Below are 63,135 nucleotides of genomic sequence, written 5' to 3' on the forward strand. Positions count from 1 at the left end.
AGACCGCCACTTGGCCGGTGTAAACGCTGCGCACGCTCATGCGATTCCAGCCTCATTTTTAAAAGAAAAAAAAATATCTATCGTACGTTCAATATGCGACGCACGCGTATTGCAATATATGCCTCGCAAACAGTCGCCAGTAGCGGTCAGACCCCTCGCCTCGCAAGTCGGAGGACCCCAGGGCTCGATTCCAGGTCGGGGGGTGAAACGTTAGGTAGATCTTCTTACTCCGCACACGCACGCAAACACACGCGCACACTCACGCACACGCAACACACACACGCCTCTGTTTACCGGCAGTCAGTAGGAACCCGGTTGTTAGTCGTAGGATCGTAGTACGTGTACAGCACAGAAGGAGGCCATTCGGTCCATCGTGTCTGTGCCGGCTCTTTGAAAGAGCTTCCCACTCACCCGCGCGCTCTCTCTCTCTCTCTCTCTCTCCCCATAGCCCACAGTCAAAAAATAATAATCACAATAATAATAATTTGGTCACTTCAATCCACGACTGTTTTTAATGGGGCACTGCTCTGTGCAATCGGCCGCTGCGTTTCACCCACAAAATGTACAGTCACTGCACTTTACAGTATACTCTGCGAAGCGCTTTGAGAAGTTTTGAAGCTGTGATAAGGGTCAAATGCAAGGATTAATATCATTATTATTATTATTATTATATTATTCTCCTCTCAAATCCCCTGGATTGAGTTTCCTTGGCAGTTTGCGGTGGTTGGTCGGGGGGGAGGGGTGGGGGGGGGGGGAAGGGGAGTCGGGAGGAGAACATTCCACAAAAAAATTCCAAAGCAACTTCCAGCTGTAAAATGACCCAGTTTCAAAGCTCCGGGGATCGAGAAGGGTTGGTCTGGTCTCTGTCTCCTTCGCTTTTGCGGACGGAATTTTTACTTTGCCCTTTTTTCTTCTGCAAACGGTGAAGAGCGAGTGACGGAGAGCGAGCGGGAGGGAGGGAGCGAGGGAGAGAGCGAGGGGGAGAGCGAGGGGGAGAGCGAGGAGAGAGCGAGGGAGAGAGCGAGGGAGAGAGCGAGGGAGGGAGCGAGGGAGAGCGGGAGAGAGCGAGGGGGAGCGAGGGGGGGAGCGAGGGAGGGAGCGAGGGAGAGAGTGAGGGGGAGCGAGGGAGAGAGCGAGGGATAGAGCGAGGGAGGGAGAGCGAGGGGAGTGAGTGATGCTGAGGATGGCTGCTGCGGGGGCTGTGCTTGCGCTGTGCGCTATTCTCTCGTGCGTTGGGGTCTTGGCCCAGAGGGGATCGGTGATGCACAAACTGGCCGACAGGAAGATCTGTGCAGACGAGGAATGCAGCTGTGAGTACCGGAGCCAGTCCCCCCGCTGAGCTGAGCTGGGTTTAAATCCCCCCCCCCCACCCCCCAAAAACACAGGGGGCTATTCCGCCGATTCTGCTCTCGTGACTGCTCCCCCCACTCTCCTCCTCCCCCCCCACCGCGCTCCTCTCCTCTCCCTCTCCCCTCAGCCTTCTCCCCCTATCCCCCCTTTCTCCTGCCCCCCCCCCCACTCCCACTTAACATAAATCATATTAAATGTCTGGTCACTACACCTTAAGGTGAAGCATTTTGAGACGTCTTGATGACGTGTTGAGGCGCTGGGTCGAATGCAAAGATGATTATTATTATTATTATTGCCCCCTCCCTCCCTCCTCCCCACCCACCGACTCCACCACCCGCCGCCTCTGCTCGACCGGCTCCGGCCTCCCGTTTGCCCCCTCTCGTCCACTCCCTCCCCTCCGCCATCGGCGTGGCCGTGCCTTCAGCCACTGCGCTCCGAAACTCTTGTCGCTCTCTCTCTCTCTCTCTCTCTCCCCCGATTCCCTCCGCCTCTCCCCACCTTCAAATCCCACCTAAGGGGCCTTCCTCTTTGATTCGCGCTTACGGTCACCTCCCCCCCCCCCCTCACGCCCCCTCCCTACGCTAACCCGTGCGAAGGGAGCGCTGTGTAGACGCAAGGTGTTGTCGTTGCTGATGATGATCGGCACTGCCAAGCTTTTCCTTTATGTCTCCCAGACCCGATGGCCATGGTCCGAGCTGTGGGTGATTACTCGGGCTCGGACTGTAGGTTCATCAACGTGCGTCAGGGCCAGATCGTGTACGTGTACGCCAAGCTTAAGGGCAGAGGACGCAACTTCTGGCAAGGCACCGTGAGTCGCTGAGTGATTGCACTGCGCTGTGTGACTGACGCCTCTGCCTGTAGTGAGGCTGTGACTGACTTCTCCGTCTAGTGAGGGCGTGTAACCGATGTGTCTGCCCGTCGTCAGGCTGTGCGACTGACGTCTGCCCGTAGTCAGGCTGTGCGACTGACGTCTCCGCCTGTAGGCAGGCTGCGTGGTCGACGTCTGCCTGTAGTGAGACTGTGTGACTCACGTGTCTGCCTGTGGCGAAGCTGTGACTGACGTGTCTGCCTGTGGCGAGGCTGTGTGGCTGACGTGTCTGCCTGTGGCGAAGCTGCGTCTGACGTGTCTGCCTGTGGCGAGGCTGTGCGTCTGACGTGTCTGCCTGTGGCGAGGCTGTGCGGCTGACGTGTCTGCCTGTGGCGAGGCTGTGCGGCTGACGTGTCTGCCTGTGGCGAGGCTGTGCGGCTGACGTGTCTGCCTGTGGCGAGGCTGTGCGGCTGACGTGTCTGCCTGTGGCGAGGCTGCGTGACTGGACGACTCCGCCTGTACTGACGGCCGCCTGTCCCCAGGCTCAGGGCAGTTACTACGGCGGGGAGACGGGAAAGCTGGGCTTCTTCCCGAAGGTGATCGTGAGGGAGCTGCAGCGGCTGGCGACGGAGACGGTGGAAATGCCGACAGATGTACGTACTGCTTCGCGCTCGTAGCTTCTCTTTGCCTTCTCATTGCGCCCGCGTCTCCCTGTCCACTGTCTGGCACTGTCCCAGGGGCTGGGATTGTGCAGCCTGTAGCTCGGGGGTTAGACCCCTCGCCTCGCAAGCCAGAGGACCTGGGTTCGATTCCCAGGCGGGTCAGGTCAGGGCAAAACCTTCGGCTTGTTTCTTTACTCCACACACACACTCACGCACGCGCGCGCGCTCGCGCCTGTTTACCAGCAGCAAGAAAGAACCCGTTTTGCACACAAAGTACGCAGTCGCTACGCTCGACGGTATATTCTGTGAAGCGCTTTGAGGCGTCTCAGCGACGTGATAAGGCGCCGGGTCAAACCCATCAGTGGCTGAGTTTTTAAGCTGTTGAGTCGACCGTCGCCTCACTCCCCACCTTCGAAGCCCGTCTCAAGACTTAGCTCTACTCACTGTGCTTTCAGTCATCACTTTTTCCACCCCCCACCCCCCCAACCTCTCCCCCACCCCCACAGATTGTTCAGTTGCCCAGTCTGCAGCATGAAGGACTGCGAGACGTCCTCCTGCCTTGAAAGGCACTGTGCACATTAAATCTAAATTGTATATTTACAGTATATTCTGCGAAGCGCTTTGAGATGTCTCGGAAGGCAATAAAGGTGCCACATCAAATTGCGAGGATTATTATTTTGCAGGACTGGGATTTCTACTGTCAGTGAGTGAACCAACAAGAGACGGAATCAGCCCTCGACCCTCAAAGCCACACGTGGAGGAATGTCAGTGGGTTTGTGCCCTCACACTCACAATTGTAACAAGAAAATCCAAATACATCTAAAGCAATCCACTCTCTCATCATCGTTTCATTCCCAGTGTGAGCAAGGATTCCACTTGGCTCCTGTTGGGTCCTTTTCAAACCCACCTCTTCCATCACCCCACCCCACCCTCCAGATCCCAACCCCCAGCTCGGGTCCAAACCCCTGACCGTCCAGCGACTTGAGACGTTTTCCCGACGTGAAAGGCGCTGTGTAAACGTCATTTGTTGTTGAGACAACTCAAAGAGATCCACAGGATGTAATGTAAAGCACAAGGAGATGGAGCTGGAAGATAAGGAGAGGGCGAGGCATGGGGTCGAGGGAGCAGGTGGTCGCTTTCATGTGGGTTATAATGGTGGTGAGAGGAAGGGAGACAGGTTTGAAGGTGTGGAGGGACGGGTGGGTGAGTAGGGGCCGGAGTGTGAGCGGGGATGGGGAGGGGGTAGCAGGTGGAAGGGCATAGGCGGCTGAGCGAATCCCCTCGGTTTTGTTCTTAAGAAGGAAGTCCAGCATCTCCTCGCAGTTGCATTTGACCCGGCGCCTTATCACATCTTCGGGACGCCTCAAAGCGCTTCACAGAATACACTGTAAAGTGTAGTGACTGTATGTTTTGTGGGCGAAACGCGGCAGCCAACTGCGCACAGCAGCGTCCCCACAAACAGCCGTGGATTGTGCGACCAGATTGTTATTATTTTTTTTGGAGGAGAGGATGGGCGAGGTGCGAGAGGGTGGGCAGAGGAGGCGGTAGGTGGTGGGTGGGGTTGTCCTTGGTCTCCGGGGAGAGACAGAGCACATTCCATTCCACTCCCTGAGATAAAGACCATCAGCTCGGTCGGTGTCGGGCTGCAGCACCCACAGCATTTACAGCTGCAGCAACCGCAGTAAACACACAGAGCGCAAGAATGAATGAGAAAAGGTTTTATTCGTAAAAATTCTTAAGATACACCCACAACCCGCCCCCACACACAGACAAGACACACATAACCACCCACCCCACAGACAAACACACACACACACACACTCCACTGGGATACAGAACTTCACACAAGGACACACAGCTTTCACATTACATTTAAACAAGATGCCATAAAAATACCCAATTGTATATATATATTTATGTATAATAGATAATATATAAATTTAAAAAAAATCACACTGTACAGGAAAATGCCGAGATGATAAACCACTTCGCTGTGGAATCAGATCAGATTTCTCACCTTCACCGGCAAATCCTGACAAGTCACGAATTACACACCGAGGGAACAACGCTGCTCAGGGAAAGCCCTCGCAGCAAGGCAGCGCCCGCCCAACATTCATTTAAATTTTTTTACAGATCAGCCCCTGGTCTGATAGAATGTGTGGGGGGGGCGGTGAGGGAGAGACAGGCTCGACATTCCTGCTTTTAGAACAGCTCCAGAAAGCAAACTGCCAGCGTTGCCATCGAATGAAGCCCCAACTCTTAACCCTCCACCCCTCCTGACCCTCCTGATCCGACCACCAGCTGAGGTGCGGATCCCTAACTGTCCAAGTGCTTTGGGACGTCCTCCTGACGTGAAACGTGGCGGGTAAATGTCGTTGGTCGTTGCTGGATTCCCGGAGGAACCTGAACACAACGAGTCAGTTCAGCTGTCGGGGAGGTTTGACGTGAGGTGAGAGAGGAACGGTGCTGAGCTCAGACTGTTGCACTCTCTCTCTCTCTCCCTTTACTTCACAACAGCAATCGCACTTCACGACGGTGAGATGTCTGTGGCCGACAGGACGGGACCCAGCGCTGCGGTCTGGCTGAAGAGAGAACAGGGCGAATCGGATCTGCTGGTCAGGTCCCCGTAACTTCCCGAGCACCTCATGGTCTCGTGCAGCCTGTCCCAAGCCCGAGGGTCGTTGCTCTGCACGGCTCTACACAGCAGCCTGGTGTGTTCCTTCAGCTCGCTGATCTCCCGCTGGGTGCTGCTGTTCTGCCGGATCAGCTCCTTGGTTCTCAGGGTGATGCCCAGCAGCCCGGACTTATCCAGGATCTCCAGGGTGTTGTGGAAGCGCCTGTGCTTCAGCAGGTTGGAACGCTGCTTCTTCCCGGCAGCGTTCCCGGGACCGCTTCCCGCGAACGCTCGGACGCTGGCGGAGCGCGAGGTCCCGCGGGGGAACAGCGAGCAGAGCGGGAGCGAAGAAGAGGAGAGCGCGGGCTGGGAGAGAGGAGAGGGCAGGCCCAGAGAGGACGAGGGTGAGGACCACGACGTCACTTCGGGGTCGTTTACACGATGCCCGAGGCCAAAGGCGGGCGGTTGTTGGCTGGTTACCGGAGCCTTGGCCGGGGGTCTGGTGCTCGGGAAAGGGGAAGCCTCCGACGGGCTCCTTCCGGCCTCAGGCCCGGACGAGCGCTTGCTGACCCTGTGCCCGGCCTCCAGCAGTAGCCCCGGGCTCCGTCTGTCGGGGTGAGGAGCGATCTTCGGGTAAGAATTTAAAATGGGGAGGTAAGTGTCTTTCCCGGCTCCGGCATTCTCCTCTGTCCTCAAGGGTCTCGACTTGGCCGGTAACGGCTGTCGCAGGACTAGGACTCGGTTGGGGTCTGGTGCTGTGCCCAGCGGGGGTCTGGCGCGCCCCCAGGCCCGCAGCTGGGCGTGAAGAAGCTGGTCACCGGTTGGGATAGATAAAGGCTGTTGGCGATCAAAGGCAGAATTAGGACAAGGCTGACATCATCAGCAACCTGGCTCCTCATTTCCACCTGGCATTTGATACAGCGCCTTGTCACGTCTTCAAGACGTCTCATTGCGCTTCACAGGACATACTGTGAAGTGCAGTGACTGTACACTTTGTGGGCGAAACGCGGCAGCTGATTGCACAGAGCAGTGCCCCACAAACAGTCGTGGAGTGAGTGACCGCATTTTTAAAAAGAATTTTTGTTGTTGAAGGGATTATTACCCCCAGAAAGTGATCTGCCAAACGATTAACAAGCGAGTTCCCACTTGCTGCTAGGTAAACAGAGGAGTGTGGAGTCAGGAAACTTGACCAACATTTCGCCCTGCCCGGGAATCAAACCCAGGTCTCTCGCTTGCGAGGCGAACGCTCTAACCACTGAGCGAACGCTCTAACTCTAACCCCTTTACAGCATCAAAATGTTTACTTGAACAAATCCCGGCGTCCTGGTTTCACTCCTCACCAACCCATTCCAGTAATTGATTCCATCTTAAACAAACCTAGACCTGGGATTATGTGCCAATTCAAGCGCCTTGAGGCGTCCTCCTGACGTGAAAGGCGCTACACAAATACAAGCGCTATGCACTATTTCGACCGTACCTCTTTAATCATGATGTAAACTGGGGCCAGCCCGGTGAAAGGATTTCTCAGTACTGCCGCCTTGTGAGCCCGCCTCAGCGCTGAGTGTCTGCCACACACCAGGTTCAAACTGGCTTGATCTTCGCAATCCATCTGCTCAACAGCGCTCAGATATTCTGAACTGGTATCTGATCAGGAGAAAAACAAAGGGATACCTCAGTTATTGAGAGGGAAAGGCAATTATTGCACATTACAAGTCACCCTCAACACAAGGGCCAACTGTGACACCGCTCAATTTGAAAATGACTGTACAAATATTAACCATAGTTTTATTACTCTTGAGGACCCGCTCTTCTCAAGTCTCTTCACTTTGCATACTACCCCACACCCCCGACTGTTTAAAAGATTCTCAATGATACTTTTGGTCAACAGTCCTGTAGCGTAGTGGTTAGAACACTCGCCTCGCACACGAGAGGACCTGGGTTCAATTCTGATTCCCGGGCAGGGCGTAACGTTGGGCAAGTTTCCTTACTCTACACGGCCCTCTGTTTACTTAGCAGTAAATAGGAACCCAGTTGTTAAGTCGATTGGCGGATTGGGGGTAACAATCCTTAAAAAAAAAGAATAATAAATAATAATATGGTCACTCAATCCACGGCTGGTGCTGTGCACAATTGGCTGCTGCGTTTCTCCCACAAAATATAGTCACTACACTTGACAGCATATCCCGTGAAGCGCTTTGAGACGTCTCGAAGATGTGATAAGGCGCTGTATCAAGTATAAGGATTATTTAGTACCTGAGAAGCCGGAATCCTTCTCGGACTCGCTAGTTGAGGGCCGGTGTCTCTTCCTGCTATTAACCACAGAGCTTCTCCTCTGCACTTGGCCCCTTTGCCCGTCAGATGAATTCTCGGATTTAACGGATGCCTGGATACCATCCTGGTCATGTTTGAAGGATTCAGAGATCATCTCAGACACTTTATCCGCAGACATGCTTCCTTTGAAAGGCTGAAAGATATTTTGAACGGGGAAGTTTAATTCTGTTCTTTTAATATTGAAAATACAGTTTTAAACACTTCTAACAAATACGTTACACAGCTGCACCACATCTGCATCTGTGAACCAATCTCAGGCCCTGAGGAACCCACCAGTGCTGTGTGCATCTCTACCTGCTGGAGAGCTATGGACAAACACTACAAACTCTTGCTTTTGGTAAACAAGATATCTCCTTCCCCACCTTCTGCCATGGTCTCCTGTGGACGAGAGGGTGGAAGACAATCTGCTAACCAACTGGCACCTGGTTGTCATGCTCTACACTTTGCTGTGTATCCTGTGAAGTGCTTTAAGACGTTTCAACGACTTGATAAGGCGTTATATCAAATGCAAGGATTATTATTATTATTATTAGGGAATTTCTCCAATATCCTGGCCAACAATCTCCCAGCTAAAATTGGTCACTTGCTTCATAACTATTTTTGGCTGCGTGCAAAATGGGATGCATTCACTTAGAATTATAGTGACTACACTATCCTATGAAGCTCTTAAGAGATGTGTTGACGGTGTGCCCAGGCGCTATCTAAATGCAATATTATTATTTTGAATTATTATTGCTCTACAAAGATTGCAATCGCTCTCGTGCAGACCTAAGTCACAGTGAAACATTTGAAAGGTGGTTAGTTAGAGGGTTACTAGGACAGAGAATGCTCTGCCAAAAAAAAAATGGTTCAAGCAGGGTCCGTAATAGCTTTTAAAAGGGAATTAATCGAATACTTTATTTGAAAAGAAAAATATAAAAGGATATGGGAGTTCTGGCACCGGCAGTATGGGCCGCCTCTGTGCTGTAAATTGTTTTACAATCTGTGACTGGGTGTGTTCATACTGACCTTTCGTCTCTGTGACTGGGTTTTAATTCCAGCCCAGAGAGTTAAAATTCTTTCTCTCTCTCTGTTGTTATGGCTCTTACATACTCGAGCAGTGTCAGATCAGCACCTCTTGGGTGTGAGCACAAAGAACACAAAGACACCCACATGCTGACATTAAGGGTGGGATGGGCGCGGCAAAGAGAACATTTCACATGAGTGGCGGGGAAAGGAGCAGAAAGAGCTTTATTCATCTGGCTGCACAGTGGGACGCACTCGGCGCTGACACGAAACAGCAGCTGTCCTTTCAGTAAAAAAACATTAGAACAAAAACATTCATCCATCATGTGGATTGCAACACAAAAACACCCCACACACACTCCAAGGTTTTCTCCAGCCATCATCATCAGCACAATACTTACACACGACCCAAGATACAACTGACTCCGATATGCAACACCGCACAGTAAACCCAAGATTGAAAAGGGTAAAATGCTCTCTCTTCAGCCTTTTTGCCCCTTCCACAGTCCCTTTGCCTTGCTCCCTCCCTGGCCTCCTTCAAGGCCCTCTTCTTCAGCCATCGGTCACCCTCCTACCCTTACCCTCCCCGCCCTCCACCTCTCCTGATCCCAACCCGCAGCTCGGGTCCAAATCCCTGACGGCCCAGCACTTTGGGGACGTCCTCCCAATGTGAAAGGCGCTGTGTAAATGGCATTTGCTGTAGTTGAACTAACGCGTTAATAATCCTAACTAATTAATTAGTTGATTAATAATAACGCATTTTAATTTTCATCTTTTCTTCTCTGTGGAAATCTGTTCCGAGTTCATCTATTCCCCTCAAGGCGATTCTCTTTTAACTCTCCCACCTGCCCTTAAATTAGTTCCTTTTTCTTTGTGGAAATTGCATTTAACGTCTCAAGTGTCAGTCAAAAACGCGCAGGTTGCGTCCAAATGCATCACATAATAATAGTAGTAATCCTTGCATTTGATATAGCTCCTTTCTACGGCTTCGAAACGTCTCAAAGCACTTCACAGAATACACTATAATGAGAACTGACTGTATATTTCAGGGGCGAAAATGTAGTAAGTGTAGGTTTTTGCACAGCAACTCCACTTGTGACGCCCCTTTTTTTTTAAAAAAAATAAAAACCCCTTTGATCTCCCTCCCCTGATGATACATGACTTTTTCCCTTGAGGTGTGACGGTTCCTCTGGTACCGTACCAGACGGCCAGTCAGTCATGGAGGAGCATCAACAGTGACAGTAACAGGGGAGATGTTACAGTCGCGCATGAATTTATCTGATGTCACTTTTACACAAACTTCCCTTAAACCAGGACCTTGAGCCACAGCTCGACACCTACAAGACCACGGGATCCTCCCAGTTTGCGTGACTCATCTACTCACTGGATAAACGCACTGAACTCAGCTCAGTACCGATCCTCTTACCTATACTACGCACTTCTGGAACCCTGGTCTCGGAAGAGTCCAGTGAAATTCGTCGTGCGTCGTACAGATTCGGAACCCGACACGTGTCGGGCACATCTTACTTCTAAACAAAGTTGCTGTGCTAAAAAAAATCTCCCCGCAAACCTTTATCAGTGGCTATATCTGCTTTCCTCTCAACTCAGCTCAGAGTCCATCCTATTGCACCTGTAATCCAGGGAGCGGAATCAAACCTCTCTCTCTGGCACTCGTGTGGATTTATAAGGGGAGGGGGGGAGGGAAATCACACAAAAACACACACAAATCATCCAGCTCTCAAGGCTCTATTGCTACCTTTCAAACCGTTTGCTCATAACACTAATGGTAATGACAATCACTACTCTGTCAAACGCTTTGAGACATCTCAATGGTGTGATAAGGTGCTTTATCAAATGCGAGGATTATTGAACTACTAATTATTACTATTAATTATTATCAATGCCCATCTTGGACAACAGCGTCCCACACACTGGTGCCTTGAGTTTTTTTTAAAAAAAGAAAACAATTAATAAATAATAATAAAAAAAAGGAATCACCTGGCACAAAACGTGTCTGCAAAACACAAATAATCTCACCACACACATATACACGCAGCAGACATATACACACACACATATATATATGCACACGTTATATATACATACACACACCAGACACATATACACACATGTACACACACACATATATACACACACATCAGACATATACATACAAACACCAGACACATATATACACACACATATACACACACACATACACATATATACATACACACACATATATATACACACACACACACATATACATACACACACACATATATACATACACACACACACATATACACACACACACATATATACACACACACACACATATATACACACACACACACATATATATATACACACACACATACACACACACATATATACATACACACACACACATATACACACACACACATATATACACACACACACATATATATATACACACACACACACATACACACACATATATACATACACACACACACATATACACACACACACATATACACACACACATATATACACACACATATACACACACACACCCACAAACACATACGCGCAAAATGGCAAATAAAACGCCGCAAAGGCGAACGGTTCGCCGCGAAACCGACCAAAAAAAAAAAAAAAAAACCGTGTGCGGTTATTAACCTGTGCGGGTGGGGTGTCCGAGCCGCTGTCCTTCCCTCGCTGTCCTAGTGTGAGTGTGTGCGGCTTCGGGGGGAGAGAGAGAGAGGAGAGAGAGAGGAGAGAGGAGAGAGAGAGAGGAGGGGGAGGGAGGCGTGTACAAGGGACACGTGTAGTGTGTATGTGAGAGGCGCCAGACATGGCACACGCGGCCCGGCATGTGGCTCCCGCCCGCCCTCCGGGCACGTGTGGCCACACGCACACCGCGGCTTCACGTGTCCAATCGCGCGGCCCAGTCTCACACACACACACACACACACACCGGGGTGGGGGGGGGAGGGGTGGGAGCAAAGGCCGAGGATCACGGGCAGCAGCGGCCGCCACACGTCCGTATCATTTATACGACCCCTCGGGTGAGGGGAGGGAGGAGGTGTGGGGGAAGGTGGTGGTGGTGGTGGTGGGATGGGGGGAGAGGACAGAGAGGCCCTCAGATACGCCGCCGCTGGGAAAGCCTTCGGGACAAACCGCGCGACGCCGCCATTTCGCAAAGCCCGGCCCCCCGACCTCTCACACGAACTTGCCCGCACTCTCTCTCTCTCGCTCTCGCATGATCGACAAGCGCGGCGACCAATCGCCAGGCGGCTTTGGGGGGCGGGCCGACCAATAAGAGCCCGAGGCAAAGGCGGGAGGCGTGGGCGGGAGCTAGCGAGTTAGGTTGCCTCCGCCCTCCCCCCCCCCCCCCTCGCTCTCTCTCTCTCGCTCCTTCCCCTCGTGCGCCGACACGTGAACCAGTCGCCAACGGCCAGGCGTCGCCATGGCGACCGCTCCCGGTTGGGGGGGGGGTGGGAGGGAGGGGGCGGGAACGCCTCGGCGCGCGCCGTCGCCATGGAGATCGGGCGCAGGCGGCCAATGGGAAGCGCGCGTGCCTCTGCCACGTGAGGAGCGGTGCCCCTCGCGCCCGCGCCCGAGCCGAGAGCAGGCGAAAGCCAAGCGGCCGAAGGTGATGTAGGAGCCGTTCCTTCTCTCAGCGTTCATCAAATAATAATAATAAAACAATAATCATAATTCCTCTCATCCCCTGCGCCCCCCACCCGGTCCTCCTCCTCCTGTCCCTTGAAACAACTGCGCCAGCGATTTTTCTTCGGAGGCGAAAAAAAACACCCACCACACGCGAAGGGCTTACTTTACCCCCGTCCCGCCCACCACCTTTAAGGCGGTCCCACCGTCACGTGACCCCGGGTCGGGGCCGCGCAGCCGCAGTTGCTTTTCCCGCTCAAAAAAAAGAAAGGCGGCGGCGGCGGTTGGGTCGGTTGTCCGTCCGGCGCGAGGCGTTTACCTCAAACAGCCCCGTGAGTCCGGCTCCCCCGCCGCCCCTCACCCCCCCCACACGAACACACACACACACACATTCCCCTCACGGTTTCCCTTTTAATAACGTTCATTGTTCGTTTATTTAAGTAATTCACAATAACAACAGCGTCCCCCTCCCCCCCCCTCCCCCTGAAGATACGGTTCAAGACCCTGGTCCTCACCTTCAAAGCCCTTCCATGGCCTCACCCCCCCACCACCACCACCTCCCCGACCTCCTGACCACCTTCCCTCCCTCCCTCCGCTGACCGGGCTCCGGCCTGCCTCGCGACCCCCGCCTCGCTCGCCGTCCGCCACTCTGCCCCACCCCCCACCCCGCCCTCTGGAACTCCACCCCGCAGTCCCTCCGACTCGCCCCCCCCTCCACCTCCATCAAGACCCTCGCGAGGCGAGTGCCCCCCCCCCCCGCCGCCGAGCCACGGCCACTCTGAATGGCCCACCCATCCCTTCACCTCGCAAAGTGCTTTGAGACGTTCCCTTCCACCCCCTACAAGTCCCCGCCGGCCGCTCTCGGCAGATACTCGTCCCAGGGCACTGGACAGTTGGGTCGGGACCCGAGCATTGGGGGGGGAAATGGTCAGGGTGAGGGGAGGGAGGGAGCGAGGAGGGGGGGAATGGTCAGGGTGAGGGGAGGGAGGGAGCGAGGAGGGGGGAAATGGTCAGGGTGAGGGGAGGGAGGGAGCGAGGAGGGGGGAAATGGTCAGGGTGAGGGGAGGGAGGGAGCGAGGAGGGGGGAAATGGTCAGGGTGAGGGGAGGGAGGGAGCGAGGAGGGGGTAATGGTGAGGGTGAGGGGAGGGGAGGGAGGGAGCGAGGAGGGGGGGAATGGTCAGGGTGAGGGGAGGGAAGGGAGGGAGCGAGGAGGGGGCAGAGAGTCGAGAGTGGAGCTGAAGGCTGAAGGTCAAAGAGAAAGGTCTTGAGACCGGCCCTGAAGGAGGAAAGGGAGGAAGCGGCGAAGGCACTGGGGATGGGGTTCCAGAGCCTCGGGGCTGAGAGGCTGAAGGCCACCGATGTTGGGGCAATTGGGGCGGGGGATGTGGAGCAGACCGGAGCCAGAGGGAACGGAGGGTACGGGCGGGTAAGTAGGGGGATAGTAGGTCGGAGAGGTAGGAGGGAGCGAGGCCGTGAATGGCCTTGAGGATGAGGATCTTGAATTCGATCCTCTGGGGGATGGGGAGCCAGTGGAGGTGAGCGCGGGCGAGGGTGGGAGTGATGTGGTCGCGAAGCCTGGTGCGGGACAGTACAAGAAGTACAATAACTGTTTTTCTTCCTCCAGAAAATACCTTTATGGCGCACGGCAATCAGAAGAATTAAGAATAAAGGCCTTCCAAGGTAGGTAATCCTTTTGCTGCGTCACTCACAGACTTTATGCGATGAATTGGCAAGTGCTATGAACACTGCAAATCATAAGACTGTTGCTGTAAATATAATCTGTTTGTCACGTGTATGAGAGGATTTCATCATAAAGCAGTAATGGAAAGATCCCTATTCTTAGGTGTTGGTGCATGATAAACCCGAAGCATAATATGTCCTGGATGTAAGGTTATTCCTCCACAACTTTTAATGTTCCTCTACTTCAAATATCTATCTAATTCCCTATTAAAAGAACTGATGGCCTCAAACACAGATAGTGACAGTGATTTCTACCACATTCAGTGTGAACAAATTGTCTTTAATACTCTCATACCTCACTCGAATAACTAGAAAGAAAAGCTAGTGGAGCTGTGGGCAATGCTTTTCGTGGACTCTGAAATGAGGAGAGAAAGCACCATTTAATTGTAATATTTTATAAAGTGGCTTTGTTCCATTAGCCTGCTGCACAGGTGAGAGTGGTCCTGCTTCCAGTGGCACAGTGCGTGAGGAATAGAAAAACATTTAAATATACAATAAGCCATTGCGAACAATTTTTTTTACACACACACAGTTGGAGCTGGTTTCGTACAGACCAAAGTTCAAACTTTTTAAGTAACAGTAAACCAAGAAGTCTTTCAAAGCTCTGAACAAGGGTTTATTTTCCCTAAACTGAGTACCTATATTGGAGATCTCTCCATTGCCTGCTACTGTCTGTGGATTACTCTCTGAAGTCACGTCTCCCTCGGAAATGCGCGGGAAGCACATTACCTCATTAAAAGCAAGGCAAAGTTTAAAGCATAGTTCAGGCAGGTTAGCAAGTAGCTACTGAGAGCAGCCTCCGCTGGAAAGTTTGAACATAGGATTGTAATTGATGGTTCGTTCTTCAATTAATTCTCCAATCAACTCAAGGATCTCTCTTCGCACTCCTGCTTTCTTCCTCCTTCATTATCACTTGACCTTGGTCACTCTTGTGCTGAAGATTCCACTCTACCATTCATTAGCTTCATCGGCTCACACACAGCCCACACTTTTCTCCTGTTGAACCATGTTGCCTTCCATGTGCTCGTTGATGTGACATTGTTCTCTTCAATTTCTCGAAGATACAGATTCCTAATGTTTCACTCAAGTCAAACTAGCAGCTGCCACCTGTTACCTTTGATAGCTAAACTCTAAATGCATCATCTGTTCTGAGCCTCACTCTCTTCTCATCTCCGTTGCTCATGTTGTCTCCACAAGCTGTTCTCTATCCTGGACAAACACTTGTTTTCCCCTAAACATTTCTAACCCTACAAAAGCCCTACTTTATCTGAAGATATGTGGTCCCAGATATGTGGTCCCAAATCTGGGGAGGCCCTTCAAGCTCCTCTCTAAATTATTCCCTTCCCCCCCAAATGATACTGCAGAGTGACTGATAATATTGCTGAATTAATATTCATGACTATTTCAATTATAATCAAAGTGCTTAAATAATGTGTTGTATATAAAAGCATGTGTATTGGTCTCCTCTGAGCTGGAGGTAGAGGAAATTGAGACTTCAAAAGACAGACTTACATTAACTTTAAAAACCTATCACTGGGCTATCCTGTTCAAGCCCCATCCATAACAACATACTCATTTCATGTCACAGCACAAACACAGTTTAATTTGTACAGAGCTGTATTTGGGTAGAGCAATGCTAATGAAAATTGGCTATCTTTTCCTTTAGAGAGCCACTTTCAGAATATCAAGTATTTTGTATTGGTAACTTGGGGAATTTTCTTCAAAGCTCCCAGTGGCTGTCTGGCTGTTATTATTTATGTTCTTTTATCTACGTCTTACACACCATGGGTAAACACCAGGGTACAGAGGGAATTAGAGGTGCCCTGAATGTAAAGGAAACCACCAATTATTTTCATTATTATCCACATAATAGTGTGGTAAGTGACAACATTCCCACTCACTCGGTCAGAATAGGCTGCCTGGGTCACCACACCAGAGAGGAGAAAAGTGAAAGCTGTTCTAGTCCTATCAGATCCGTTGGTGCAACTCCACTCTCAAGCACTTATACAGTATCAGTCTGTCTGTCGGTGGAGGGAACAAGTCACCTGCTATGGAAAGACTTTCTTCTGGCTATGAGGCATCTGGAAAAGAAATAAATAGCCTGAAGGAAATTTTTCAAGGTATAGGCAGACACAGCTTGGGCCCTTCTAAATGTCTAGTAATGATTTGAGGGGAAAGAAATTGAATGGGGCTATGGTTTGACTTGTACTCAATCACAATTTTCAGAAATTCCTCGTTAGTGCGTCTATCTCCCCTTTGGGTTAGTCCTTCGGATGAGATGTTAAACCGAGGTCTCGTCTGCCTGTTCAGGTGGACATTGAAGATCACATGGCACTGTTAAAAAAGAGAAGGGAGTTCCTCTTCATCCTCCCCGGTGTCCTGGTCAACAATCCCCCCCAAAAAAAAACTTCCTGGCTGTGCACAATTGGCGGCTGTGTTCCGCCCACAAAATATACAGTCAATTCACTTTACAATATATTCTGTGAAGTGCCTTGAGCCGTCTCAACAACATGATAAGGCACTATATCAAATGCAACGATTATTATTATTAAAGTTTACTGGCGCTGCTTTTATACCACGTTCTGGAGGCTAGAAGCCTCCGGAAGAGTCAAACCGGCGAAATTAGTGCATTCCGAGCCCGGCCTCCAGACGTCTAACTGCACCACAGAACATTCCATGCATGTGCAGACATCTTGATGCCGTTGTGCAAGTACCGCAATGATGTCAAGATGTTTGCATGAACTACTATTAGCATTTCTTTGATTTTCATCACCGAAAGACATCACCCCCATCCACGCCTGACTCCACTGGCTCCCCATTCCTCAGAAGATCAAGTTCAAAATCCATGTCTTCACTTTCAAGGCCCTCCGTGGCCTTAGCGCCTCCCTACCTCTGTGACCTGCTAACCCCTTTTCAACCTGTTCACTCTCTCAGCTCCATGTCCCCTGCCTGGCCCGCCCCACCATCGGCGGTCGGGCCTTCAGCCTCTCTGCCCATCCATCCCACATTCCCTTCATCTCAGTCCATCCCTTGCCTCCTTCAAGGCACGTTTAAAGACCCTCCTCTTCCACCGTGCCTTCGTCCACCCTCCTACTCTCCCTGCCCTCCATTTCCCCTGATTCTATCGCCCCTCCCCCACCCCCAGCTCGGGTCCAAATCTCTGACTGTCCAGCACCATGTCCTCTCAACGTGAAAGGCACTATACAAATTTAGTTTTGCTCTGTATTGTATTGTGAATTGTGTTGGTTTGGAAGAGATTGAGAGACTAGCTGCTTACCTATTGTGCTGGGAGCTGTGTCGCTGGGACAGCCGTGTCATCGTGTTTAGGTGGGAAGCTGGGACTCCGGCACCGTCGGCTGCAGGTCCGGGTGCAGCAGGCGTTTGAGTTGCTGAGGCTCTGAGCTGCAGAGAATTCAAACTTAACAAACAACATTGATATTAACTTGGAATAAAACAAGAACTTTTTTATGGGCCTCGCCACGTTAAAGTGCCTCAAAACGCTTTGCATGTAATTACTGTCAAGTGTAGTGATTCTTGAACAGTAGCCAATTTTCACACAGCAAGGTCACACAAACAGGCGTGAAGTGAGTACCAAATTCATCTAGAGGATTGCTGGCATTGACACCGGAAGAATCTTCTCTTTTTGAATTTTTGATCCAAGGACTCGCCGGCCGGACCTTGATAAATATCTTATAAATATCTTATCTGAACCTGTGAGAATGCAGTCATCTCAAGGTAAAGTACCTTGCTGTGTGCAAATGGTTGCTGAATTGTCTACAAATAAAATTCCTAACCCTTGCCAATTACTGTGAAGAGCCTTGGGGTATTTGGTGCATACGGCGATGTAAAAATGCAGGTTCTTTACAAACTACGATGGTACTTGACCATTGCACCCATTACTCTACTGTTGCAGTTATTTAGCAGTTGATGGGTATCAGATATAAAATATATCTAATTTCATTTCATTCCTAATTTCAAGCAAAGGAAAACACCAGTGACCTCCAAACTGTCTTTGAGACCATAACAAGTTTACCTAACCTGGAGAAATATGAGCCGTCTGTATACAAATAGCAATTGCATTGCATTCCTGTATCTTATCACGCTTCCAGCACTTACATGCACCTCAGCTACTTCTTATTCTACCTGAATTATTCATTCCCCACTCACTGGACTCATGTCAGCTCCAACCCAGTAACATGAGCCAGGCCCTTATGCAATAGTTACTCTGAGATCCTCCTGGCTTCAATGTAAAGCAACAGTCAAGTCCAGAAACATTTGGAGCGACTGCATCTTTCCCGTAAGATGACTGTGTCGAAACACTTAGCAGCAATGGATCAACAACAAATTGCCTTTATATATTTATAGCCCCTTTCACGTCGCGAGGCATTCCAAGGAGGGAAGTTTGGTGGTGGTGGGGGGGGGGAGGGTGTTGTTTTTCCTGTTGTCACTGCCCTCTTGTGCCATGCAGCACTCTGGCTGCTGTGAGCGTCACTGGTTCGAACTTTGGTGAGAATTACTTACCGGCTGGGAGCTGTCTCACGAGCCAACTTTGATGAATTTCTCTTCTGGCCTCTTCGCTTTGAGTTTCTTCTAAAGAAACAAATTTCCCTTTTAGGTAATTTCTGAGCAGGCGGCCTTGTAACATTTCACTAATAGGGCATTATTTCTTTATAATAATGTCAGGAGTAACTTACTTACCTTTCACCTTTCAATCGTTTCCTTCTCGGTCTGAAAAAAAACAGGAGGTGGTAAACTGCGAGCACTGTGATACAAACACTAATATATAAGCAAAATGTTTGGAACAAGCATCATAAATGCAGTGGGTAAAGGCAACACTGCTTTCAATAGTAGGCTTTTCCGTTATCTGATCAGACTAAATTAGCGAGAGCAGTAGAAACCAAGATGCAACAGAACTACATACATAGGCAGAGAAATGACCACAAAAGTCTTCCTTGCATTTGATGTAGCGCCCACGATGTTGAAACATCTCAAACAAATTTTAAGGACAATTGCCGTCAAGCGTAGGGACTATTTTTGTAAGGAAATGCAACAGTTGACTCGCATACACAATGGTCCACAAACCACCATAAAGTTAAACACCAAATACGTGGAGGTTTGTGGCCAGGACACTGGGAGAAACTACTTTTTTGCCGAATAGTGTCAAGGGAATCTTTACCATCTGCCTGAACAGGCAGATATGATTTGGGTTTATGGTCTCATCCAAAGGAGCACCTCCAATAATACAGTCCTTCTGAGCACTAAAGCTGAAGCATCAGCCTAGACTGTGAGCTGAACATATAATTCTGAAGCTCTGGAACACTCTTCCTCTATCCCTCCTTCCTTCCCTATCTTTAGCTCGTGCCTGAAGACCTTCCTCTTCGGCAGTACCTACGGACACCTCCCTCTCCCCCAGGCTTGGTGTCAGCTTCTGCCACTGTCAAGCGCTCTACCCTACGTGAGGGACGCTGTGTAAATACAAGTTGTTGTTATTGTTCTGTGTTTCTGGGCTGTTGGCAGGCAGATGGGTCTGACACAGACCCATCTTCCCTCAGTTTGATCCGAAGCAGTTTAGCCGAGCCCTCACCGGCACTCACAGCTGCTGTGCTCAGTAAAAGTCTTCTCTTCCTGCTGAGTCACGTGCTCTGAAGGCTTTAATTTAATGATCTGGAAAGGAAAATATTGATGATGTGTTATTCTCGTTAAAAGTGAAAAAATACTGTACACGATTATTCCCCTTTTCAGCACCGGCACTAAGTAATTCAACAAAAATAGCTTGCATTCATATCGTGCCCCTCGCAGTGGGTAGGGTCCCAGAGCGCTTCAAAATTCTCCAAATCAAATCCTGCCACAACAGCTTGTCTTTCACCAAAAGCTCAGTATCCTATGTTCACTGCTTGAGCTGTGCCAGCAGACCCAGAATGCTCTCGGAACAGATAAAAAAAAGGCCTTTTGGCTCATCTGAAAAGGGATGAAAAGCAGTAGCCTGGTAGAATGATATTTACTGTGCCCCAACAAAGTGTCCTTCAGGCACTGACCAACACTAGTGATCGTTCCATTACCGTATTTCCTATTCTAACTATGCAGTGAAAGGAGTGTTAGGATTAGCGATTGGCTTGCAATAAATCTAATGTGTCTTAACTTCAGCTTCAGAATAGCTAATGCTATTCATGTGGCCTCTGAAGGTCAAGAAACTGTCCCTAAACGCGTTATACGAAGCATCTTATGATCGCAGGAAGACCTGTTCTCAACAGTCTGCACTGTATTCGAAACCAAAGGTTAGGATTACACTGCAAAGAACAATCCCTTGTAATTATCGTTATTAAATAAGGGTTTCTGTATTTGCACGCAACAATATAGACGCCTGCAGAGCATACAGTCACACACGTGCATTCTCGAACACCAAGGCTATCCGCAGCTTAAGACTCTTACTTGCATAGTTATGTTGTGAGTTTCCTGGGCTGTGCACTGGAGCTTCTCATCTCCACAGCAGCCGGCACAGCGGAACAGAGGGACGCAAGATGGTTTGAAGATATACGCGGACTCACTCGGGTACTCCTTGATGACATCCACCAACACCTCAATGGTTCGGCAGTAACTCCGGTTCCACACCTCCTCAAACAGAATCACTGCGCACACAAAGGCACAATCTGGAGTACTACAACTAATAATAATCCTTGCATTTGAGACAGCGCCTTATCACATCTTCGAGACTTCTCAAAGCGCTTCACGGAATATACGATAAGGTGAATTGACTGTATGTTTTGTGGGCGAAACACGACACCCCATGGCGCACAGCAGTGTCCCACAAACAGTTGTGGATTAAGTGACCAAGCTATTTTTTTTAAGGAATTATTATCCCCCGAAAAGCGATCAGCCAATTGACTAAAAACTGGGGTTCAAACTTACTGCTAGGTAAACGGAGGCATTTGTGTTTGTGTGTGGAGTAAGGAAATTTACCCAACATCTCGCCCTGACCTGCCCGGGAATTGAACCCAGGTCCTCTCGCTTGCGAGGCGATTTAACCGCTAAGCTACAGGGCACGGAGATTACTTATAGTGGCCATCTTTTGATCTATATAAATGACCTGGACTTGGGTATAGGGAGTACAATTTCCAAGTTTGCAGACGACACTAAGCTAGGAAAAGTAATAAACAGTGAGGAGGATATTAGCAGACCGCAAATAGGCAGGGACAGACTGGCTGACAGACACGAGGCAGATGACGTTTAATGTGTAGAAATGTCAAGTGATGCACTTTGGGAGGAAGAATGAAGAGAGGCAATGTAAGATAGCTGGTTCAATCATGGGGGTGGGGGGAGGAACAGAGATTAGGTCAGGGTAGGGCAAGTTTGCAGGGCTAATGGGAGAGAGCAGGGTAGTGGGATTTAATTGGACAGCTGTTTTCAAAGAGCCGGCACAGACTCCTTCTTGTGCTGTATAAATTCTATGATTCTATGAACTGTAAGAGGGGGTTTGGGTTTATTATGTGCCACGCGTAAACAAACAGAGAAAAACTATTTCCTCTGGTGGGTGGGGAAATCCAGGACAAGGTGGCATCGTCTTAAAATCAGAGCTAGGCCATTTAGGAGTGAGATCAAGAGGAAGTTTTTCATCCAAAGGGTAGTGGAAATCTGGAACTTTCTCCCTCCCCCAAAAGGCTGCAGATTATGGCTGCGGATTAATCCATTCACATTTTCAAGGCTGAGATGGATAGATGTTTGTTACGTCAGGGTATCAAGGGATATGGAGTAAAAGGTGGATAATCGGAGTTGAGGTACTGGTCAGCCGTGATCTTATAGAATGGTGGAACGGGCTCGAGGAACTGAATAACCTACTCCTGTTTCCATGTTTCTAAAAGAGACACATAGCTTTCTGGAGATTTCATTTTACTTGTTTTCTCTGAAAATGTTCTACTTTTTCAAGTCCAGAAAGAAAAGCATCATTGGCAAGACAAATTAACACATTACTACGGAAGAACATTGCAAGACACTTACAGTGCACTCTAAAAACACAGTTCCCAAAGCTTTGGGGCTTACCTTCTGTGGTCCGGGAAAGTTTGAAAGGCTGTAAGAAAGAAAAGGACATTTCCAGTTATGAATATCTGTCTGACATTTTCCCATCTTTATCCCATTTTGTTCTTGCTGAGATACCAACTCCCTATGAAGTGCATTCTATAAATGCAAGTTGTTGTTGTAATGGTACGTGATGCATCAATCAGGCCTTTGTGATCCTGTACGTGCCCTGTAGTATCTCACTGGATTGGAAAATGCAGTTATAATATATATATAATGACAGCTTCTGCTGAACATGGAATCCTGTAGTGTAGTGGATAGAATAATCGCCTCGCAAGCGAAACATTAGGCAAGTCTCCTTATTCCACACACCTCTGTTTACCTAGCAGTAAGTAGGAACCCGGTTGTTAATCGTTCGGTGAATCGCTTTTCCGGGGATAATAAACCCTTCAAGAAAAAATGTGGTCGCTCAATTCATGACTGTTTCTGGGACAATGCTGTGTACAATTGGCTGGCAAGTTTCGCCCACAAAATATGCAGTCAATTGACTTTACAGCATATTCTATGAAGTACTTTGAGACATCTCGAAGACGTGATAAGGTGCTATATCAAATGAAATGATTATTATTATTGGCTATAAACCATGGTGAAGAAACAAGATCTATTTATTCTGTGCAGACATCTGCCCAGTAAATTAACAACATTATCCACATTCACTACTGCCGTCGATGGGAAATAATACTGAGTCACAACATCTGCTCAGCATTTGTGTCCCAGAAATTCAGCACCATTGTGCCTGTGCCAGTGTTAGCTCGTTCACTGGAGCTAATCCCATTTTTTTCAGTTTCGCTTTGCCCAGAAATTCTTCAGAACAGCAAAGCCAACTTCCAAATGAAGACTAGTATAAGAATTTTCCCAAAATTCTGCACCATCTTAAATTTGAAGGCAGCAGGTCTTACAGGCTGAGACTTGAGGGAATATCAGGCCCTGATCTTGCACAACATAACACTACAATCAGAGAATATTATAGCAAAGAAGTAGCCCTTTGTGCCTGTGCCGGCTCTTTGGAAGAGCTTCCCAATCAGTCCCACGCCCCCATTCTTTCCCTATACCTCTGCAAATTTTTTCCTTTTCAAGTACCTATCCAATTCCATTTTGAAAGTTTCTATCGGATCTGCTTCCATAACCCATAATCTTAAATCTATGTCTTTAGTCAGAGCAGTGATGTTACACCCGGTGTCTGTGGGTGAAGAGGTAGCACTCAATTTTCCCACGATTCTTGTCAGCGGTTTAGATCTCAGATAAACAGCTTGGACCAAGGGATGTTCAAATATTGAACCTTTTCCCATTCCTACCACCCACATGTTTATTAGCAGTTCCCCACAGAATCAGACATCACGATAAACTCTCAGCTTCCATTAAGTTAGAACTCATACTCACCCCCATAGGATTGCTACACCACAGAAGCCACTGACTGCCTTTTGGCCTCTGTTAGCAATGGTTCAAATGCTTTACAGATAAATGGAAATAACATATGTGTGCGCTAGCACTGGGTAGCACTTCTCACAGCTGTCTGTAAATTCAGCAGAAACCTAAACCTAACATGGAAGAAAGTCATCTTAGGATATCTCCGTTTGTGGGCGTTTCGCCCAAAAAATATAGACAATTCACTTTACAATATTCATTGTGAAGCGCTTTGAGATATCTCGAAGACGTGATAAGGCGCTATATGAAATGCAACTATTATTATAATCTTCTTCAGCTTTGGACATGGACTTAAAAGTCTGGTGTCTAATATAAGAGAATATCTGTATGTACAAACGCCATGTTTGTTAGGTCAATGGCAGCTCTTCATCTTTCAAACATCATTTCCTGGTCCACCGTCCATATTCCTCAATACCTTTTCTTTCCATGTATCCACCTAACTCTTGAAGCATTTATGCATCTATGGCCTTCATCGGCAGTTGGGGTTTCAGCCTCTCTGCCCCCACCGTTTGAAACTCTATCCCACAGCTCCCTCAAGGCACGTCTCAAGACCCTCCCTTCGACCGCACCTTTGGCCGCCCTTCTACCCCCACCCTCCATTACTATTAATTGACTTAGCTTGAACGTTAGTGTGATAATGGCTCCTGGTTCTGAACGACTCTACGAGAAGGAAGCATCCTTCACTGTGCAGCTTATCAATTTGTTATCTTAAACACCTCGATCAGATAAATCCTTAAGCTTCTTCCTAGGGCTCCCTTCCCAAAGCATACGAGGAGTATTTCTGGGGAGTTTGCGAGGAAGCTGTGTACCTCAGTACCAGGCACTAACCATGTAGAGAACACAGGCAGTCACCTCAATCACTGTATCTGCATCTCAGATTACTATATCTGGCAGTTGTATACACGTTGTTGTAGGAAAACTAGATTTCCCACAGAATTCTTTTTAAAACACAAAGAGTAGACTTTGCGGAGTCGGAGCAGATAAAACCACTGGCCACAAGTATAATGACAGCGTCAGAGATTGCAATAGCCTCTCTGTATTGTATCCAACAATAATAACAGGTCCAAATGCTTCTCTTTCCCAGGACTACACAGAGTGCAGCTGGGATGAATGTTTTGAGGGGGCTGTTAGTTTATTTTGATTTTCGCTCAGTGTTTCAGCAGATTGACTTTAAGATCCCGGTACTGACCTTCATAGCTGTTCATCCTCTTCTCCTGTATCTTACCCTCCTCCCTGGGCTGCCGCTTGTTCCCACCATTGATGACCCAACCTTTAACTAGGACACCCTTGTCCACTGGCACACTCCCAAAATCATTGTCTCGTTTCCTCTCTTGACCTCCAAAATTCTTAAAAATAATCATGCTTTGATCAACATTGCTTTATCCTTTCTTTCCTCCTGCTCAACAATCCCTACCATATCTGTTAAGCACTTTGGAATATTCTTCCTACAAGTGTAGGTTGTTTGTTTAATTAAATTCAACTTTTGCACTTTGCTTCAATCCAGCACATTATTGAGGGGGAGAGAAAAAGGGCGAGAAGCACTGCATTGGGTGAGAGCTCCATCCTTTGTGTGAGACGTTGAACCAAAGTCCCCTCCATCGTTAAGGTGCACATTAAAGATCTCGCAACTCTTTGGGAAAGGGAGCTCTCCTCTAATAATCCTCCAGATTGGAACATTAAGAACACAGGAACCCAGTTGTTAATCGAGTGGCGGATCCCTTTTCGGAGTGGTTAATAATCCCCTCAAAAAAAATGTCTTTTCCAAAAAAAAAATTGGGTCACTCAATCCAGGACCGTTTATGGGACACTGCTGTGTGCAGTTGGCTGCTACGTTTTGCCCACAAAATATATAGTCAATTAACTTTACGGTATAGTCTGTGAAGCTCTTTGAGTCGTCTCGAAGAAGTGATAAAGCCCGATATCCAATGCAAAGATTATTATTATTATTATTCGCTTTGTGATAGTGTGTAGGACCATGTTGTGTGCAAAATAGCTGCAAACGCAGTGTCTACACTTGTAGCAATTACTTGCGAAATGCTTTGAGATGTTTTGATGTGATAAGACATAATAGTACAAATGTTTTCTTTTGTGGAGCCTTGGCTATCAATGTGGTACAGACAGGATGAAGCACTTCATTTACTTGCTATTTTAGTGATGCAATGAAAGTGATTTGAAGGCTAAATTTTGTTCAGTTTCACAGTTACTATGTCACAACACCCACGCTGCCTCAGAGAAATTTTTAAAATAAATACACTTGCGATCAGAGTAGTCATAAAATCGAGACCCCAACTCATTATTCTTAAGGCGGATAGGAACATTCCTTAACATTATTGGAAAAGAGAATGGAGTTTCTTCTGATGTCCTGTCCAACAATTCTCTATGTAAACTCATCATTCACATTCATCTCTACCTGGGAACATAACTGCATGCAAAATAATTATTGCATTTGTCCACAAAAACACTCATTTTTAATGAATCTTCAAGGTCTTTTACTGTGAGGGTGCTGAAGAAATGAAAAATAATAATAATAATGTTGTCACTCAATCCACGACTGCTTGTGGGACACTGCTATTGTCTGTCATGTTTTGTCCAGAAAATATACAGGCAATTCACTTTACAGTATATTCTGTATACAGTATATGCTTTGATACGTCTCGAAGACGTGATAAGGCGCTATATCAGATGCAAGGATTATTATTATTATTATTATGTTGTTGTTGTATCAATGGTAGAAGGAATAGGAAGGGGGCCTGTTGGTTTGATTCCACAAAATAAATAGTACTACCTGTGACTGGGGTTGTGCAAGAATAATAATCCTTGCATTTGATATAGCCCTTTATCACGTCTTCGAGGTGTCTCAAAACACTGTATTTGAAGCACCATTTTTCCGTATTATTCAGTGATCAGTCCGTCGGATGCATCACTTCAATTCCAATCCTGTGTGAGGCAGTAATCTGCTCCAGGAACCCCCGCTACACATTCCTGAGCATACAGAATGGCCACGAGATAACAGTGTACTAATGGGTAGGATCTGGAGTCCTGTAGCTCAGTGGTTAGAGCACTCGCTTTGCAAGCGAGAGACCTGAGTTCAATTCCAGGCAGAGGGCGAAACCTTGGGCAAGTTTCCTTACTCCACACAGAGCCTAATAATAATCCCTCCAAAAACCCAAAACAATAATTAAATTGGTCATTTTCAATCTACGACTGTTTGTGGGACATTGCTGTGCGCAATTGGCTGCCGCGTTCGCCCACAAATATACAGTCAATTCACTTTACAGTGTGTTCTGTGAAGCGCTTTGGGACGTCCTCCCGACGTGAAAAGCGCTATATCTAATGCAAGGATTATTATTATTATTATTATCTGTTTTCTCCTTGTGAAAGGGATTTTTACATTTGATTTTCATGTGATTTCTCACCAAAGTGCTCTATGGTGATTTCAGGAAACGTTGACACTGGATGACCAAAATCTAGGGGGAGGAGAAGTACAATAGTACAATATATATATATATGTATACACAATATACACCCTGTATGTACAGGGCGAAATGTTGGGCAAACTTTCTTACTCCGCTCGCCTCTGTTTACCTAGCAGTAAGTAGGAACGCGCTTGTCAGTTGATTGACGGATCACTTTTGCTGGGGTAATAATCTCTTCCAAAGAAGTAAATAAAAATAATAATTTAGTCACTCAATCCACGACTGTTTGTGGAACACTGCTGGGCGCAATTGGCTGCCGCGTTTCGCCCACAAAATATACAGTCAACTCACTTCACAGCATAACCTGTGAAGCGCGTTGAGACGTCGCGCAGTCGTGATCAGGCACGATGTCAAATGCAAGGATTATTATTAGTATTATTATAGTCCTCAGTCTTTAGAATTATGTCTCTGAAATTCCACCAAGTATTAGTGTCTGATATCATCTTATTTGAAGGCTCAGAATTTGGAAGCCGCTTTCCCAAACTGCTGAAAGAAAATCTGCTGCCAACTGAATAAGATTTTACGACACATCTAATCTTAAGAGTTTAATTTAAAATCTACCAGAATGCCCTGCCCGCCCTGCAACAGTCTGACACACACACCCCGCCCTGCACACACATCGCCCTGCAACAGTCTGACACACACGCCCCGCCCTGCACACACATCGCCCTGCAACAGTCTGACACACACGCCCCGCAGCAACTGTCTGACACACAGATCGCCCTGCAACAGTCTGACACACACCCTACCCTGAAACAGTCTGACACGCACGCCCCGCCCTGCAACAGTCTGATACACACGCCCCGCCCTGCACACACATCGCCCTGCAACAGTCTGACACACACACCCCGCCCTGCACACACATCGCCCTGCAACAGTCTGACACACCCTGCCCTGAAACAGTCTGCCACACACGCCCCGCAGCAACTGTCTGACACACACATTGCCCTGCAACAGTCTGACACACACCCTACCCTGAAACAGTCTGACACGCACGCCCCGCCCTGCAACAGTCTGACACACACCCTACCCTGAAACAGTCTGACACGCACGCCCCGCCCTGCAACAGTCTGACACACACGCTCCGCAACAGTCTGACACGCACGCCCCGCCCTGCAACAGTCTGACACGCACGCCCCGCCCTGCACACACATCGCCCTGCAACAGTCTGACACACACACCCCGCAGCAACTGTCTGACACACACATCGCCCTGCAACAGTCTGACACACCCTGCCCTGAAACAGTCTGCCACACACCCCCCGCAGCAACTGTCTGACACACATCGCCCTGCAACAGTCTGACACACACCCTACCCTGAAACAGTCTGACACGCACGCCCCGCCCTGCAACAGTCTGACACACACCCTACCCTGAAACAGTCTGACACGCACGCCCCGCCCTGCAACAGTCTGACACACACGCTCCGCAACAGTCTGACACACACGCTCCACAACAGTCTGACATACATGCTCTGCCCTGCAACAAAAGTCTGGCACGCACACACACACCCTTCTGTGCAACAACAGTCTGACACACACACACACACACCACACACACCCCCTGTGCAACAACAGTCTGACACACACACCACCCTGCAACAACAGTCTGAGGCACACACGCATATACATTCCACCCTGAAACGGTCTGGCACACACACACACCACACACACTCTGTCTGACCTGCAACAACAGTCAGACATACCTTTGCTTTCATTAAATAATTTCTCTCACCATCCAGAAGGGATATTTTGAGTTTTGTGTGGTGCTGACCCTGAGTTCCATCTGCGTTGCATTGGAAGGAGCAGTTAGTTTCAGTTCTGAACACACCACAAGTAATGCTTTCGCTTTTGTGGTTGTCACAACCAAGTGACACATCACATTCTTGTATTTGTGTCACAGGAATAATAGTGCTTAATATGATGGATTTACCGCAGCAACAGACTAAACCATAGGGTTGGCAAGATCACTAAAGTTATGGGTGGGGGAAAAGAGGAGGAGGTTGGTTTCTTTCCATATCAAGAGGTACAATGAGCAGCATTGTGGAGTCCTGTTGTGTAGTGGTTACAGCACTCACCTCGTAAGCGAGAGGACATGGGTTTGATTCCCGGGTAGGTCTAAATGTTAGGTAAGTTTCCTTACTCCACACCCACGCCTCTGTTTACCTAGCAGTAAGTAGGAACCAAGCGATCCACCAAAATCGTTTGGTGGATCGCTTTTCCGGGGGTAATAATCCTTTCCAAAATTAAAAAAACAATTGGGGTCACTCAATCCATGACTGTTTATGGGTCACAGCTGAGCGCATTTGGCTGCTGCATTTCGCCCACAAAATATACAGTCAATTCACTTTACAGGATATTCTGTGTAAAGCGCTTTGAGATGTCTCGAAGACGTGATAAGGCGTTATATCTAATTCAAGCATTCTTATTATTAGCACAGTGGATACAGTCCAGCATAGTAGTTTACAGCATCAGACCAGTTTAAAATATTTCCAAGATGTTTGGAAGTTGGGAAGGAGAAAACTGTCTAACGCACTGTGTGGACGGAATATACTATAAAGTATTGACTGTATATTTTGTGGGCGAAAGTTTACAGCAATTGTAGGATGCTAAATATATGGACGGAGCGCTGTGTGCGCCTAACAGAAGCTTCACAACGAGTTACTTTCTCTTCAGTAATGGAATTTAAAAGAAAACACTTTAAGTACAAACACTCTCCCCCCGCCCCCCCCCTCCCACCCCCACCCCCACCACCACCGATCTCTGAAATATATGCCGTCACCAAATATCCTCTATCTTACCCTTCGGTAACATCTTGCACTCACTTCACACAGCACCTTTCAAGTGGGATGAAACATCTCAAAGTATTTCACAAATATAATAGTCAATTGACTTTACAGTATATTCTTTGAGGCTCTTTGAGACGTCTTGAAGACGTGATAAGGCGCTATATCAAGTGCAAGGATCATCATTATTATAGAAAGCACAAGGAAGAGAGCATTTGGGCAAAGAAAAACAGTCTAAGATGATGTTCTTCAGACAAAAGTTGAAAGCCGACAGCGAGGAAGTGAGGCACGGAGGTTTGGGAAGAGTCGCACTAATGATAACAGGTCTAGACTCGGAAGGAGGGTGCCAGACCGTGAAGGAACTTAAAGGCCAGGCTGAGGGTCTTAAAGAAGAACCCCTCGGGCTGCTCAGCGCAAGGTGAAAGATGGGTGTGTGAAGCCTGTTGTGAGAGATTATAAACTGCAGCGTTTGGGATATTGGGATTGGGATCGCTTTATGCAAATGGGGGTTCAGCATTTCCAATCGTTTCCAGGCTACTCCCTCACCCACGCCGGGCAACGCGTCCGAGTCTGGTGCCTGAGCGTATTTAATTAAAGAATAATTAGATAGGAATAACGTGGTCACTCAATCCACGACTGTGCGTGGGGGACGCCGCTGTGCGCAATCGGCTGCCGCGCTGTTTCGCCCCCGCAAGATGCACGGTCACTACGCTTTACAGTGTATTCCGTGAAGCGCTCTGCGACGCCTCGAAGACGCGATAAGGCGCTGTATCAAATGCAAGGGCTCGGATTATTAATAACTATTATTATCTGACGCCTCAGACTGACTGGTCGCCTGTTCTCCAAATCCCCCCCCACCCACCCACCCACCCACCCTCACCCCCCAACTCTTGCATCCTGTAACTCTTCCACCATCTCACTCACCTCGTGTGAACCACGTAAAGGAAGGTTAAGGCTCAATCTTACCTGACAGGCGGGGACCCAGAGCAGGAACACGAGCAGCAGGACCGTGTCGGAGTATCTCCGGACGCCAGCAGAATCCATGGCCGCAGAGGGGGTGTGTGTGTGTGTAGTGTGTGGGGTGTGTGAGAGAGAGAGAGAGAGAGAGAGTCAGTCTCTCGTCCCTGTCTAGACACACGTGTGAGTCGGGTTGTGAGGCAGACAGACAGCATCAGCCACAGGGGCTGGACATCCTTATCGTAGAATCAGTCGCACACAGAGAGAGAGAGAGAGAAAAAAAAGAGGCTTCTCTGCCAATCCCACTCAGCAGCTTCAAGGCAAAAGGAATGATCTGCACAACCAAACCCCCCCCCCACCACCTCCCCCCCCCCACCCAACCCAACACAACCACTGTACACTTAAACACCACAGCTCCTCATCTCTCCGGGCGCTGAGCCTCTCTCTCTCTCTCTCTGTTCCCAGATCACAAGCCAAAGCGGCTTATGCTCTCATATCGCTCGGAGCCTCTTCCTTTCTGCGGCGCAGTTCTTTCTCTGGTGTGTGTGACACACAGACACTCGCAGCCTCGAGCAGTTTTTAACGCACCAAAACCACAGACCCACCCCCCCCAGCGAGGGTTTGACTTGACACACAATCCCCACCCCCCCCCCCCCACCCCCACTCCCCCCCCACCCCACACACACACACACACCCACACACACCCACTCCCCCCCCACACACACACACCCACTCCCCCCCCACCCACACACACACACACACACCCCCCCCCCACACACCCCCCACACACACACACTCCCCCCCCCCCACACACACCCCCCCCCCACACACACATCCCCCCCCCCACACACACACACCCCCCACACACACACACCCCCCCCCACACACACACACTTCCCCCCCCCCCCACCCACCACACACACTACTCCCTCCCAAACAGAACACATGGCGTGAGTGAAATGACACTGATCCACTCCGGGTACTAACACATGGCTATAGGCACAGGGCTAAAGCGCCAATAATATCCCACACACCTTCTACACACTTTGAAATATTATGACTTTTTTTGTGGGGTGGTGGGGGGTGAGGGTGGGGGGGGGGGGGTGGTGAGGGGGGGTGGAAGTGGATTAAAAAACCAGTCACAAGATCCCTCTACACTCCGACCATTCACTCTTTAAGGTGGAACGCGCTTTATTTATCAACAGCCTTTTTTCCAGACGCACTGTATTTTAGGCTGAAACGGAAATCCGACGGTGTTAATTGATTAATATTGATATTTACGAACGATGCGAATGAGAAAGGTTTCTTTTAAAAAAAAACCCTCGGTGCGATTACAACCAGCAAGGTAGCCGAGGGTTACAATTTGCAGATTTTCGGCAAAGTGAACAAAGGAAATGGGTCTAATTTATTGGTAGAAAGCAGTCCACTCACTGTCTTAGTCATTAAAAAAAACCCATCAGAGCGATTTTGAATCCAAACGCAGTCGCAGCTCAAGAAGTGTTTCACAGCGCCACCTTAAGAGGAAGATTGCATCAGTTTACACTGGCCCCTGGGGGTAGACAGTAATGTTTTCTTATTGCCCTGATTCAGCCCTGTTGTCTGGCCATCTATTATTAGAATAAGCCTTGTTTTTGATTAAGAGTCACCGAGGAGACTTGAAAGTACTTTCCGGACAATTGTGGTGACAAGTGTAGTGACTGTGGGTTGGCAAGCTGGAGGCTGCCGATTTGCACGCGGCAAAGACCGGTAAAGGGCCGCAACAACGACAGGGTCAGGTCAGCCAGCGTGTATGCACGGAGGAAAGTGAGTTAACCTTTCAGGCCCATGACCTTACGTCAGAACAACCAGTTATCTGCGTTTCACGTCGGAGGACGTCCCAAGGCGCTGGACAGTCAGGTTTGGACCCGAGCAGGGGTTGGGATCAGGAAGGGTGGAGGGCAGGGAGCATAGGTTGGCCACGGACTCAATATAACATCTCATCCAAAGGACAGTGCCTCTTGACAATAAAGCAGCTCCCAGTATTGTGAGCTCAAGTTCCAATTCTCCGACCCCGAGCAAGACCGCTTTGAACTGAGTCGAGCTGACTTGCTATGGTTTGCATTGTTTCCAAACTATTCCCCTGTTAACCTCATGTCTCCCTTTCTCCAGCAAACATTCCTCTGCACAGTGTGGGAGTCATTCAGACCCCTTCATCTGCTGTTTTCTGACACTGCTACCTACCCCCTTCCCTGCCCCACTGATGTGCAGCAGCCGCTTTAAAGAGTTCAGTGGCAGGACGGTTGAAGAAGTAAGAGTCTTGTGTGTGGGGTCTGGGGAGAGCTGATTAAACATTTCACAATGTGTTGTTGGAAGCAAATGGAGGCAGATGTTAAAGATCTATTTGGAAGACAAACGTGCACTTTCTCATGGTGCCCTGGTTAATATTCCTGACCAAAGTTACCAAATCCCCCAGATGAATCAGCGGTTCACTATGTCACTGTGTACGAGATGTTGCTGATGCAAATTAGCTGCTGCGTTTGAGCAAATAACAGCCATTACAATTGAAAGTCATTTTCAGAAGTGCTTTCAGACATTTTAAAGTAATATTAAAGCAAGTAACATCAGATAATATCTTATCACCCAACCATTATTTATAATTTCCTTCCTTGCTTTAGATAGGTTAAAATAGAATGGTGGTGACTGCCCGTCTCTGATGGTTTATTTTAGGTTATTCTCTATCCTGAGTGTGACTAGGCCGAAAGTGAACGCCGTCTATCCAGGTGCCCCCTTACTGCACGAGCATTTGTTGACGCTAAAACGAACATTAAACTTTCTAATAATAATAACAATCCTTACATTTGATATAACGCCTTATCACGTCTTCGAGACGGCTCATAGGGCTTCACAGAATATTCTGTGAAGTGAATTGGCTGTGTATTTTGTGGGCGAAACACGCAGCCAATTGCACACGGCAGCGTTCCACAAACAATCGAGGACTGAGTGACCAAATAATTGTTATTTATTTATTTTTAAGCGATTATTGCCCCTGTGAAAGCGATCCACCAATCGACTAACAACCAGGTTCCGACTTACTGCTAACAGAGACGTGTGTGTAGAGTCAGGGAACTTGCCTAAGGTTTCGCCCAGTCACCCCCGGGAGTCGAAACCGGGTCCTATTGCTTGCGAGGCGAGTGATGTAACCACTGAGCCACAGGACACCACATTATGTGTGTGTGTGTGTATGTATTTGTAAGGGATTGTTATCCCCGGAAAAGTGATCCCCGGAAAAGTGATCCGCTAATCGACTAACAACTGGGATCCTATTTACTGCAAGGTAAACAGGTGTGTGGAGTAAGGATACTTACCCAATGTTCGCCCTGCCCGGGAATCGAACCCAGGTCCTCTCGCTGGCGAGGCGAGTGCTCTAACCAATACGAACTCGTGTCGAATGCTGAAATGAACTCAAATATTCCAAAAATGACGCTGTGCAGAAAAGCAGATTGTGGCCGCCACCAGTACCATGACCTTTGGTCAGGCCCGAGATTATGTTTGGGGTACTCCTGGAATTTGCTTACTGCAGCCTAAAAGCTCGGTCCTTTTTACCACCGCCAGAGTTCTTTATTCTAGTCATTAACCTGCACGGAAACCGTGGTTGCACAAATGCTGAGAAATGGTTGACTGGTTGTTATCGTGCAGACCTGTAGCTCGGTGGTTAGAGCACTCGCCTCGCAAGCGAGAGGGTTTGACTCCCGGGCAAGCCTGTTTCCTTACTGCACACACACACGCCTCGGTTTGCCCAGCAGTAAGTGGGAACCCGGTTGTTAGTCGCTTTCCGTGGACAATCATCCCTACATAAAATAATAATTTGGTCACTCACTCCTTGGCTGTTTGTGGGACACTGCTGTGCGCAATCGGCTGCCACGTTTCGCCCACAAAATATACAGTCAATTCACTTTACCATATATTCTGTGAAGCGCTTTGAGATGTCTCGAAGATGGTAAAGCGCTGCATCAAATGCAAGGATTATTATTATTATTATGAGGGGCCTGATTGTGAAGGGAGATTTGAGAAATTAGGACTTTTCTCACTAGAGTTGAGATCACTAAAGGGGTGGGTGGGGTGGGGGGGGGGGAGGAACCTGTCAGATTACCCAATTGCGATGGTTTAGCGTAAATAGAAATACTGTAGATTCTTTCCATTAAGTCAATGAGTCAATAAAGTGAGGCACATATTTAAGGTCATTCCAAAAGGAATTGCCAGTGAAGGGGACATTCAGAAACATTTCTTTGCAAAAGGTGATGAGAATGTGGAATTTTTCGCCACAAATTATTTCTGATGTGTTGATTATTTTAAAAGGCAATTAGATAGCTGCTCGAAGAGAAAGAATATGAAAGGGGATAGAAGTGAGGAAGAGATTGAGTGGGACTGGAATAAGTGGTTTATAAATAATTAATAACCCTTCCATTTGATATAGTGTCTCACGTTGAAACGATTCTGTTTCACAGAGCTTTCCTATAAACCGTAGAGACTGTATATTTGCAGCCGAATGTGGTAGCGATTATTCTCCTTAGAGCAGAGACAGTTGAGGGAAGATTTAATAGAGGTGTTCAAAATTGTGAGGGATTTGATAGAACTGTTTCCTCTGGCGGGCGGGTGGGTCGGTAACCAGAGGACACAGATTTAAGATAATTGGCCAAAGAACCAGAGGGGAGGGGAGGAGACATTATTTTTACCCAGGTCTGGAATGCACTGCCTGAAAGGCTGGTGGAAGCAGATTTGTTAATAGCTTTCAAAAGGGAATTGGATATGTCCTTAAAAAAGGAAAAAAATGTGCAGGGCTATAGGGTAAGTGCGGGGAGTGGGACTAGTTGGTAGCTCTTTCAATGGGACGATTGGCCTCCTTCTGTGCTGTTATGAATTTGCACACTGCAATGTCCCAAAACCAGACATGAAATGAACGACTAATATTATGTTTGGAGGATTGTTGACCGAGGGAAGCTCCCTTCAATTCACTTTACCATGTGCAGGGCTTTGAAATGTCTCGAAGACGTGATAAGGCACTACATGAAATGCAAGGATTGTTATTATTGACACAGAATGTAGAAACACAGTTGTGAATGGGCATTATCCCAAGCACAGAGCTGTTTAAATTCCCCTCGCTCGGCACTCACTGAAGCACAGCAGAGCCCGGCTCAGTCACTCGCTGGATTTGATCTCTTTCCTGCTTTTTTAAAGCTGAGGTATTTTGTTTGGAAATACCTGTCATTCCAGAGAATTCCCTGGCTGGATCCTGATCCGGGCTCACATTCCACAACGCAGAGACAGAGACAAACAGAGATAGGTTCACGTTAGCAAACTGTAACTCCCCAGTGCTCACTATCTCCCCCAGCGTGCATCAGAACAGTGAGCAAAAGCCCCTCTGCTCTCAGTATGCGTTTGTGTGTGTGTGTGTATACAGTCAATTCACTTTACAGTGTGTTCTGTGAAGCGCTTTGGGACGTCCTCCCGACGTGAAAAGCGCTATATCAAATGCAAGGATTATTATTATTATTATTATTATTATATGTGCATGTGTGTGTGAGTGTGTGTTTTGACTGGTGGGTGTTTATCACGATTCTCACATCAATGCCTTGTGGTTTCCTGTTACTGTGAACTGGAGCCCTCACTCCTCGCTGTTATCTAAACATGTGGGCTCTTTACTGTGGGCCCTGCAGCAAAGTGCAGTCAATGCTGGCTCTTGCTTGAGCAATCACACAGACCTGTCTCTTATCACAACGGGAGCACATTGGGCCCCAGCCATTTTGCATCGGGTGCTGCCCTTTCTCGCCAGTTTTATTCCTCTGATTTCTCCCACTCGTGGAAACTGGAGTTCTGTAGCCAATTGCACGCAGCAGTTATCCACAAGCAGCCGTGGATTGAGTCACTAAATTATTATTATTTATTGGAAGGGGTATTACCAGCGGAAAAGCAATCCGCCAATCGACTAACAAACAGGTTCCTACTTACTGCTAGGTGAACAGAGGCGTGGGTGTGGAGTAAGGAAACTTGCCCAACATTTCGCCCTGCTGGGAATCAAATCCAGTCCTCTTGCTTGTAAGGCAAGTGCTCTAACCACTGAGCTACAGGACTCCACATGCTGCCTAGCGCAAGAACAGTCATAGAATCACAGAATCTTACAGCACAGAAGGAGGCCATTCAGCCCATCGTGCTTGTGCCGGCTCTTGGAAAGAGCTACCAACTAGTCCCACTCCCCCGCTCTTGCCTCACATAACCCTGCTATTTGTCCTTTTAAAGTACCTATCCAAATCCAAGTCATTCGATGAACATGAGACATTTTAAAGCAGCAATTGGGGGGGCAGATCACTGGACAGTGCTTTTTATATCATGTTACGGAAAAAGCACTGAACTTCCCTCCGCGGTGTATCGGGTGACCTGTTTAAAAATGTCAGTGCTGCTCAGTGCATGCAGCAGGAACCAAATTCCACCAGCTTAGTGTAAAACTCTTATCAAATCTTTTTGTGTTCCTGTAGAATTGTGCAAAATTCAGTCGTTTTGAAAGACTGTTCTTTTAAACAGCTGCAGGAAACCATCTTCTAACTCAATACCAGAATTAAGAATTTTGGACTCTTGCAGCATAGTGATTAGAGCACTCGCCTCGCAAAGTGAGAGGACCCGGGTTAGATTCCCAGGCAGGGCGAGGCCTTAGACAAGTTTCCTTACTCCACACACACGCTTCTGTTTACCTAGCAGTAAGTCCGGTTGTTAATCGATTGGCGCATCCCTTTTCTGGGGGTAATAATCCCTTCAAAAAATAATAATGATTTGGTCACTTGCGAAACGCGGCAGCCAATTGCACACAGCAGTGCCCCACAAACAGTCGTGGATTGAGTGACCAAATTATTATTATTGATTTTGAAGGAATTATTACTCCCGGAAAAGTGATCCGCCATTTGATTAACAACCGGGTTTCTATTTACTGCCAGGTAAACAGAGTTGGGCGTGTGGAGTCAGGAAGCTTGGCCAAAGTTTTGCCCTGCCAGGAATTGAACCCATGTCCTCTCACTTGTGAGGCGAGAACTCTAACCACTGAGCTACGGAACTCTATATCAAATGTAAGGATTATTATTATTATTCGCACACACAGGGCTCCAAGCAGTTACCCTCATCAATTCTAGTCTTCAAACAATGGGAGTGAGTGTTTCCTGTTTTGCTTTGCCTGCCTGCTCTCAGTCTTTGCTTTGATTGCTATCAAAAAAAATGGGTCTCTAGAGTGGAGACATCTTGATGGCCAATCCGGCAAGTCAGTAACAGCTACTCTAGAGACAAAAGCAGCATCTGCTACAGATCTGGTTGCAATCTCTGGCTGAGAGATGAAGGACGAATGGATTGTCTCTCAGGGCTGTGGACCCCACACTAGCATCAGCCATCTAAATTAGCTGTAAGCCCGAAGGCACATGAGGGTCTAATACGCAACCATTTCCCAAAGAATTCCTTATAAGGAAACCGAGTGAATATTTCGCAGCCGGAGTACGTCACAGCCGTCTGCAGAACCCCCAAAAGTAGATCGCTTCAGAATGGTGTGTCTGTGAGTTGACGTGATGCAGTGTTGTAAGGAAGAGCCACAACACCTAATAATAATAATCCTTGTATTTGATATAGTGCGATTTTAAGTCTTCGAGAGTCGCAAAGCGCTTCACAGAATATACTGTATGTTTTGTGGGCAAAATGCGTCAGCCAGTTGAGCACAGCGGTGTCCCACAAACAGTCATGGATTGAGTGACCAGTTTACTATTTTTTTTTGAAAGGGATATCTTTCAGTTCTGATAGGATTTGCTTATGGTTCCTTCACTTCAATCCTGAGATTCCACAATCAGAACCAACAACTCTTGAGTTTACCCTTTGAGCCTCTCTTCATTCACTTCATGGCTGTTTGATGGACCTTGCCATATCAACCTGTCCGCTCCCTCCGCTCAGCGGGCTCCGGCCTGCTCCATGTCCCCCGCCCAGCCCACACCACCCATCAGCAGGCCTTCAGCCTCTCTGCCCCCACCCTTTCGAACTCCATCACACAGTCCTCCGCCTCGCTCCCTCCCTTGGCCTCCTTCAAGGCCCGTCTCAAGACCCTTTCTTTGACCGCGTCTTCGGTCACCCTCCTACTCTTACCGTCCCTGTCTTCCACCCCCTCCTGATCCCAATCCCCTGCTCGGGTCCAAATCCCTGACTGTGCAGCGCCTCGGCACGTTCTCCCAACGTGAAAGGCGCTGTACAAGTTGTCGTCGTCGTTGTTGCTTTGTGCAAAGTGGTATTCTAGGGGCTGCTGTGTTTGCCTACAAAAACAGAGTCACTACACTTAACAGCAACGCCCTGCTTTGAGACCTTTTGATGTTATACAGTAGTTGCTATATTGAATTCTTCTGACAGCTTTGTGAATGATTCCTTTGCTCACATTGTGGTGGTGATGTGCACATCACAGCACTAGAGGGAGTACAGAGACTGCTTTTTAACCAGAATAAAACCGAATGGGGAAAAGTTGTTGAAAATACATTCATCATGTGTTGCTTCCCTGCAACTTATTCCACTGGTCAGTGTGCATTAGGTAAGGACATTTTGACTGTGTTACCTTGTATTCAGGTTACTGAAGTATATAAAGTTATACAATACACAATGCATAAATACAATGGAGAAGAAAAGACAGAACAGATGTGCCAAGCAGCAGAACAGGAGGTCACACGTTCAGGTGTGTGAGCAGCAAGATTAGAATCACATAGAATCATACAGCACAGAAAGAGGCCATTCGCCTCGTCGTGCCTGTGCCGGCTCTTTTTGAAAGAGCTGCTCAACTAGTCCCACTCCCCTGCTCTTACCCCATAGCTCATTTTAAGCTCTATCTAATTCCCTTTTGAAAGCTGTTATCGTAACAACTCTCTTAAGACAGTTTTTTTTATATATGCGGAGGAGAAATTAACAATTAGTTACGAGACAGGGCTAGGATGCTGATCTCATTAGCAAATGCTTTGATGCTGTCATGGGAGGACGGTAGGGTGGATATTCCAGAAGGGTGAGATCAAATAGTACACTTCAACATAATATTGAAACAGCCAAATATTCCAAACAATGGGAGCTTTGTACAATTTTTCATAACTAATCAGTTATATGGAACATTTATTTTAAGATGTATTCAGTTCATTATCAAAGTTGTTGCTTCATGGTTAAAGCACTCGCCTCGCTAGCGAGTCAACCTGGGTTTGATTCCCGGACAGTACGAAACATTAGGCAAGTTTCCTTACTCCACACGCCTCTACCTAGCAGTAAGTAGGAACCCAGTCGTTGGTCAATTGGTGGATCACTTTCCAGGGGTAATAATGCTTTCAGAATTTTTAAAAAGCTAAATAATAATAATATGGCCACTGAATCCACGACTGTTTGTGGGACATTGCTGTGCGCAATTGGCTGCCGCGTTCGCCCACACATATGCGGTCAACTCACCTTACAGTATATTCTGTGAAGCGCTTTGGGATGTCCTCCCAACGTGAAAAGCGCTATATCAAATGCGAGGATTATTATTAATTACAATACAGTTATTCAAAACATTTTATTTGTGCGGTAGTGGACTTATAGACAATGACATCAGTCTGGCACACAAAGAGGAAACGAATCCGAGTAATAAAGCAATGAGTTTCATTTGAAATGTAATTCCTGTTGCGGTGAGCGATTGCCTGACCAGCTCAGTGTTTGCAGAAGTTAAACCTGGATCTGTTTGGAGTTTACACATAGTATGAAAGTCAGGTCAATGGAGTTGTTGAGATAACTGACACCGGAGGCTTCAGCTGGCGTAACTCACTCAGAGCTCCTGAACAACCGTAGAATTTTACAACAACTTGCATTTATTTCCACAGCGCCCCAGATCGCTTGACAGTGGCAGAGCTTGATGCCGAGCCATTTATTGAACGAGACATATTGAAATGCAAAACACTTTGGGGTTTATTCATGCAGGCTTTATTTATTGGATAAACTCAGGATTCACAATGTTGACAGTAACAAGAATATTTATAGATATGAAAATAATCTTTTCATAATACAATTAATCTCCATAAAATTGCAGAAAACACTGCTGGATTTAGGGCAGGAAATAAGCCTTTTCAGTAACTTGCTGTACCGTTCAAGTTGGCAGTGGTAGTTTAAACCATTGGGACCCTAGATTGCAGATTCACAAATAAATTGGAGGGTTTTTGACTTTAAGATGGGCATAATTGTGGAAAATTATGCACAATCGGCTGCCGTGTTTCACTCACAAAATACACTGTCACTACATTTTACAGTATATTCCGTGAAGCGCTTTGAAATGTCCCAATGACATGATAAGGTGCTATATCAAATGCAAGGATTATTATTTGCAAAAGAGATTTTTTTTTGTTCCCAGAATTTGTAAGAAAACCCATTTCTTAGTCTTAGCTGTGAGACTCTGGTGGGATAAAATTGTTAAATCCAGTCTTAATATAGAAGCTTTTTTTTAATATAAACAGTGCTTTAAAAAAATGACCGGCTTCCAAAGGCTTCCAAATTAAGGCTGAATTTAAGAATTTTCCACAATTACACCCCGTCTTAAAGACAAAATGGTCTGACGGGCTGAGCCTGGATGAATTACGGGTTCTGATATTTGCTTCTACTCCGTGCCCCTGATCCAGCTTCCACTGCTTGTTCCCAACTTTATCTTCAGGTCACAAATGTCAGGTCACTGACGCTGGTCATTTCCACCCGCTTAGAGAGCAACATAGAAGACTCTGGAGCTGAGATAGCGAGGCGAGATGTTCGTCAACTGCATCACAGGCAGTTGCTCGGGAAAGAGGGCAGCTAGCTCCAGATCAAGGAGGCCATTGTAAAAAGGGAGTTGCTTTGCCTTGATTTATCCTTCCCTTTTAGACCCCCACCCCCACCATAGCCTGAATAAGGTCCTGCTGGGATTAGTACTATGCCTTGTCCTTTTGGAAGTTAATAGTGCCTCTCTTTCTGGGGTAAAAAGGAAAGACCATTTTAATGCCACAAAAAAATGCACAATTCTTACAATCACAAACCCAGCAATAGATTTCAACCGTTTTAAAAAAAATAATCACCATAGAGTTTCTGATAATCTACCATTAATTACAGAATATGATCACAGATCAATACTAGAACATACAATTTACAGGCAATACAAATAATCATGTAAAATATAATTGATCCTTCCTGTGGGAAATATCACATTCCTGTCTGGAATGTTATCTCATCTCCATGCATGACTTTTTAAAATGTAATTTTCAGTAAATATAGCGTAAATCTATAATACTACATATGGAATACACCTTTAAGCAGTGGCAGTTTGAAGCAAATTGTGCTGACGACTAGACTAAAAGAACGAAGGGGAATCAGTGTGTAGCATTTCATCTGACTGGCTGGCGCAGAAACAGGACTTGATTGTCAAACGATCGAATGCTTCGCAATGTTTCCAGACATTTTAGCACACGGTCATTCGTAACAGGCACAAAATATTTTTTTTTTTTTTAAAAATCCTCCGCTCGCAACTATACTTATTTTGGCACTACAGTCAATTCACTTTACAGAATATCCTGTGAAGCGCTTTGAGACATCTTGAAGATGCGATAAGGCGCTATATCAAATGCAAGGATTATTTTTACTATAGGTTTTTTTTAAAAAAACTCAAGAAAATTCTAACTCACTCCATTCGCTCTTGCAACTGGATTATACAATAAATAATGTTTAAAAAAAAATACAAAAATAAAATCGAAAGTAATAAGTTAAACATCTATCTTATACTGAACCGTGTGGCTTTATTTCCAGCGCATTGTTGAACTGGGAGCCCGCTCAATTCGTATCCTGTCCTATCTGTGGGAGGGAGTACAGTACAGGTGATGCAAATCCCTAACAGACAAAGCAGTGGGCGGTTTGTTAAAAAAAAAAAATAAGATAAATAACCATCAGGTTTAACATACGCTTCCAGAAAAAAGGAAGTATGGAATAATCTGGGGAAATTGAGTGGGAGCTGAGTTTAGACTAGGCGGCTCAAGTGGAGAAAAACACTGGTGCAGAGTTGATTGGCTCAAAGGACCACTTCTGTACTGTAACATTAGGTAACCCTCATTAGTTATATGTAGGGACTGTTATATGGGAGTGAAATTATCCATTGATTCTACTAGGGTTGTTAGGGACAGAGTGACAACTTTCTAGTCCAATATCACACACGTTTGTAAGGACTCATCATCAAGAACAAATTATAGATTTCTGCTAGAAAATAACATCTGGGGATACAGTATATAGTTTGGGACACGACATGTCAAGTGATTGCCAGGATGGTGGAAGGCAAACTAGATGGACCCTGGTCTTCTTTCGCGTAGCAAATTCTTATGTTATTAAATTGAACCCCCCCCCAAAAAACATTTATCCTTCAGTGCTGTATTTGAACTCTATGTAGAGCGGTGGTTTAAGAGTTGGTACATCAAAAAAAACTTTTCAAAACGAAAGTTTTCAAAACTAGTTCTCCAAAAATATGTCAATTTGATGTCTAGTTAGTAAAAGAGATTTTAACCTGGAATGGGCCTTTGGTTCTAGTACCAAACCTCTGGAGCTTATATTCTACATGTATGTGTGTATACTTATATATTATATATATACACACAGATATATAGAATATATAATATATAGTCACATTGACAGTTACTTGACTTCTACTCACATTACAGCAGTCGAGGATTCACATGACATAAATACTCTTTAAAAAGCCAAACAAGAAATATTAATTCACTTGTTTAGCAAAATGTCTGGATTCACAGTATTGTTACATGGGGAGGGGAGGGAGCTTGCTCCTTCTCTTCCGTAGCCTCCTGCTACAGTTGATGAGAGGGGACAAGCGCTCAAGGTGTGCGATACGAGGGCCTTTCAATCTGCAAGCCACAATTTAGCTCGTTTGGGACTCTTACTCTGGGAGTAGGGTTTATACCAACAAAGCCATTACATTCAAAGAACCAACATCCTGTAGCCTCTGGGTTGGCCCCTGGGCCTTCCTTCCTCACTCACCCACCCAGCTCCAGAGGTGCAGATGGAGGTGTACAGAGCACTCTTAAACCAAAATATGAAAGTACATTCACACAGTGCTTTATAATAACTATAACTAGCATCGCAATTTGCTTTGAAAAAGACAAGCACATGATTTAGTGGCAGCTGCCAAGCCGTGTAGCAATGCAGATAGATACCCACTGGGATCCTGTACTGACACAGCGACCAGCAAGTAAAAGGTGGATATCGCACACCTGTGGCTTGATTCACGTCCACAAAGTGTCCAGGATCCACAAGCAGGTCTGTGGCACATTCAGCCCTTTCCTGGTGCTGTGCCGTGCCTTCAGCTGGACCGAGGACTCAGTAAAAGATATAGCTCTGGATTAAGTGGTGCGTGGAGCTAGCACAAGGTGGAGTTTACAGAGCGAGCAGCGATGGAGAATTCAGAGAGTCCGGGGAATGGTCGCTGCTGCTGTTCCGCTGGTGGAGCACCCCACAGCTGCTTCCCTCTGGGTATGTGAACACAAATGAAGATGTGTATGAGGAGTTGGGGCTAGGATTTACAACCGGCGTGTTCAGAGGCTCACAGTGCGAATAGAACGAGCTACCAAAGGACACCTCAGCCATAGATGCACCGATGGACACCTGAGAGCCCTGATGTGGGTGGGAGCCGGATGCAAAGTTCCTAGCGAAAGGGCTCTCTTTGATGTCCAGTAAGCTGGCCATTTCCAAAGCGCTCACCTCGCCTGAAGTGCTGGGCTGTGGGCTCAGATCATCTTGATAGGGGATTTTACAGGCCGGTTTGTGAGCCACCAACACGAATTCTAACCTCTCCTTCTCCTTCTGCAGCTCGGACACTTCGGATTGTAGTTCGGCCTTCTCTTCTTCCAGCTGGTCTGTCTCCTAATACCAGTACAAAAGGAAGCATGATTGGTACACACAACTCAAAAAACAATGTGCTATATCAAATGCAATGTTTATTGCTATTCAAGATTACATAACCCCCTTCACCAATGGGGTGATTCTTGTCTGGCTGAGAGCCAAGTAGTTCCCAAATTCAGCTTAATGCTCCAGGGTTGCCAACAGGGTATTCAACAACAACAAATTACATTTGTATAGATTCTTTCATGTCGGGAGGACGTCCCAAGGTGCTGGGCAGTCAGGGATCCGCACCAAGCTGACGGTTGGGATCAGGAGCTACAGAAGCTCCAATTCAGTCCTTATCCAGCATCCACACACTCAGCTCCCAGCAGGATGGTGATCAGGAGTTTACTTCCCTCAAACCCAAGGGCACTGAGGCTCAGTGTATCATAGAATAATACAGCACAGAAGGAGGCCATTTGGCCCATCGTGTCTGTGCCGGCTCTTTGAAAAGAGCTTCCAAATCAATCCCACTCCCCCGCTCTCCCTATAGCCCTGCAAACTTGTCCTCCCCAAATAATTATCTACTTCTCTCTTAAAAGTTGTTATCGAATCGACTTCCACCAGTATCCTTGCACCCTTGCATCAACATCGATGTAGTCTGACTTAAGATCAGTAGCAGCACAGCTCAGTGTCGGGAAAGTCTCACCTTATCTTGTTCAGCTCTTAGAGGCAGCTCCAGTGAGGGCTGTGCCCAGGTTATGAACCAAAGATAGAAAAATATACAGCTACTACACTTTACAGTATATTCTGTGAAGCGCTTTGAGGCATCTCGAAGACACGATAAGGCACTATATCAAGTGCAAGGATTATTTATATTATTATACAGGAACAGGATTAAGCCATTTGGCCCCTGGAGCCTGTCCCAACATTCTTTACGATCGTGTATGATCTGCATCTCAACTCCAATTACCCGCCCTTGCCCCGTATCCCTTGATACCCTGACCTAACAAAAATGTGATGATAATAATTGACTGTATATTTTTTGGGTGAAACACAGCAGCCAATTGCGCAAGCATGGATTTTTGAAGGAATTATTACCCTTGTGATGTGGGAAAAACAAATGCAAAAACCAAAGTTTGGGAACTTTTCCCTTGAACAAATTAGTCCTGGACTTTGGGATATGACCAAAGATACTGTGGGAAACTCAGCGAATCACAAACTCTAAAATGAAAGGATGAAGCATTGAAGAGTTGAGAGAATAGACGGCGGCGTCTGCTTACAATTTGCAGTCGGTCTGTCAGCTCCCGACGTCGATTCCGACACTTGGCCGCTGCAAGCTTGTTCCTCTCTCTGCGAACACGACGCTTCTCTTCCTCTTCTGCTGTGAGCTGCAAGATAGACAATGAGCATCAGTTACCTCTTTCTTGGGTGGCGGAGAGGGGGAGAGGGGAGTGAGTGCCATTCACACAGATAACTGTCATCGCAAAGTATACCGTCAATTCTAAAATAAACTGCCTTTCCTCCCCATGTAACTTGTTCAATTTGTTTTGCCCACAAAATAAACAGTCAATTCACTTTACAGTATATTCTGTGAAGCGCATTGAGGCATCTCGAAGCCGTGATAAGGTGCTATATTAAATGCAAGGATTATTATTATTATTATTATCACCAGCTCCCACTGAACCACCGTCAGCCAGGCTTCGGTTAGATGTACTGAAAATTCATGCTGGGTAGCTCTGCATTGAGGATCCATCTATTCCCCTCATCTTTCTCCCCCGAGGTTCCCCCAGCTCCTCTTTCACCCTGTGAGGAATATCACATCTCTCCCAAGCACTCCTGAACCATGTGCCGAAGGTGCAATGCATACACAGCCTGGTGACATTTCCAGACTTCCTGCTTGTGGAGCAGTTGCTTAGCTCCCACACAGTGCAGCTGGCTGCAGGAGCTCAGTGCAGTGGGGAGCAGGACATGCGTTGCTGGATTGTGCTGAGGCAACAGGTCACACATACACCGGTGAATAAATACAGCCTCCAATAATCCTGCAGGTACCAGAGAGGACTGAGAAATGCCTTGCACCCATCTTCTACAAAATATTGGGTCAATTCGCTTCACAGTATATCCTGTGAAGAGCCTTGAGACGTCTCGAAGATGTGATAAATCGCTGTATCAAATGGATCAAAACCACCGTATTATACAGCCTTGCTGTACCAACCACACAATGCGTTTCCAACCACAACTTTCCCTTCTAAACACAATCTCAGCCACAAGCTGCACTCAGGCATTTACCACCTGCGCTGTGATAGTGTCAGTTGTACCCTGGTATACCAGTACAACGGTCCACCAATCTACCTTCAGTTAGTAGTACATTTAAAGAATTGTGATGCTCAGTATTTGTGACTCCAGCCAACAAGATTTTCCTTCCATTGAAATAGCGACTTGCAGACGGAGAGAAAGACTATTTATTTAGCTTTTTTTCCACCCCACAAATAAGAAAAATCTTGCAACGTAAAGGAATTGGTGTACGTAGTGACATGATAAAACAGCACAGGTCCTTTACCCCAGAAACAGCTTCTAAGATTTTGGGCAGAGTTTCCACCCCCCACCTCCCTCCATTTCCTATAACACTCACCATCTCATCGCGTGCCCGGCGGGGACGGCTGGCTCGGGTGGGTTTAGTTGGCTCGGGGCTAATGTAGGAGCACATGGCTGGGGTAGAATAACTTGTCCCTGGGAGGTTGTACGGATCCATGATGGGCTGGGGATGGACGGAAGCCGGAGGCTGTGGCTGTGATTGAGCCATTGAGGAGATGACAGTTGGCTGAACCATCCACTGAAGGTCCTGGCTAGTTGTGATAGCAGTTAAGGTTGGTACAAAGGATCCTGGCATGTCCCCGATGCTGGTAGTACACTCCTGGAATAAATGGAATGTATTACATTTAAATTGGGTTTGGGAAGAGAAGTGACTGGGATGGGGAAAGCTCCGCAGGTCGTTCTTCTTCTAGTCGTGGAAGCTAAGGTACTGGAACCCCAAACTGGGGTGGGGGCAACAGGTCACCTCAAAAGACGTGTGGCCCTAGGAATTCCCAGCTACCAAACCTTTCTGTGTTTAACAGAACTTTGTGCAGCTTGGACCTAATGCTATGTTATTCTCTTCCTCCCCTCAAGAGGTTTCATCCCTACACAGTGCCCAGTCTGGGGGAGAGATAAAGCTATTGTACGAGCAAAAATGAGCTGTATATTGAACCACGTTGCTTCTTGGAACACTGGGTAACAACAACAACAACAACTTGCATTTACACAGTGCCCCTTACGCAGGGGAGTTAGTGTCCCAGGGCATTTAACAGTGGCAGGGGATGAGGGAGCTGACCGTAGGCACGGTTGAAGAGGATCTGGACTGAATGATCTGCTTTAAGTCCCAGGTGCTGAGCATCTGCCTCTTCACCTCATTTTACTATGAAGCATTTTAAACTCAGGTTATAATAATAATCCTTGCATTTGATGATAGAGCCTTATCACGTCTTTGAGTCGTCTCAAAGAACTCCACAGGATTATGTACTGTAAAGTGAATTAACTTTAGATTTTGTGGGCACAACAGAGCAGCCGATTGTGCACAGCAGCGTCCCACAAACAGTCGTGGATTGAGAGGCCAAATTATTTAAAGATTTATTTTGGGAGGGATTATCACCCCCAGAAAAGCAATCTGCCAGTTGACTTGACTACTGCTCGGTAATCAGGAGCTCGCGTGGGTGGAGCAAGGAAACTTGCCCGAGGTTTCACCCCGTCTGCCCGGGAATCGAACCCAGGTCCTCTCGTTTGCGAGGCAAGTGTTCTCATCCCTGAGCTACAGGTTATAGTCAAGCGAATATAAAGTTTATTGGCTATATTTTGTGGGAGAAACGCGGCAGCCAATTGCGTATAGCAGTGTCCAACAAACAGTTGGGGACCGACTGACCAAATTATTATTATTATTATTATTTTTGTATTTCCACAGCAACTCTCCCGTTCCCAAGAACCGTTACTATTTTGTATTATTTACTTGCGAAAGGGGAAAAGCAATCCGCCAATACGGTTATCGTAATAATATCGTATCGTGTAACGACCCTCGGCACGGCGCCTCATCACGTCTTCGAGACGCCTCGAAAGGCGCTTCACGGGATGCACTGTAAAGTGTAGTGACTGTGCGTTTTGTGACCGAAACCCGGGCAGCCAATTGCGCGCAACAAACAGCCGTGGGTCGGGTGACCGAATTATTATTATTGTTATTATTTTTTTTAATAATTATTAGACCCGGGACACGCGATTCCGCCAATCGACCGACGACCGGGTGCCGACTTGGCGCCGGGTATAAACAGCATAAACAACGCGACGCAGCGAGCGACAGAAATAGAGGGGTTTAGCAACAGAGGACAACAATAAATATATAGTATTGTTGGTCTTCTCGCCCCCGTCAGAGGGACTGTCAAGAGACTGGAGAGCGCGTTGCGCGTAGAGCGACAGGCAGCCACGTGCACGCACGCCCCGGCGAGCCCACGCCGGACCGACGTGGCGTCGGCGTCGATGACGCCCCTGACGGCGGCGTTGCCAGGCGACGTTCCAAAATAGCAGCGCGCCGCCTGACGTGGGCGACGCCGAGCCCGGGGGCGGCAGCGTGCGTAACGTCACCCGCGGATGATTCCAACACGTCAACCTTTACGCACGTCGAGTCAAGCCCAGGGTTTGAGGGCAAACTCGGCTCACGGTTGACCCCGGTCGCCCCCTCCCCCCCCTCCCCCCCCATCCCCGGCCCCAGGGCATCGGTGCAGTTTAATTGGAAATGTCTACCCCCTACACCCCCCCTTTACCCCCCCCCCCACACCCCAGGCACAGAGACTGATAGGGAATCTGCCATTTCACAGAGTTTCATTGATCTCAGCAGCGACCTACAGCTGTTTATACAGAGAGAGAGAGAGAGAAAGTGCTGGGCTGGATAGAGGGATCAAGTTGGAAGCACTTTCACCCTCCCCCCCTCCCCGGATAAAAATCAACCTAAAAGTATTTCTAAGTCAGGATATTAAGATATTGGTCATATTAAAAAAATACCACGAAATGCATAAATCGGTATATTATCTGTAGCGCTTCGAGACGTCTCGGAGACGTGATAAGGCGCTCTTATCAAATGCAAGGATGGATAATGTTATAAAGCGATAGGCGCTGACTTTCCCTCCACATCTATCCCCCCCCCTCCCCACTTCTCCCACACACGGGACACGGGTCCTTGCCTTGTAACCGGCTTTTCCATTCATTCAGAGACTTTGGCTCCAGCGGTCGGGATGGATTTAGAAAAATAATACGCTATTGATGTGTAGGACAAACGTGCTTTGTCCAACAGACCCACACTCGCTCACTACAGCAGTTGCCCCCCTGTCTACCTGCTTTAAAACGTTTTGACGTCGAGTCACCAAATATCAAACGCAAGGATTAAAACCGTTTAGATTCTTAGCTCTCGGGTTGACCGGCACCTGCCGGCATTACAGGTGGCACAACATACTTTTTCACTCGGACGACTCACCGATCAAGAAAAGAAAAACACACACACACACACACTGCCGCCACCGTTGACACTACAAATCGTGAAGCATTTCTGATTCGAGTCTCCTCGTTGACTCCACACAACACACACACACAACACACAACCAAAAACACGGGCACACGACCACCTTAAAAGTTATCCGTTTAAAGCTCCCAACTCACTTGTGCGGCGGTGGTGGGGCTGCCCACGCTCTGGCTGAAGGAATCCACGGATGACAGGTACTGGGGTTCCGAGGGGGAAGAACTGCAGCGAGAAGCCGAGTCAAAGTCGCCTGGAAATCCCTGGTACATGTCCTCCTCCCAAGTTTTCGCTCAGGTCCCAGCGTTGTGTTGGTTTTTTTGCAGCAGCAGCAGCGCCTCGAAACCCAATCGGAGTCGGGTTCCCCCCCCGAAAAAATAATAATAATAATAATAAACAGCGAGTGTGCAGTTAAAAAGAAGCTCAAAAGTCCTGGTGTATGTGTGTGTATGTGTGTGTCCCACCAACGCGCGCCTGAATCTTTGTGAATGAACTGCAGCCCTTCGATTGGTATTTATACCGTGTTTCCTCTGACGTCAGCGGCGGCGTAAAAAAAGAGAGAGAGAGAGAGAGAGAGAGATCACTCGGGGACCGTAAACAGCATTAAAAAAAACACAAGGCAGCGACCCCCCCCCACCACCACCACCGGGACAGTCACACGGCTCGACAGGGGCGACTCGGTCTCTCGTGCTGTCGGTCGGGCTTTTATTTGATAGAAATCCCCCCCATACAATGTCCCCTCTCTGTGTGTGTCTCTCTGTGGCCGAGCGTGGCTCCGCCCGGGAACGTGACGTACATGCCCATATATGGCTCTGTGTGTGAGTTGCTGTTTACTGGTTACCAGCGGTGACGTGGAGGGAATCCCTCTCCCCCTCTCCCCCCCCCCCCCCCCCCGGGGACCCGCTTTATCCACCGGGGGGGGGGTAGAGAGAGAGAGAGAGAGAGAGGAGGGGGTTTAAAAATAGATGGGTCGACATTCCCGGGGCATTTTTTTTAAAAAAAAGGAGTTTTTTTTAAGAGAAAATACGGGTGAATTTTATTTTTATTTGTGTTTTGCTCGGAATGGAAGCGGTAACAATATTCGAACCCGGGGGGGGGGACCGTTTTAACCCCTTAAGATGCCCCCCCCCCCCCCGGGCAGGCAGAAACCTTAGGGCAAGTTTCCCTACTCCACACACACACACACCTCTGTTGTGGGGTCAGGGGGGTGGTGGGGGGTAATAATCCCTTCAAAAAATATATAATATAATTGGTCATTCGATCTATTTTTTGATTTTTCCGCCTGTGGGACGCTGCTGTGCACAATTGGCTGTCCCGCTTTGCCCACAGTTCACTTTACAGTAGGTTCTGTGAATCGCTCTGAGACGTCTCGAAGCCGTGATAATGCACTATATCCAAATGCAGTCATTATTATACTATTATAAGGTAATGAAAGCTTAATGTTTCGCGCCCGAGTGGTAGTTTGACCCCGTTGTTTCGTACGTATTCCGTCCTGTGGCTCAGTGGTTGGAGCACGCGCTTTGCAAGCGAGAGACCTGAGTTCGATTCCCGGCAGGTCAGGGGGAAATCTTGGGCAAGTTTCCTTACTCCACACAGAGCCTAATAATAATCCCTCAAAAAAAATCTAATAAATCGGTCATTTTCAATCCACGACTGTTTGTGGGACACTGCTGTGCGCAATTGGCTGCCGCGTTTCGCCCACAAATATATACAGTCAATTCACTTTACAATCTATTCTGTGAAGCACTTTGAGACGTGTAGAAGACATGAAAAGCGCTATATCAAATGCAAGGAATATTATTAATATATTATTATATCGTAATGGGTTTACATTTTAAAAAGAACACCACTTTATTCGATCAATATCTATTATTTTGCATGTTTGCAGGAGTTGGTTTGAAGAAAGTGTTCGACTTTCAAGAATAAACATTCAGCTTTTGATGCTGAATAACTCTTGAAAGTCAAATACTTTCCAGAAGCGCTTTGAGACGTCTCGAAGATGTGATAAGATGCTATATCAAATGCAAGGATTATTATAATAATAATAATAACTAATAATATATTCAAATATATTGAAAAGAAAATATTTAGCCCTCCCAACCCACCCTGGATCGAAATTTAAACAATGAATACTACTGTGTTTATGTTCAACACATTTAAATGTAAATGACGTGCAACAAACCTTGTACAGACTTATTCCTGGAGTTCTGAGTTTGCTTGTTTACACACCAGGTTCTCTTACTTTCTTGTCAGGACAAGATTTTATGATATGTGACCATTTCCCCTCCCTTACCACGTGTGTTTACATTCCGAAACTAATCCACCGATGTTTGTGGGGAAAAAAACACTTCTGCTCATATGAATGGAAACACACATGGCTTTTCCTGGAACTATCTGATATGTTGAGCCGAGGAAATGACTTGTGGTCGTGATTGATTGACGGCCTGAACTAAATTACAGTGACAAAAATGTCACCCAGTACAACAACAAATGACACTTACACGGCACCTTTCACATCGAGAGGACGTCCCAAGGTGCTGGACAGTCAGGGATGTGGACCCGAGCTGGGGATTGGGATCAGGAGGGGTGGAAGGCAGGGAGGGTTGAGGTTGGACTGAAGGCACTGTCGAATTGGAGGGTCTTGGGATGGGTCTTGAATAACAATAATAATAATAATCCTTGCATTTGATACAGCGCCTTATCACGTCTTTGAGACGTCTCAAAGCGTTTCACAGTATATACTGTAAAGTGAATTGACTGTATATTTTGTGAGCGAAACACGGCGGCCAATTGTGCACAACAGTGTCCCACAAACACCCATTGATCAAAGTGCCAATTTTTTTTAAAGGCATTACTACCCCCGAAAGAGCGACCTGCCAATCGACTAACAACTGGGTTCCTACTTACTGCTCAACAGAGGTGTTGTGCAGAGTAAGGAAACTTGCCCAACATTTCGTCCTGTTGGGAATCAGACCCAGGTCTCTCGCTTGTGAGGCAAGTGTTCTAACCACTGAGCTACAGGACTCCACTCGCCTCCTTGAAGGAAGCAAGGGAGGCAGCGAGGCAAAGGGGCTGTGGGATGGAGTTCCAAAGCTTGGGGTCAACTCAGGCTCTCAGAAATCTTTCTGTAAATAGTGAAAAAACAGTTGCCAGACACTATGACTTAACTCAGTACAGCCCCAGGTATTGCTCTTGGGACCTTCCTGATTAGCATCTCAATTTCAGTTTCAGTTCAGCTTTACCATGTGAGACATCAGGAGAAGCAATACTCCACCAATGCTCCCAATGCAATACTCTTCTCCTGATGTCTCACATGGTAAAGCTACGGGAGCTGTCTTAGTGAGCTAAGCCACAATGTCAGAGATTATTATTATTCTCATGACTCTCAGGCAGGATGAGGTACAGATACTCCCTCTGAAGGACTGTATGAAATGTTATCAATCACTTATTATGAATTGGCTCCACATCAAGGCCGAGAGACCTTGGCAGAGCTGATATCCGAGTGAGCAAGCAGTCAATGAATACTGAGTCACACTGCAACATATTGGAGATAGAAAACATTTTGTTTTTCATGTCTGTGATACTGAATATTCCTGAGATCTACTTTTCCCCGGATCTGAATTGTAAGCCATTTCACTGGTGGCTGATGAACGTTTTTGACTGGTGAAGCAATCTGTGTTTGCCGAACCATGGCAATGGACCCTTCACTTATGCTTTCTCGCTTTCCCCCCCCGCCACGCTTGCTCACCGATAATTCCGCCGGTCTCACTGAGCCCTCTGTAGTGTAGTGGTTAGAACATTCGCCTCACAAGCAAGGGACCTGGGTTCGATTCCCGGTGAGGGCGAAACATTGGGTGAGTTTCCTTACTCCACACGCCTCTGTTTACCTCGCAGTAAGTAGGAACCTGGTTGTTAGTCAATTGGTGGGTCGCTTTTCTTGGGGTTATAATCCCTTAACAGAAAATAATTGGATCACTCAATCCACAAGTTATTATTTGGGATTATTTGTGGGACACTGCTGTGCGCAATTGGCTGCCATGTTTTCCCCACAAATACAGTCAATTGGCTTTACAGTGTATCCAGCGAATCGCCTTGAGACGTCTCGAAGACATGTTAAGGCGCGATATCACATGCCAGGATTATTACATTATTATAATGCTCACTGCGGGATCTACAGCAGATCTCGCTGGATCTCGCTGTCGGCATTAATCCGCTCAGCTCCCACGCTGGTCTGGCAATAATAATAACAGTCGTGGATTGCGATGACCAATTTTATCATTTTTTTTTCTTGAGGGATTATTATCAGGCTTGCGGAGAAAGGAAACTTGCCCGAGGTTTCGCCCTGCCGGGAATTGAACCCAGGTCTCTCGCTTTCGAGGCAAGTGCTCTCACCACTGAGCTACAGGACTCCAATGCTTGCCGGGTGAGGCGGGGCCTCACTTTCCTTACCTGATGGATTGTCACTCGGCTGGTTGAGCATAATTTCAGGTCACGTAATTGTTCATCATGAGGCTAATGGAGCCAGAATGTGGTGACTAAAGATGGAACAACAAGATCACGCTGGAGAGAGTACTTTGTTTATTCAGCACTCATAAGTAGGTCACCACAAAGCACTCGTTCGCCCACCTTCCACGCCCCGCCTATCCTCACTGCATTGACTGGTGAGACTCCCCTCATGCGCAACAAAAACAACAACAACTCACGTGTACGTAGCCTTCATGCGGGGTAGGGTCCCGGAGCGCATAAGAGTGTATGGAGTCCTGTAGCTCAGTGGTTAGAGCGTTCGCCTCGCAAGGCACGAGGACCTGTGTTCGACTCACAGGCAGGGCGAAATGTTGGGTGAGTTTCCTTACTCCCCTCACACACCTCTGTTTACCGAGCAGTAAGTAGGAACCCGACTGTTAGCCGCTTGGCGGGTCGCTTTTCGGGGGTAATAATCTGTTCAAGAAAAGCGATAATAATTTGGTCACTCAATTCACGACTGTTTGCGGGGACGCTGCTGTGCACAATTGTCTGCCGCGTTTCACCCACAAAATATACAGTCAATTCACTTTACAGTATATTCTGTGAAGCGCTTTGAGACGTCTCACCAACGTGATAAGGCGCTGTATCAACTGCAAGGATTATTATCATTATTTTGGGCACAGTACCGATAGCATAGCTGTGCTGTTTGGGTGGATAACAAGTTACTACACATAAAGTGACTCATCGAGTGAAGCGTTATGAGACTTTTCATGAGGTGCAACCTGAATCAATTCAAGGATTATTAATTAATTCAGGTTGCCAGGATTCAGTTACCTTTTCTCTCTACCGTGCTGCTTGGGTTTGTTTTTTGAAAGCAAACCAATTGTCGCGAGGTTCAAGCACTCCAAGACGTTACCCACGTGAAGCAATCTATATAAATGCAAATTGTTTAACGACGCCCAGGTATTGAGGTCTAGGAAAGGGAGTTGCACAGGATATGCACCTTAACCTAGATCTGGAATCTGGAACTGGAAGCGGTCCAGAATTTTAGTTTCACAAAGGGGTGTGGAGAGAAAAGGAAGTTTCGCATTTTTTGTGTGAAAGTTTTTAATGTTCAGTCAGGATAGAGCTTTCAATTTTCATTGCTTGAGGGGGTTTCATGAGTCACAGGCTTTGAAAACGTGAGGAAAGGAACTTGCTTTTTTTTCCTTTAGAACTGGGACAAGATATTGGATGTAGAGACACTTACAACATCATCATAATAATAATAATAATAATATGGAGTCCTGTAGCTCAGTGGTTAGAGCACTCGCTTTGCAAGTGAGAGACCTGAGTTCAATTCCAGGCAGAGGGCGAAACCTCGGGCAAGTTTCCTTACTCCACACAGAGCCTAATAATAATCCCTCCAAAACCAAAAACAATAATAAATTGGTCATTTTCAATCTACGACTGTTTGTGGGACATTGCTGTGCGCAATTGGCGGCCGCGTTCGCCCACAAATATACAGTCAATTCACTTTGCAGTATGTTCTGTGAAGCGCTTTGGGACGTCCTCCCGACGTGAAAAGCGCTATATCAAATGCCAGGATTATTATTATTATTATTATTCTCAAAGACATGATCAGGCGCTGTATCAAATGCAAGGATTAGTATTAACGTTATTATTATTATTATTATTAGGACACGGATTCCCACAAGGGGGACGACCTTTAAACTAGATCTATAATCTGGACCTGGATGCGGTCCAAGTTTTAGCTTCGCAAAGGGGATGTGGAGAGAAAAGGAAGTTTCACTCTCTTTGTGGGTCGGTTTTAATGCTCAGTCAGGGATAGAACTTTCAATTTTCTTTTGCTTGATGGGGGTTTGGTGACTCACAGGCTACGAAGACGTGAGAAAAGGGACGTGCTTTTTTTACTCCCTTTGGAACCGGGACAAGATGTTGGAACGTAGGGACCTTTACCGTGTAAGAATCAGAATAATAATCCTTGCATTCGAAACGGGCCCTGATCGCGTCTTCGAGACGTCTGGATAGCACTTAACGGCGAAACCTACACCCTGTTGGGCAAATGACCTTAAAAATTGCTCAGCTTTTTTCTTTTTTTGGTGGGGGGGGGGAAAAAAAACGAATGACAACATTTCAAGCAAAAGGGGCGGCGGCGGGGGGCAAATGCTCCGAAAAGGATCATCAGCCGAGAGGGCGTTGGACATTCCTGCTCTCAGGACCAGGGGAGAGGCTCGAACACGACGGTGGACAATTTGCGATCATCCCCCCCCCACCCACCCATCGCTGTCGAAGTCGTGACGTCGTCAGCCCTTTCCAGTTACTCACGAAGAGAAGGGGGGACTTGTGTGCGTTCAGAAGGTTGGCTTTTACGTTGCTGTTGACTCAACTCAGCGGATTTGTTTGTGGGACATTGCTGTGCGCAATTGGCTGCCGCGTTCGCCCACAAATATACAGTCAATTCACTTTACAGTGTGTTCTGTGAAGCGCTTTGGGACGTCCTCCCAACGTGAAAAGCGCTATATCAAATGCAAGGATTATTATTATTATTATTTGCAACCGAGCCGCCTCCCTGTCGGATCAGCTCGACTGGAACCCGAAGAACCAAACGTAAACCCTACTACTGCTATATTATGTTATATTAGTATTATATTATTATATTAGTATTATAATAATGTTATATTAGTATTATATTAATGTTATATTAGTATTATATTAGTATTATATTAATGTTATATTAGTATTATATTAGTATTATATTAATATATTAATATTATATTAATGTTATATCAGTGTTATATTATTATATCAGTGTTATATTATATTAGTATTATATTATACTAATATTAGTATTATATTATATTAGTGTTATATTAATATGTTATATAAGTATAATATATATATATAATAATATATATAATATAATAATATATATAATATATTATATAATATATTATATAATAATATATTATTATATCAGTATTATATTAATGTTATATTAGTGTTATATTAATATGCTGTATCAGTGTTATATTATTATATTAGTATTATATTAATGTAATATTAGTATTATATTATTATATTAATGTAATATTAGTATTATATTATTATATTAATGTTATATTAGTATTATATTATTATATTTGCATTACATTAGGGTCATACTATTACAGAACCAAGTAACTATTCACATTTGTGGGGGGAAAAAAAAAGAGCTTCCAGTGAAACTTTCTGGGCTGGAAAGGAAAGGAAAGGCTCTCGTGTGTAACGTGGCCCTGTGCTGTGGCTGCGCGGGGCTCCGGGATTCCCTGGGCTTCCCCCGGGGGCAGAGTCACGTGCCCCTCCCTGCGTGTACACAAAGGCGTCGTCATGGCGACACCGCACCACACACGCGCTGACGTCAGCACGCTGCTGCTTGTTGTTCTGTCGTCAGGGGCAACACTTCCGGTTGTGGAACCACAGCGTTGGAGTGCAGCACAGCACCAGCTCCTGGCTGTCTGGCTGACTGTCTGGCTGTCCAGTCAGTCTCCTGCACCCCACTCTTTCATAGTTTCCGTTTCGAGTTCGAACTGATTGTTTAAGAAAACTGATTGGTGTCAGCGGGGGGTCCAGTTGGTGAGATTTGTGCCCCTGGGTCTTGCAGCAGCAACAACAACAGCAATAACGACAACAAAACAATTGCATGTGTAGAGCGCCTTTCACGTCAGGAGGTCGTCCCGAGGCGCTGGACAGACAGAGTTACGGACCCAAGCTGGGGATCGGGGTCGGGGAGAGTGGAGGGCGGGGTGGGGGGGGGTGTTGGGGGGGAGCAGGGAGATCCAAAGCAAGGTCGAAGAGGAGGGTCTTGAGATGGGTCTTGAAGGTGACGAGGGAGGGGGCGAGGGAGGGCTGAGGCGGAGGGACTGCGGGATGGAGTTCCAGAGGGTGGGGGCAGAGTGGCAGAAGGCCCGCGCCCCCATAGTGGGGCGAGTGAGGCAGGGAACGTGAAGCAGGCCAGAGCCCACTGAGCAGAGGGAGTGAGCAGGATGGGAGGGGATTAGGAGGTCGCAGAGGTCGGGGCAGCAAGACCATGGAGGGCTTTGGATCTTGAACCGTATCCTCTGTGTGATGGGGAGCCAGAGGAGTTGGGCGAGGATGGCCTGGAGCCTAGTGCGGGAGAGGACACGGGCTGCAGAGTTCTGGATGATCTGCAGCCTATGGAGGGAGGAGTGGGGGGGGGGGGGGGGGTAGTCGGCAAGAAATGAATTTGCATTGTCAAGCCTTGATGTAATGAAAGCACATTTGAGGGTTTCGGCAGCCTGTGGTGTGAAGCAATGGCAAAGCCGGGCGATGTTGTGGAGGTGGGGGAAGGCAGAGCGGGACATGGCGCAGATGTGGGGTAGAAAGGATAGTTGAGGGTCAAACAAGATGCCAAGGTTCCGGACTGGCTTATTGAGGTGGAGTGTGCAACAACTCGCTTTTTAAGAGAGATGTAGATAATTATTTGGGGAGGACAAGTTTTCAGAGCTATGGGGAGATACAGCAGGCGCGTGGGATTGAATTGAATAGCTCTTTCCACGATGAGCTGAATGGCCTCTTTGTGTGCGTATAATTCTATGATTCTATGATAATTTTACTCCATACCTTAACAACCCTCTCAATGAAGAAATTCTTTCTAACCTCTCCTGTGCTTTCAGACACTTTTAGCTTTTTTCCCCCTCTTTCCCCACGTTCAAATCACACCTGAAGACTTTCCTTTTCGACTGTGCCTTTGGTCACTTCCCCTACTTTTCCAACTGGGTGTCAAATCACACTGCTCTTGAGCACTCCAAGATGCTGCCCCTGTGAAGGCTGAATATAAAAGTTAACGTCGTTGTTGTTCTGTGACAATCCTGAGATTGCTTTCCACGTTTCCACGTGTCAGGGATGTAATCTTCACTGACACTACAGAGTGCAGTGCTCGGGAGGGCTGCATTACTGGAGGCGTTGTTATTTAGATGAGATAAACCAAGATCCCATGGCACTATTTGTGCTGGCCCTAGATAAATTGGTCATTCAAGTCATGTTTGTTTGTGGACATTGCTGGTTGCAAATTGTCCTACAAACACACAGACCTTAATGCACAGTCCTGTTCTTTTCAGTAAATCACATGAAACTCTTTGAGATGTTTGGTGTTTGGATATTGTAGTGGAGTCCTGTGGTTTAGTGGTTAGAGCACTCGCATCACAAGCAATGAGGTCTCGGGTTCGATTCTCAGGCAGGGCAAAACATTGGGCAAGTTTCCATACTCCACACACACACACATTTCTGTTTTCCTGACATAAGTAGGAACCCGGTTGTTAGTCGATTGGCAGATTGCTTGTCCGGGTGTAATAATTCCTTCAAAAATAAATAAATAAAAATATGTAATCAATTCATTTTGTAGTATACTAGCTACAGTATATTGAATGTGGATTTCAATATAACACTCACACACCATTTATCATGCAATAAACACTGTGTGTACACCTTAAGCAAAACTGCCATATACGTGTGATGAGCTTATTTAAGTCATAGATCATCGACAATAGGAGAACCACCCCCCAAAAAAATATAGTCATGACACTCCCCCATGCAAGACTTTTCCAATGAGGTATAAATCGACGAGGTATAAATGAGGCATATAGCATCAATCGGTTATTGCATTATTAGCAGACAGACACATATGAGCTGTACTGGGATCTGTCTCTCTCTTGGCTCCTGGTGCTTAGTCAGTCTGAGCAGACCTCAGGCTTCACTTTAACCCTCTCTCCTTCCTCCCTCCTAACACACTCACTCACACACACTCACTCACTTACAGACACGGGCATATACCTTTCCCCTCTCTCCCTCCCCCCCAAAATCCTCCCTTACCTCCTCAATCTTAGCACTGAGAGATTATGGGCCTTTTTGGTGGGGGGGGGGGGTGAGAGATTTAATTTTAAAAATGTAGCATCGAATATTTTTTCACCACTCTCTTCCCTCCTGCTCTCTTTCTATGCCTCTCCCGATGTATTTTTCTAGAAGGGTGTATGTGATTTCCTCTGTCACTACTTTATTGCAAAATACCATGCATAACTCATATGTTGGGGCTTAATTAAAGCATTTTTGATTATAACTCATCGACGATAGATGATTCCCGATGAAAAATATGCCCTTGACACTCCCTCATGTAAGACCTTTTCAATGAGGTATGAATCATGTCTACGTCGATCGGTTATTGCATTCTGAGCAGACAGACAATCAGACAGACATTTTATCTTTATTGGTATAGATTCTGTGAAGCCCTTTGAGACGACTCGAAAACATGATAAGGCCCTATATCAAATGCAAGGATTGTAGAATTATTATAGGCACTGTACGAACTGAAAGGATTACAGCAATATCATTGAGTGAAAAGATCGCTGCATAAAATTCTGGTAAGATCCAAGTTACATCCAACGTCTTTCCCTTTTGCAAAGTCCTCTGAGGGTCTCAGAGGAGGGCACAGTATTTCCCAGCATTGATCTTGTTAGTGGACAGTTTGATCCACAGCCGGAGGGACTGTGTTAAGGGACAGACTCGAGGACTGGACACAAGCCACAGGAAGCACAGGAAGCGCTCAGTAGGTTGTTGCTTAGGAACAAATGTTTGGTTTGGTGTGTAAGGGAGGATCAAGAAATCACATCCATTCCTTTTCTATTTCCGGTTGCCAACATTTGGATGGTTTCTGGGAGTTGCTTTTCGTGCGAGAGTTCAATGTGTTAACGAATGTTGCTGTATCCCGCTCACACCCAAATATAGTGAGATCATCAGCAAGTCTAGCCATCCCCAACCAGGTGGATCCCACTCGTTGTATTTTGCTTTCCCCACAGGGATAAGTATTCCTGAGCTGGAAGAGCACTGACCAAGATGAGACTTGTTCAAATGGCTAAGGTGGAGTCCTGTAGCTCAGTGGTTAGAGCGCTCGCCTCGCAAGCGAGAGGACCTGGGTTTAATTCCTGGGCAGGGCAAAACATTGGGCAAGTTTCCTTACTCCACACGCCTCTGTTTACCTAGTAGTAAGTTGAAACCCGGTTGTTAATCGATTGGTGGATCGCTTTTCCAGAGCTAGTAATCCCTTAAAAAATAATAATAATGATAATAATAATAATTTGGTCACTCAAACCACGACTGTTTGTGGGAACTGCTGTGTGCAATTGGATGCCACGTTTTGCCCACAAAATACACAGCCAATTCGCTTTACTATATTCTGTGAAGAGCTTTGAGGTGTCTCAAAGAAGTGATGAGGGGTTGTATCAAACACAAGGATTATTATTATTATTGTTAAATTACCGCCCACCTGCAACAGGAGATATTTCAGTAACCTTGGCGTGCGCATGCCCAAATTGCAAGAAAGAAAGAGAAAGAAAAAAAACTTGCACAGGAACGTCGCACCTTACCACGTTGAAATGTCTCTCCGCTCCACCGAATTCATCCCCATTTGTGTCTTATTTGCTTGGTTTTAATCCCTGGGTCAGAAGTTTGAAGCCCCATGTCAGGACTTGAGTTCCCAGCCAGGCCCGCAATCCAGTGCAGCGTGCTGTGTTGTTGGAGATGCCGTCTTGCGAATGAGACATTAAACTGAGCTTGTGTCTGCCTGATATTAAAGCGTCTTCCTGAGCGGGGGGATGTTAAGAGCCCGCGACACTATCGAAAAAGAAAAATAGGAGTTTCTCCTATTTCCTGGCCAACAAAATCATTGTTCGTTCACCTCATTGCTGTTTGTGGGACCTTGTGAGTGCACATTGTCTGATAAGAACAATTATCCTACGAGAATCATAGAATAATAGAACATTACAGCATAGAAGGAGGTCATTCGGCTCATCGTGCCTGTGCCCGCTCTTTGGAAGAGCCACCCAGTTACTACACTTACAGTAATTACCGATGAAATGCTTTGTGGACATTCCACCACATTACGGCGTTACCTTCACTGCAAGTTTTTATTGCTCTATCTTTCTTTCATTTGACCCCATTGTCAAATGTATGGACGCGTAGGACGGAGTAGATAAAGCAGTTCGTCACACAGCTGCTCACTGGTGTTGGTTTCATCGCGCTCTTCTGACTGTTTTTTAAACGATCCATAAGTTTTCACGCGTGGAGTCCTGTGCCGTAGTGGTTAGAGCACTCGCCAAGTAGAAATTTGGTTGTCAGTCGATTGACGGCTCGCTTTTTTCCAGGGGGTTAATACTCCCCTTTTTTTAAAAAAAATGTCAGCCCTCAATCCACGACTGTTTGGGGGGACACTGCTGCGCGCAATTGGCTGCCGCGTTTCACCCACAAAGTGTACAGTCGA

General features: G+C 46.9%; 4 protein-coding genes and 2 non-coding genes across 7 annotated transcripts; 1 reads left to right on the forward strand and 5 right to left on the reverse strand.

The window, feature by feature from the left end:
- The first annotated feature begins 806 nt into the window (after positions 1-806).
- LOC103172581 (melanoma-derived growth regulatory protein-like) lies at positions 807-3,651 on the forward strand. Its single transcript, NM_001292944.1, is given in 4 exon segments — positions 807-1,310; positions 2,025-2,158; positions 2,701-2,811; positions 3,504-3,651. Coding segments are annotated over 4 exon segments (405 nt in total). The 5' UTR covers positions 807-1,174; the 3' UTR covers positions 3,528-3,651.
- Positions 3,652-4,523: 872 nt separating this feature from the next.
- Positions 4,524-11,506, reverse strand: cipcb (CLOCK-interacting pacemaker b). The gene is made up of 4 exons (XM_042345975.1): positions 11,438-11,506; positions 7,688-7,898; positions 6,912-7,078; positions 4,524-6,271 (listed from the first exon to the last, which is right to left on the reverse strand). Exons 2-4 carry the CDS (start codon positions 7,881-7,883, stop codon positions 5,348-5,350), a joined length of 1,287 nt encoding a protein of 428 aa, XP_042201909.1. The 5' UTR covers positions 7,884-7,898; positions 11,438-11,506; the 3' UTR covers positions 4,524-5,347.
- A 2,924-nt stretch (positions 11,507-14,430) lies between these two features.
- LOC103190808 (vascular endothelial growth factor A) lies at positions 14,431-31,249 on the reverse strand. Of its 2 annotated transcripts, none has more exons than XM_042345974.1 (8): positions 30,893-31,249; positions 22,206-22,233; positions 20,601-20,797; positions 19,756-19,835; positions 18,870-18,899; positions 18,693-18,761; positions 17,449-17,573; positions 14,431-14,526 (listed from the first exon to the last, which is right to left on the reverse strand). In XM_042345974.1, the coding sequence occupies exons 1-7, from the start codon at positions 30,968-30,970 to the stop codon at positions 17,495-17,497; spliced, it is 561 nt and encodes a 186-aa protein (XP_042201908.1). In that variant the 5' UTR covers positions 30,971-31,249; the 3' UTR covers positions 14,431-14,526; positions 17,449-17,494. The 2 variants fall into 2 exon arrangements, with proteins under 2 accessions (XP_042201908.1, XP_007909896.1); XM_007911705.2 differs by lacking the exon at positions 14,431-14,526 and adding an exon at positions 14,551-16,252.
- A 5,670-nt stretch (positions 31,250-36,919) lies between these two features.
- Positions 36,920-36,991, reverse strand: trnav-uac. Its single transcript has one exon. It is a non-coding gene; the product is annotated as a tRNA-Val (tRNA).
- A 6,519-nt stretch (positions 36,992-43,510) lies between these two features.
- Positions 43,511-50,934, reverse strand: fosb (FBJ murine osteosarcoma viral oncogene homolog B). Its single transcript, XM_007911700.2, has 4 exons — positions 50,504-50,934; positions 47,403-47,684; positions 46,054-46,161; positions 43,511-44,812 (listed from the first exon to the last, which is right to left on the reverse strand). Exons 1-4 carry the CDS (start codon positions 50,630-50,632, stop codon positions 44,327-44,329), a joined length of 1,005 nt encoding a protein of 334 aa, XP_007909891.1. The 5' UTR covers positions 50,633-50,934; the 3' UTR covers positions 43,511-44,326.
- A 3,763-nt stretch (positions 50,935-54,697) lies between these two features.
- On the reverse strand, positions 54,698-54,769 carry trnas-cga. Its single transcript has one exon. It is a non-coding gene; the product is annotated as a tRNA-Ser (tRNA).
- Positions 54,770-63,135: the final 8,366 nt, after the last annotated feature.

The sequence above is a fragment of the Callorhinchus milii genome, unplaced genomic scaffold, assembly GCF_018977255.1.
Source record: "Callorhinchus milii isolate IMCB2004 unplaced genomic scaffold, IMCB_Cmil_1.0 Scaffold185, whole genome shotgun sequence".
NCBI classification, from domain to species: Eukaryota; Metazoa; Chordata; class Chondrichthyes; order Chimaeriformes; family Callorhinchidae; genus Callorhinchus; species Callorhinchus milii.

What these genes read in the sequence shown, in the direction of transcription:
- cipcb (XM_042345975.1), bottom strand. Translation starts at nt 7,883, where the DNA reads ATGTCTGCGGATAAAGTGTCTGAGATGATCTCTGAATCCTTCAAACAT. An exon ending in GAAGGATTCCGGCTTCTCAG is followed by an intron (nt 7,079 to 7,687) that starts GTACTAAATAAT and finishes TCTCCTGATCAG; the next exon opens with ATACCAGTTCAGAATATCTG. An exon ending in TTTACATCATGATTAAAGAG is followed by an intron (nt 6,272 to 6,911) that starts GTACGGTCGAAA and finishes GATCGCCAACAG; the next exon opens with CCTTTATCTATCCCAACCGG.
- fosb (XM_007911700.2), bottom strand. Translation starts at nt 50,632, where the DNA reads ATGTACCAGGGATTTCCAGGCGACTTTGACTCGGCTTCTCGCTGCAGT. An exon ending in GCCCCACCACCGCCGCACAA is followed by an intron (nt 47,685 to 50,503) that starts GTGAGTTGGGAG and finishes CATTTATTCCAG; the next exon opens with GAGTGTACTACCAGCATCGG. An exon ending in GCCGGGCACGCGATGAGATG is followed by an intron (nt 46,162 to 47,402) that starts GTGAGTGTTATA and finishes TCTATCTTGCAG; the next exon opens with CTCACAGCAGAAGAGGAAGA.
- LOC103190808 (XM_042345974.1), bottom strand. Translation starts at nt 30,970, where the DNA reads ATGGATTCTGCTGGCGTCCGGAGATACTCCGACACGGTCCTGCTGCTC. An exon ending in TCTGGGTCCCCGCCTGTCAG is followed by an intron (nt 22,234 to 30,892) that starts GTAAGATTGAGC and finishes TCTTTCTTACAG; the next exon opens with CCTTTCAAACTTTCCCGGAC. An exon ending in CTCACAACATAACTATGCAA is followed by an intron (nt 19,836 to 20,600) that starts GTAAGAGTCTTA and finishes TTTCCTTTCCAG; the next exon opens with ATCATTAAATTAAAGCCTTC.